The 66,271-nt window shown below is 38.0% G+C and overlaps 1 protein-coding gene across 1 annotated transcript; it reads right to left on the bottom strand.

Moving 5' to 3' along the window:
* Positions 1-12,873: 12,873 nt before the first annotated feature.
* LOC122119905 (vomeronasal type-2 receptor 116-like) lies at positions 12,874-51,122 on the bottom strand. The gene is made up of 8 exons (XM_042693962.1): positions 51,083-51,122; positions 49,086-49,215; positions 42,109-42,255; positions 23,049-23,337; positions 21,141-21,947; positions 19,770-19,997; positions 18,569-18,692; positions 12,874-13,778 (listed from the first exon to the last, which is right to left on the bottom strand). The coding sequence occupies exons 1-8, from the start codon at positions 51,120-51,122 to the stop codon at positions 12,874-12,876; spliced, it is 2,670 nt and encodes an 889-aa protein (XP_042549896.1).
* Positions 51,123-66,271: the final 15,149 nt, after the last annotated feature.

Raw genomic sequence — 66,271 nt, forward strand, 5'->3', positions numbered from 1 at the left:
TCTATTCCTCCCATAGTTAACTGTGGAAACTGGTAGAGTTCCAGCAGTGCCTTAATCTGGACCAACGATATTCCTGATGTGCTTGCTAGTGCTGTTATAGACTTGCTTTCTCTTAAACGTGAGATTTGAGATCTGGTATTGCCTAGAAAACCAACTAAAGGTATTAGCAGGTGCTAACCAAGTTTGGAAATCAACTTTGTAGATGTCAAATCCTAGAGAGATATTGTAAAAATATTTAGAATTTTTTTTATCTCTTCAGCAGCAAACGCCAACGCTAGAAAAAAACTGGTAGTTCTTGAAGATAATCTGCAGAGTGAATATAGAAATTTAGGAGTATTCCAAAACTTGATCATCACAAGTAAAATACAATGGCCATGATGGATTAAATGCTTGTTTCTAAGCAAATGAATATGTTGAAATATCTCAACCTATTGGGGCATAGTGCAAATGTGAGATCTTGTGCAAGTATTTAGGATCAGGCAAGGACATGAAAATAATTTCTCATTAATGAAATTCAGAACCTTATGAAAATCTAGAGATATGATTTTTTGAGACTTGCTTTTTCTATCTGCACATGTAACACAAGAAAAGACTGCCCTCCATGAAAGTTGGAATAGGTCTTCCTGAGAAACTAATTATTCTGTTGACTTGACCTTGTGGCAAGTAGTTCCACAAATGTGAGAAAAAAGCCTTAGTGTTTTAAGCCACCCTGTTTATGTTTTGTGGTTATAAGAGCAGCCATGCTGACTAAGAGAATGACTTAAAGAGAAATTTCCAGAAGCTTCACTGAATGTGATTTGTAGGAGATTACATATCAAGTCTCCTCATAGCCATAGCATTTGATAGTGAACAATTTTTCAAGCAACATCTACCACAATAAAAGCTAAATAAATGAAGGGTGATATTTTGGTTTATACAACAATAATGGATATGTATTTAAATGCAATAATATATGGTCAATCCGTTTACTTCTCTTAACTCAATTCCAAATAATTCATTATGGAGAGAGGAGCATCCAACATTAGTTACGGGAGGAGAATGATAACCAAGACTTAAGCTGATATCCTAGTTTGAGGTTACCCTGGTTAAATTCACTGTTAGGAAATACCTCCATGATCAATACTCTTGACCAGTATATTTAGATTGAATTAGTATAATGAAAGGACACGTAGAGGATAAGAGGATTGAAGTTTGTATATCAATAAATTCATATATCTAAGTGTATATACATATAATTGCAAACATATGTATATACCAGAAGACAGCATAATGAAACCCAGCACACACTATATGAAAGAATGGAAGAATGAATGGGGAATGGACTATAAGTTATAGAGTGAACTTTTTCAATGTACACTGTATCAACAGATGGAATTGTCACAATGGAAGATCATCATGTTACAGTTTTAAGTCATTTCTTTAATTTTAAACCATGTAAAAGAAGGTAATGATTAGTGAACTTGAATAAAATCTAATTGAAAAGATAATTCAATACAAAAAATTAAGAGAATATTATCTCTAGCCAATCTGCTCTATAATAAAGCACATTTTTAAAACAATTATTCAATTCAGGACATTTGGGCTGGTTTTACAGCTTCACTATTGTGAATAATGCAGCAATAAACATGTGTCTGCCAAGTGTGGCTGCTATATCCTAACCTGTAATCCATAACATACATTTCCTAGCATGATATCACTAGTTTATATGGTCAACATATTTTAGATTTTATTAGGAACCTCTCTATTGCTTTGTATAGGACTTTTACTGATGTACATTTCAAGGACAGTGTATATGTTCCCATATTCACTCAGTTCTCAATAGTATATTGAGTTTTGTTTTGTTTTGTTTATGCATCAGAGCAAAAATTAATCAGACAGTTCAATTCAGAACCATGATGGGCAAAGTCAAACAGTGGGACTTACATTCCTAAAGTCATTGAATTATATTAGTGCCAGATAAGAGAAGAATACTACACAGTACTTCAGGATGTCTTGAATGAATTTGGATAGGTGAAGTACAGGTTTTCCCAGCTGCAAACATAGTGGGGCCACCTATGTGTTTCAAGCTGCCTACCACAAGATTGTAAAATAATGCTCTCGTGCACTGATCTCCTGGTGGAAGTCTCCAGTGTCTTGTAGAGGAAATCCCACCCATTTTGTGGAAGGAAATACTGAAGTCCCACCCATCTCCTGAAGGAAGTCCCTTTTAAGGAGTCCCTTTCTGTGTTGTTTCAGGAGGCAACATACTCCGAACTCAGGAAACTATGAGTTTCACCTTTTTGGAAAAGTGACTTTGAGTTATCAGGCATAGCAGATTAGAGATAGAAATGCTTTCCAAGTGGTTGCTACACCAACCCAGCACAAACAAACCTATACACCATGATTATAGAAGTGAATGTTGCATTATAAGGATAAACATAACTGTATCAAGGACTTTGGACAATGCTAAAAAGGGCCAGCCCACCAGGTCCCAGTAACAGTCCCCAGTGTAGTCTTAACACCTGGCTGCACATACAGCAGGCACAGAGAGTTACATGAAGAAACACAAAAGGACAAAATGGAGGACCAGTGTTGGGAGGAGAGCACGTACTGCGCTGTCTGAATACGTCCTTTGCCTCAACAACAAAGAAGTAGTATTATTTTTGTTGTTTACATTTTTAAATAATTCAAATTTTAAGTAGTTTAAATAAATTAAATTATATTATTTAAATTTAAATTAAACAATTTAAATGTTAATATTTTAAATGCTTTTAATGTTTTTAAATTCATTACTATTTTAAAAGCTCTTCACATATTTACACTTGATGACATATTCTTCCATCGTTAAGTCAACTATCCACTAAAGACTGGACTAGAGTGTCCTTTGCCACATTAATGGAATCAGCTCCCTGCTCACCATTATTTTCTTTACCTTCTGGATACACAATTAACCCTTTAGGTTCCGGGAAGATGGCGGAGGAGAAGCTGGAGGTTAAACAAGCTCTCACATATAAAGCAGTTTTAGAGTTCCAGTGAACAGTCCTAAGCCAAAGAATCACACCGAGTGTGCCATTACAGAACAGAGAGTTAGGCCAGAGAGGAAAAATCCAGGCAAGGAGACAGATTTGAGCACTTGCCAGCTGCCGCCGCTGAGGTGGCAGTGGTGGCAGTGGAGGCTGTAGCCGCCATACCTGCAACACAGAGAGTCCGGGACCAAGGAGCCAGAAGCGGCGGGCAAGCAGATTCTACTCAACACCAGCAAGTACCGACAAGGAACAGACATCTTCATCCTGCAGTTCGCAGACCAGAGACAACCCAGGAACTAAGACTCCAGCAGCATGAGTAGAAGCCTAATGTCCTCATTCCTTGTCAGGGAGCAGAAGAGGGAAGGCAACACCTCCACCCCCCACTACAGAAGAACTCCATCTTGGATACTGACAAAGATGGGCTGAACTACTAGCTCCAACTCAGGTCTTGGAAGAAAACTAGAGTCATTTAGCAGGTCACGAGAACCTAAGCTGATCTGCCAGACTCAGCTCCACCCAGGGAAAAGTCACCCAGCCCCAGGAAGGCTTTCTTCACTGGGTAATCAGAGCCAGAGGATGCCCCTCCCTTTAGCAGCCTTGACAATCAATTGAAATTCAGTAAACATAAACCCTGACAGTAACTCCAGGCTGGGCTCTGTGAGTTTCTCACAAGCTAGCCCCCCGGGAAAAGCAACTGTTTGCTGAAAGGCTCAAGTCTACCCAGAACCTAGCCTCATTACAGCATCTCCAAACTTGAGGAAAAAGCCATCTCCCTCTTTTGTGATACTCAAAGCAGATATCTCTCCTATTGAACTAACCTGGGAGGAGGATCACAAAATCCTGGGTAAAGCATAGCATTTTTCTGCCTGTTCAAACAAACTGACTTAAGAAACCAACCAAGGGCTGGGAAGGTAGCTCAGTGGTAGAGCGCTTGCCTTGCATGCCTGAGGCCCTGGGTTTGATTCCTCAGCACCACATAAGCAAAAAAAAAGAAAAAAAAGCCGGAAGTGGCGCTGTGGCTCAAGTGGTAGAGCGCTAGCCTTGAGCTGAAGAGCTGAGGGACAGCGCCCAGGCCCAGAGTTCAGGCCCCACTACCGGACCCAAAAAAAAAAAAAAAAAAAAAGAAACCAACCAAGCCACAGGAAAATCAAGCACCACAAGCAGACCAGAGTCTCCAACAAGAGGCTGGTTAAGGACACAAGGGAGATACAGGATTTTTCCAACCCCACACAAAAAAATCAAAGAACTTTTTTTTTTCTTTTTTTTTTTGTACCTTTTATAAAAAAATTTTTCTAAAACTTTTCTTTTAATTTTTAATTTTTACCTTTTTTGAAAAAAATTGTTTTCTAGTAACTTTTTTTTCCTCTTATAAATTTTATTTTAGGGGTATGTGTGTGTGTGCGTTTTTCTTTCTTTGTTTTGTTAAAATTTTTTTTTTGTTTTTTGTTTAGCTCTACTCAACTTCTGATCTTTTTTCTTTCTCTCTTATTCTTTTTACCTTTTCTTCTCTTTCGTTCTTCTTTATGTGACTTAATTGTTGTTCTGCACATCCTCATATATACCCTTAATTGATTATTAGACCTTATCCGCCGTTGTGTACACACTTAATCCACAAATTTATTACTCAATTCAAAACCTCTTAGATTTAAATTCCTTAATAGCAGTACTACCTCCTTATACCTATATAATATTTTAAGTATTTTTATTTTTAAGTTTTTCATATCTCATTTATATCCCCCCCTTCTCTCATTATATCCACAATCTTCTCTGAATATTTTGCTTTCGTTTCTGCATAATATTTTTAATTTTTACTTTTCTATTTTTTTCTCTTTTTTCCCTTTCTCTTTCTTCTTTTTTTTCTCTCCCTCTACTTTCATCCTATCCAACCTATTTCCTGCTTTGAGATTAGGACTTGGTTAAGTTAACTCTCCCTGTGCCTTCCCACATCTCTCTATTCCTATTTTTTACCCACATCTCTCCCTAAAACTAATAATTTCTGGTTTGCCAAATTCTTTGCGGTTCGTAGCCCATTAATATATAGTTGTTTGATGCTGAATAGATGTATCTGTTGAACTAGATTGTATCTGCAGACTATTGACTGTGCAAATACAGACTTTAGTTGATGCTTGCCTTAAGATAGTGTTCTAGCACAAAACTGGTGTTATTTTCATCCCAAATGGGCAGAGTAAGAGGGAAAAACACAAGGAAAATGGCAAGTCTGGGTATCTCAACACCAACTCATGATAATAGGGGACAGAACAGATAATGAATAATCCAGAAGAGAGTTCCCAAATAGCTCTACAAACACTGCTGGCAAACATGATAAATGAAAAGATTGAAAACATACAAAGGACTCTGTATGAGCGTGATAGGGAGAGAGAGGAGGCAAACAAGATCAATGGAGGCAAACCAAAGGCCAATACAGGAAAAGACTGAAAACATACAAAGGACTTTGTATGAGCGTGATAGGGAGAGAGAGGAGGCAAACTAAAGGTTTATACAGAAATATCACGAGCATGAGGAAGCTACTCAAAAACTATTTGCATGAGCAGCTTGAGAATACTCAAAGAGAAAGGCAGGAATGGCATGAGCAGTCTGAGAACAGTCAAACAGAACTATTGGAATGGTGTGAAATTGAGGAAGCTAAGCAAAGAGTAATACAGGAATTGAGAGAGCAGGAGGAGAAGACAAAAAGTTCACTAAAGGCATTCATGGAATCCATTAACAAAGAGCTTAAGGAAGTCAAGGAGACCACAAAGGGAATGCTGAATGGAGCCCAACAGAAGAATGGGAGTCCAAGGAATCCATAACCAATCAACTAAGTGATTTGAGAATAAACACTGAACACCAAATTAAGGAAGTAAAGAAGTTCACACAAGATCTAGAACAATGCTTCAACAAAGAATTTGAAGCCATCAAAGCTGACCAATTAGAAGGAAAAGAAATAAAAAACAAAGTAGAAAGTCTTGACAGCAGGTTAGACCATGCAGAAGATCGAATCTCAGGGACTGAAGACAGCCTAGATATTACAGACAAAGAGCATAGAACCATCAAAGACAAGTCCAAGAAATATGAGAGATCTATCCAACACTTGGAAGACACCATCAGAAGGCCTAATCTGAGGATAATGTTTGTAGAGGAGCACCTAGAAACAGAAGTTAATGGTCTAGGAAATTTGTTTAACAGGATCCTAGCAGAGAACTTCCCAAACATGCAAAAAGATAGGCCTATTCAGATACGAGAAGTTTTTAGAACTCCAAATAGACCAGACCAGAATAGGACATCCCACCATCACCTTATAATCCATACAGGATCAACTCAGACCAAGGAAAAGATCCTTAAAGCTGTCAAGGAGAAAAGATTAATCACCTATAAAGGGAAACCAATTAGAATCACCTCAGATTTCTCAGCAGAGACAATCAAAGCAAGAAGAGCCTGGAACGATGTACGCCATGCCCTAAAAACAAACAACTATCAACCAAGAATACTGTACCCAGCTAAACTCTCCTTCATAACTGAAGACCAAATAAAAACCTTCCATAGCAAAGAAAAATTGAAACAATACATCTCCACCAAACCAGCCCTACAAAAGATTCTTAAAGATGTCCTACACATAGAAAACCAACAAGACCACAATAAAGGCCAAGAAACTGCACCCAAACTGAGAATCCAAGAACCATAGGAAGAACCCAGTTTTCACAGCCACCAAGAAGGTGGATAATATGGCAGGAACTCCCAAATACCTCTCAGTCCTATCTCTCAACATTAATGAACTTAGTTCTCCAATTAAGCGACATAGACTGTCTAGTTGGATTAAAAAGAAATATCCTTCTATAGGCTGCCTTCAGGAGTCACATCTTGCCCATAAAAAAAACACATTTTCAATGGTAAAGGCTAGAACAAAATCTAATAAGCAAACGGCCCCCATAAACAAGCAAGAGTTGCAATCCTAATATCAGATAAAATAGACTTCAAATTAAAATTCATGAGAAGAGATGAAAAAGGTCGCTACATACTTATTAAGGGATCTCTTCTTCAGTAGGATATTACAATTCTAAATATCTATTCGCCAAACAATGGAGCACCCAAATTTATCAAAGAAACACTACTTTCCCTCAAATCCCACATAGATCCAAAGACATTAATTGTTGGGGATTTTAACACACCACTCTCCCCACTAGATAGATCAACTCGGCAACAACTCAACAGAGAAACCACAGATCTAAAAATTGCATGGATCAACTAGATTTAATAGACATCTACCAAATATTTCACAGCAGCATCAGGATACACGTTTTTCTCAACAGCACATGGAACATTTTCCAAAATAGACCACATTTTAGGCCACAAGCAAACTTGTCCAAATTCAGAAACACTGCATTCTCTCTGAACAAAAGGGAATAAAATTAGAACTCAACACCAAAAGCCACCAAAGAAAGTCCGGTAACAAATGGAAGCTGAACAACACACTGCTGAACCACGAGTGGGTCATGGAAAAGACTAGAAACTAAATTCAAATCTTCATGATATTCAATAAAATTGAGCACACAAATCACCAGCTCCTCTGGAACACAGCAAAGGCAGTACTCATGGGCAAGTTTATAGCTCTGAGTTCCTACATCAACAAATTGGAGAGATCTGAAACCAACAATTTAATGACACATCTGAACCTCCTTGAAAAAGAACAGCAAGATAAACCCCAATCCAGTAGATGGAAAGAAATAATTAAAATTAAATCAGAATTTAATGAATTAGAATCCAAAAAAAAACTATAGAAAGAATTAACAAAACAAAGAATTGGTTCTTCGAAAAAATTAACAAAATTGACAGATCCTTAGCAAATCTTATCAGAAAAAGAAGAGAACACACCCAAATAAACAAACTCAGAGATGAGAATGGAAACATCACCACAGAAACAACCAAGATTCAGAACATTATAAGGGAATACTTCTCAAAACTTTATGCTAATAAGTTTGAGGACTTAGCAGAAATGGACCTTTTCCTAGCAAATATTGACATGCCAAAACTAAACCAAGATGAGTTAAACCATCTTAACAGGCCCATATCAAGCATTGAAATAGAAACCGCAGTAAAAGACATCCCATCTAAGAGAAGTACAGGACCAGATGATTTTACAGCAGAATTCTACAAGGCATTCAAAGCAGAGCTCACACTAATATTCCTCCAACTCTTCAATGAAATTGAAAGAGAAAATTCACTACCGAACACATTCTATGAAGCCATGATAACCCTCATCCCAAAACCAGGCAGGGACTCATCAAAGAAAAAGAACTATAGACCCATTTCTTTGATGAACATTGATGCAAAACTTCTCAACAAAATTTTGGCCAATCGACTTCAACAATTCATCCAAAAAATCATACACCACGATCAAACAGAATTCATTTCAGGGATGCAAAGCTGGTCCAATATACGCAAATTAATATAATTCATCACATCAACAGGAGCAAGGACAAGATCTACAGCGTTATTTCAATAGATGCAGAAAAAGCATTTGACAATATCCAACACCCGTTTATGATGAAGGTTTTGGAAAAATTAGGAATCCATGGAACATTCCTCAATACAATAAAGGTTGTATATGACAAACCTACAGCCAGCATTATACTTAATGGTGAAAAATTAAAGCCATTTCTTCTTAACTCAGGAACAAGACAAGGATGCCCACTCTCTCCACTTCTCTTCAATCTAGTATTAGAATGCCTAGCTACAGCAATAAGACAAAATGCAAACACAAAGGGGATCCAAATAGGGAAAGAAGAAATAAAACTCTCCCTCTTTGCAGATGACATGATCTTGTATTTAAAGAATCCCATAGACTCCTCTCCCAAATTACTCAAGCTGATTCAAAATTTTGGCAAAGTAGTAGGGTCTAAAATAACCCCCAAAAATCAATGGCTTTTCTGTATGCCAACAATGAGAAAAGTGTGGCTGAAATTAGGAAAGCAACTACATTTGCAATAGCCCCACAAAAAATAAAATACCTAGGAATTAACTTAACCAAAGAAGTGAAGCACCTTTATGATGAAAACTTTAAAAACTTGAAAAAGGATATCAAAACAGAACTTAGAAAATGGCAAAAACTCCCACGCTCCTGGATTGGAAAGATCAACATCATGACAATGCCAATACTTCCCAAGGCTATCTACAAATTCAATGCGATATCTATCAAAATTCCAACCTCATTATTCAAGGAAATAGAAGAGGCAATCCAAAAATTCATATAAAACAATAAAAGACCCCGAATAGCAAAAATGCTCCTCAATGGAAAGAACACTGCTGGAAGAATATCAATACCAAATTTCAAACTCTACTGTAAAGCCATAGTAATCAAAACAGCTTGGTACTGGCACAAGAACAGACCTCAGGACCAATGGAATAGAACTGAAACCCAAAAATGAACCTACAGACCTATAGCCAACTAATCTTCCATAAGGGAGCTAAAAAAATGGAATGGAAGAAAGACAGCCTCTTCAGTAAATGATGCTGGCAAAATTGGTTAACTACTTGTAGAAAACTAAAGCTAGATCCATATATATCACTCTGCACTAGAATAAACTCGAAATGGATCAAAGGAGACACTCTGAAAGCATTACAGGATGAAATAGGAGAAACCCTAGGTCTCCTTGGCTCAGGCTGAAATTTTCTTAATAGAGACCCAGAAACACAACAAGTCAAAGAAATGTTGGACAAATGGGATTGCATGAAATTTCAGAGCTTCTACATGGCAAAAGACATGGCTAGCAAGATCAATAGAAAGCCCACGGATTGGGACAAGATCTTCACTAGCCATACAACAGACAAGGGTCTCATATCTAAAATATACTTGGAACTCAAAAAATTAAATCCCCCAACAACAAATCCTCAAAGAAACAACTGCCCAATAAATAATTGGGCTTAAGACTTAAAAAGAAACTTCTCTGAAGAGGAAAGAAGGATGGCCAATAGACATGAAGAAATGCTCAACCTCCCTAGCTATAAAAGAAATGCAAATCAAAACATTAAGATACCACCTCACTCCAGTTAGAATGGCAAAATTCAAGAACTCTAATAACAACAGATGCTGGAGGTGATGTTGACAGAATGAACCTTACTGCATTGTTGGTGGGAGTGTAAACTTGTTCAACCACTTTGGAAAGCAGTATGGAGGTTCCTCAAAAGACTCCACATAGAGCTCCCCTATGACCCAGAAATCCCACTTTTGGGCATTTACTCAAATGTTTACGAACAAGACCACACTAAAGCTACCAGTACAACTATGTTTATTGCAGCATTATTTACTATAGTTAAGATATGGCACTAACCCAGATGCCCCTCAGTAGATGAGTGGATCAAGAGAATGTGGTATATATACAGAATGGAATTCTATGCCTCCATCAGAAAGAATGACATTGCCCCATTTGTTAGGAAATGGAAAGGCTTGGAAAAAATTATATTAAGTGAAGTTAGCCAAGGCCAAAGAAACATAGGTCCCATGGTTTTCCTTATTTGTAATATCTAGTATATGTCTGAGTCAAGCAGAAAAGGTCAGATAAGGTGATGTTAGGGAAATGAACCCTAAGATATGTATTCAAATCTTTTTTTTTCTTTCTTGCGATTGTTTCTAACACATTTATAAGATTATTTCTTTGTTGTTTTGTATGTCCCTCCCCCATAGTATAACCCCTGCTTTCACTGTATTTGATGTAGGTATAATTTGTGGAGGTGAAGGGGAAAAACAAGTCGTTTAAATAAGGGTACTAGTGGACCCATTGCCACCATGAGCAGTACAAGTTGTTATATCGAAAACGAACTTTACAACTTTGGTGAGGGGGCGGAGAATTGGGTGGGGTTTGTGGGAAGGATGGGAAGGGATGGGAAGGGGAAACAAAGGAGGAGGCTACAATGCTTAAAAAGAAATGTACTCATTATCTTGCCCATGTAATTGTAACCCCTCTGTACAGTATTTTCACAATAAAATATAAATAAAAATTAAAAATACAATTAACCCCTTTCTCCTTTTCTTCTTCCTCTAATTCTTCTCATACAAACCCCCAATTTTGCCACTCAACTTTTAAAAACATGAATAATCTTACTTCCCTAACCACCCACCTTACCATGAATAATAGGATTGCTTGTGTAGATGATGCTTTTTTACTTCATGTAACTATCTGCATTGGTGATGACTTATTGTTATTCCTGAGTTATACCCCCAGGTATACCACCAGGTCAGTGGCAGGACAATGCATACTAGTACTAACCTACCCAGTCTGCCCAGAACACAAGAAATATCTTCAACTGAAAGAGTTTAGATGACTAAACCCACCATCAAAGGCGTGAGTCCTCATGAGAAAATTCTATAACCAAAAAACAAACAAACAAACAAACATAAACATGACACCTTAAAAAGAATAATCAAATTAGACTGGGATTGCTCTAGGTAGTATGGCTGTAGCAAGCGTGAGACTTGCCACCACATTGTGGCTTGTACTTCCTTATAGAATTAATATATGTGAATATAAATGTTAGAAATAATTTTCTGGATTTCATTTAGGAAAATTCCTTGCATAATATTTTATTATGTTTTTCTAGGAAGCTTATGTTAATTTCCTACATATCACATGTGATTATTTTTAATATTATAGCTAAGAATTTTCTACCAATGCACTGGCTATCTTTTCACTCTTGGTTGTATTGTTGTTTTTTGGTCTGTGCAGATTCTTTTCATTGTGAAGCAAACCCAATTGGCAATACTTTCTTGATAACTGAACTGAGATGTCAATCTAGGTAACAAGCTTGCTAGGCAGATGCTGCAGAATGAGCCGTAACTCCAGCCCTTCCTTGCACTGACTTTTTTTGTTAGTTTCTTTCTTTTCACCTATGCCCATACTTGCACTGCAGTGCTTCTATTGATGGCTCCTGCAATCGCTGGGATGACAGGCATATTCCATGATGTGTTGCTTCTTCTATTTACATGGGTATCTCATACACTTGTTTTTAGCCTAGAATGGCCTGGTATCACAGTCTTTCAGATTTCAGCCCCTACACTACTGGAATATAAAGCATGTGCCACACACACCCCTACACTGCTGGAATATAAAGCATGTGCTACCACACCGAGCTATAGGTTGAGAAGTAGTCTCATGAAATTTGTGCCAGGGCTGTCCATGAACTGTGATCCTCTCAATCTCAGCAATGTGAGTACCATGGACTTCAGTCATAAGCCACTATACCTGGCTCAATTCTTTCCCATGTTGGATACTCATGAATGCTAGGAAGTCATTACAGGTGAGAAATGCACCAACCAGCATTCATTAGTTTTTTTTTTTTTTTCTCTTCTTTCTGGTTATTGCAGTCTATTGTGTGACAAAGTTGAAGAGGATTTTCGGAGCGTATAAACGGCCTTTTCCATAATTCCAAAGGCAAATGAGTGACAATATAGAACTACTGAATACAACATACCCTAATGAGCATAGTACAATATAGAACTATGTTAAAATGAAAATATTAATGGAATTCATTAATAAATAAGATATAAGGAAGTATTTTGTTTACATGTTTTGAAAAGTAATTGAGAAATCAAAAATAAGGTAAAAGAACAGGGATAATATGCTAATTGTGAAAAATAGTATTAAATGCAGATTGAATTGAACAAACAACATACATACAAAATTCACATTAAGATAGTGATAGTTACAATTATACCACTATTGTGATATCAGCTCTAGACAAACTAGTCAGGGCAATTTACTCATTGAAGTAATTCCCATAGTATAAACTAAGAGCGTACTGGGAAAATTGTGTAGATTTAGTTGAGACCTTTTATACATTGATCAAACACATGTGGTTAATCTTAAATCTTATCTTCTCAAAGATGTATTTTCTCCCTGAAGCCATGCAGAGAATTTCTATTGGATTTCAACAAGATGATGTAGCACTTGGGGACAAAGATGCAGCACAGGAGCCCTGCACTGGAGGCCAAGATGGAGAAGACCTCAACAGCTACCATGACCTTCCCTTTGGCACTGTGGTAGACAGGCAGGAAAGTGAGCCACACACTGCAGAACACCATCATGCTGAAGGTCAGGAACTTGGCTTCATTGAAGGTATCAGGCAGGTTCCTGGCCAGAAAAGCCACAGTGAAGCTGGCCAGGGCCAGGGAGCCCAGGTAGCCCAGGACACAGTAGAAGGCAGTGAGGGAGCCCTTGTTGCACAGGATGATAACATGGCCATGTTCAGAGTATGCATCTGTGTCAATAAAAGGAGGAGAGGTTCCCAGCCAGAGTCCACAGAGACTCACTTGGATCAAAGTACAGATAGGGATGATGAACTTAGGAGCCCCAGATACCAGCAGCCACCTCATCATTCTCCCTGGAGAAGTAGCCTTGAAGGCCAAAACCACAGTCACTGTTTTGGCCAACACTGTAGAAACAGCCACAGTGAACACAACTCCAAATGCTATCTGCTGCAGGATGCAGGTGACCATGTTTGGACGGCCAATAAAGAGCAAAGAACAGAGGAAACAAAAAATGAGAGAGATTAGTAAGATGTAGCTGAGAGCCCGATTGTTGGCCTTGACAATGGGAGTGTTTTGGTACCTCACAAAAACCCCAAGAATAACAGCAGTGAGAGTGGACAAGCAGAGAGCCATGCAGGCCAGGGCCATGCCCAAGGGTTCTCCATGAGCCAGGAAACTTTCAGCCCTCAGGACACACTGGTTTCTCTCTGAGTTGGCATATAGATGATCTGGACACTTCACACACTGCTCCATGTCTGGAAAGGAAGACAAATAACCCCTTTCAATAATGCACTTTCTTCAATGAAAATTCAAATCTCCCTGCTTAAAGTTAAAACATGTCAGTGTTTGTGATCATAAAAGTATTACCAGTTAGTATATAGAATGTTCAAAGTTAACATTTGTGATTCCAGCTCCCTCTGTTTAGAATAGGCATTATCAAGAAAATAACAATTACAAATGCTGGCAGAGATGATGCCAAAAGGGAAATGTTACACTGTTGGAATGTAAACTTATTCATCTATTCTGCTAAGCAGTGTGGAGGTTCCTCAAAAGCCTAAACAGAGAGCTACTCTTTGACACAGCAATCCCATTCCTGTGCATTTATCCAATAAAACACAATGACAAACTTAGGACTACCAGAACAACCATGTTAATTGCGACACTGTTTACCGTAGCCAAGATGTGGAATCACTGGCAAATGAATCAAGATAATGGGGTATATATAAACAATGGAATTCTACTCATCCATCAGAAAAAATGATATTGTACTATTCATAAGGAAATGGAAACACTTGAAAAGCAGAAAGCCATGTAAGCCAGAGCCAAGGAAACATAGGTTTCATAGTTTCATTCATTTACAGTGTCAAGATTGTGCCAATAAATCTTCAAGTAAACACACTAAATGACATATGTAGAGAGAGAGAGATACAGATTTTATATAAATGTAAATATCATATACCTATATATTATATATTTAAGTCATCATATATAGATAGAGGTATCATTCAATCCATTTATTCATTGAGTGTGTTATTCATTCAGTGTGTATATATATACACACACATATACACACACACAATGGAACATGATACATTATATAGGACTCTAGACATTCACACACTGAGGCCAAAGAAGGATATGCAGAGGAGTGGTTGACAAAGACTCAATAGCTATGTGAATATGATCATATAAAATAATATGAAATGAACTCCAAGAAAAGGAAATGAGATTTTTTTAGTTGATGTGTTGATTTCTTTTCCTTTTCTTTGTTAGTTTGTATATTGAATGGTAAAGAGGGGCACAGAGAAGGTAGGACATAGGGTGAATAAAAACAAGAGTGGTACTCAATAGACACAATGTGGAAAATGAAGTGTACATCTTTTATTCTTTTTTATTTTTTATTGTTATTTTTTTGGTCGGTCGTGGGGCTTGAACTCTGGGCCTGGGCGCTGTCCCTCAGCTCTTCAGCTCAAGGCGAGCGCTCTACCACTTGAGCTACAGCGCCACTTCCGGTTTTCTGGTGGTTTATTGGAGATAGGAGTCTCACGGTCTCTCCTGCCGGGGCTGGCTTTGAACCGCGATCCTCAGATCTCAGCCTCCTGAGTAGCTAGGATTACAGGCGTGAGCCTCCAGCGCCTGGCTTAAAGTGTACATCTTGTACACTTTAAGAGAGAAAATCTTAGAGAAAGTGAGGGGACGGGAGGCATGGTTCAAAAAGAATTGTACTCATTGTATGATTTATGTAACAATAACCACTCTGTATATCACCTCTATACTAATCAAATAATAATGTTGGTACAATTTGAGAGGGAAAGGGAAAAACAAATTGTTTAAATAGGGATACAGGTGGACCCATTGCAACAATGAGATGTACAAGACTTTATGTCAAAAAACAAAATTTACAACTTCGGAGATGGGGGGAAGAGTGGGAAGGGAAAAAAAAGGGAGGACGCAACAATGCTTGATCAGAAATGTACTCATTACCGTGCTCATGTAATTGTAACCCCTCTGTATGGTATTTTCAAAATAAAATAAAATAAATGCTTAATACTGTTTTATTTTACTCTTTTCTAAACTGTAAACCTTTTTATTGTGAAAATACTGTACAGAGAAGTTACAATTATATGGGCAAAGTAATGAGTACATTTCTGATCAAGCATTGTTGCCTCTTCCTTTGTGTCTCCTTACCATTCCTTCCCATACCCCCTGCATCCCCATCACCCACCACTCGTTTCCTTCACCCCTCACCCCAACAAAGTTCTAAAGATCATTTTTCAACATAATGTCTTGTACATCTCATTGTTGCAATGGGTCCACCTGTATACCTATTCAAAAAATTTGTTTTTTTCCTTCCCCTCTACAAATCATACCAACATCAAATACAGTGAAAACAGGGATTATACTGCAGGGGAAGGAATTCAAAGCAACAAAGAAATCATCTTATAAATACTTTAGAAACAATCGCATGAAAGAAAATCCATTTGAGTCCTTATCTTGGGGCTAATTTCTCCTAACATCAACTTATCTGATCATTTCTGCTTGTCTCAGACATATACTAGTAATTGCAAATAAGGGAAACCATGGGGCCTATGTTTCTTTGCGCCTGGCTTACTTCACTTGATATAATATTTTCCAAGTCTTTCCATTTCCTAACAAATGGGGTAATGTCATTCTTTCTGATGGAAGCATAGAATTCCATTATATATATATATGTATGTATATATATATACATATATATATATATATATCCCACATTTTCTTGATCCATTCATCTACTGAGGGGCGTCTGGATTGGTTCATATCTTAGCTATGGTAAATAATGTATAATAAACATAGTCGTGCTGGTAGCTTTAGTATAGTCTTGTTTGTGATCATTTCAGTAAATGCCCGAAAGTGGGATTGCTGGGTCATAGGGGAGCTCTATGTGGAGTCTTTTGAGGAACCTCCATACTACTTTCCAAAGTGGTTGAACAAGTTTACACTCCCACAACAATGCAGTAAGGTTCTCTTCTGTCCACATCCCCTCCAGCGTCTGTTGTTATTAGAGTTCTTGATTATAGCCATTCTAACTGGGGTGAGGTAGTATCTCAATGTTGTTTTGATTTACATTTCTTTTTTTTTGGTGGGGGGGGGGGGGTCCGGTCGTGGGGCCTGAACTCTGGGCCTGGCTGCTGTTCAGCTGAAGCCTAGCACTCTACCACTTGAGCCACAGCGCCACTTCCAGCTTTTTTCTTTTTGCTTATGTGGTGCTGAGGAATCAAACCCAGGGCCCCATGCATGCAAGGCAAGCGCTCTACCACTGAGCCACCTTCCCAGCCCCGATTCACATTTCTTTTATGAGCATTTCTTCATGTGTCTATTGGCCATCTTTCTTTCCTCTTCAGAGAAGATTCTCTTTAAGTCTTTAGTCATTAATTTATTTATTTATTTATTTATTTGAGGATTTGTTGTTGGGGATTTAATTTTTTGATTTAATTTTAGATATGAGATCCTTGTCTGTTGGATGGCTAGTGAAGATCTTGTTCCAATCCGTGGGCCTTCTTTGATCTTGCTAGCTATGTCCTTTGCCATTCGGAAGCTCTGCAATTTCATGCAATCCCATTTGTCCAACATTTCTTTGATTTGTTGTGTATCTGCGTCTCTATTAAGAAAATTTCAGCCTGTGTCAAGGAGACCTAGGATTTCTCCTATTCCATCCTGTAATGTTTTCAGGGTATCTTCTTTGACTCTGAGGTCTTTGATCCATTTGGAGTTGATTCTGGTGCAGGATGATATATAAGGTTCTAGCTTTAGTTTTCTGCAAGTGATAAACCAATTTTGCCAGCATCATTTACTGAAGAGGCTGTCTTTCTTTCATTCTATTTTTTAGCTCCCCTAGCAAAGATTAGGTGGCTATTGGTTTGTGGGTTCATTTCTGGGATTTCCATTCTATTCCATTAGTCCTGAGGTCTGTTCTTGTGCCACTACCAAGTTGTTTTGATTACTATGGCTTTGTAGTAGAGTTTGAAATTTGGTATTGATATTCCTCCAGCACCGTTCTTTCTGTTAAGGATCATTTTTGCTTTTCAGGGTCTTTTATTGTTCCATATTAATTTTTGGATTGCCTCTTCTATTTCATTGAAGAATGAGGTTGGAATATTGATAGCTATCACATTTAATTTGTAGATAGCCTTGGAAATATTGCTACTTTTCATGATGTTGATCCTACCAATCCAAGAGCATGGGAGGTTTTTCTATTTTCTAAGTTCTGTTTTGATTTTCTTTTTCAGGTCTAAACCATAACCTTAACCTCACTCCTACATTGTGGGTTTTTTTTGTCAGATTGAATCTTTAGTGACTATCATCCATATTGATAATATGTCCCTTTTGTCATTTTTAATATCCTAATGATTTTCTACACTATTTTTCGCTGCTATACCATTCATTCTTAGCACTCTTTGTACAGCTCCTTAAGCCCCAATGAAAATTGTGGATATGGCATGCACTTTAATATATAGGTCTGTGAAATGTTAATAGAAGCCCTAGGGCACATTCTTAAATACATGACATTATATTTGTCTCTCCTGTTTACCTGTGAAGCAGTGGGGAACAGAGGATCAACCTATTCTCAGAATCTCTAACATCATGCTACACATAAAACTTCTCTATTTCTTAAACCAATCCCATCTTCTCAGCACCTGTCCTCTGTCAAGAGAAGTTCTATTCACTGTGATATGATCGATGTTTTCATTGTTTTATAACAGCAATCTGAAAGAACATGGATACCCTATCTTAATAAGGCTTTGTATTTAGTATTAGGATAGAAGTTAAACTTCCCTTATTGATGGAGAAGTAAGTTTTCTAGATAGATATCCATGCATATTAGACTAGAAGAAAAATAATGCCAGATATAATTCAGGTCCAAGATTTATATAGTTTGAAGGAACAATATTATCAATTGTTAGAAACTGAAGGAAAGGTAGCTTTGACTCTGCGATCTTGCTTTTTTTCACTTGGATTAATCAGAGAACATTACAGAGAACTACTACATAAGTCAAGGACTTACCTGTCCCATTAGAAATCTCATTTTCTGGGCAAGGGATACAGTCAAAGCAACAGGCAGCCTTTTCCTCCTGAGAGGATTTCCTGAATCCAGAACCACAACTCTCACTGCAAATTGAGTGAGGAATCTGAGGAAAATCATATATGTGTTGGTAACTGTTCAAACGTTTACCTACCACACGAAAATCATTAAATTTTCTTAGAAATTGGACCATTAAACACACTTTCTATACACATAAAGCCAATCAGTTGAATGGATAGTTACAGATTCCTTATGTCATCATCCCCAAAAGCTTATGTGCTATACTCTTCTTTCTGCAGTCCCAGGTACCATTGTAAAGTGTTCAATCTTTAAGAGGTGAACATAATACTAAGATAGTCATTAATGGTTAATACTAAGGAAATTCTAAAATTCATTGTGTGGGTGTGGGTGTTTGTGTGCATGCATGCACATGGGTGTGCCCACAGGTGCATATGCATGCTGGTCTTGGAGCTGGAACTCTAGTCCAGGGCACTGTCCCTTAGTTTATTTAATCAATGCTAATACTACCAATTGAGGCCACAGCTCATTTCTAATTTTTTGTGGTTAATGGAAGATAAGAGTCTCATAACTTTCTTGCCCCATCTGACTCCAAACTGCAGTCCTCAGATCTCAGCCTCTTGAGCAGCTAAGGTTACAGGCATGAGCCTAGTAATGAGCATGGTGCCTGGTAAATTCACTTCCACTGATTCATAAAATATGAAAGCCCTCACTGAAGCTGTCAAAGTATTCCCTAAATATGGACATCCCCTACATAAGGTTATGTGAAACCCTCCTTTCTTCCTCTCTGCTTTCCAATTACCAAGAAATAAAAATCTTCTGATACAGAAAAAAAATCTTTCTGATTCCTGTCACCCTGATGCCTAAATTACAGATCAAGTAAGCCTAGACTAAAACAACTACAGTGTGGAGCAAAATGAACTTTTCTATTTATGAATGGATTCCTCAGGAATTTTGTCACTTGTATTTTTACTAATTACAATAAAGTTTAGAAACCTAGAATTCATATATTCCTTTTCTATCCCAGAGACAACAAATAAAAAAATTCCTCTAGATGGTAATAATTATCCAATGCTTGGATAATTAGTGAGAATAGAGGGGCTTAAAATATAGGGATTATTTTGCTTCCATGAAGTTAAAATCATTGTAGTTAGGTTCAACTCACCTCAGTAGTTCGTATGGTCCACTCTATCGTATCTTCAGATATTGACAGTTGATGACCATGTGGAGCATATGGAGAAAATAGTCCTACTTTCACCTTAAATTCAAGGCCTTCTGGAAAATTCCAATTGTTCACAATGTCATAGTCTGTATCTAATTTCTCTTTCTCATTCAAAATCACTTTGTCTCCAGCAGGATTATGAAATTGGATCTTCTTCAGAAAAGGGTGCAGCTAAAAGATGCATCTTATGATGAAGTGAATCCAAGCATTAAAACAGAAAAACTAAATTCTATAATGTCCCTCATTGTCTTTAATATCTGCCTCATAATTCTGGATTGGCACACAACATGAAGTAAAACAAAACAAAAGTATATAGAGGACTGAAATAATGTTTCTGACTACTACTCATTCCATAAAGGATCACAAGGCCTTTTTTCATGGTAAACCTGCTCCATGTCAATAGTCATGAACGAGACAATTCTATGTTGCCTAGCTACAGGTTATGGGAACTTCCAGTTTACTAAATTAGCAGTAGCTAAAGTGGAAATAAACCAACTCATTTCTTTTTTGTGTATTTTATGTATATCTAAGAACATGCAGCTGGCTAAATTAGTACTTAAAGTGGAATTAAACTAGCTCATTATTTTGGGTAGCGAGAAAGAGAGATTTTTTTTTAAGTTTTCATTATTTAATTATTGTACAAAATGGTTTCAATTTAGTAAGTCATATTATATTCAGAATATATTCATGTATTATATTCATGTTCTGAATACATGTTGATCAATGTCTCCTTTTGGTTATTGTCCCTCATCTTTCCAGACCCACTTATCCCTTGTTACTTTCTGAACACCAATAGTAACTAAAGTGGAATTAAACAAGCTCATTATGTTAGGTAGAGAGAAAGAGTTTTTTAAAGTTTTCATTATTTAAGTATTGTGCAAAATGTTTTCAATTTAGTAAGTCATTTTATGAATATAATACATCTGGATCAATGTCTCCTTTTGGTTATTGTCCCACATCTTTCCAGTCCCACTTATTCCTCCAGTTACTTTCTGAGCACAAGATCATTTCAATACTTAGGTACATAAATATAGTCTTTTTTTGTTATTTAAGAAATTCATAAAAACTAGATTTATAAGTTTGAAAACATCAATTGTGAGTTGACTGAGGTCATTTGTAACACAAAAACAATAATGGGAACATTAAATACATTTCCTCCTTTCCAGTAACATGCTTTTCTTGAAGAACATAGGAAGACAGGTCTGAAGAAACGTCAGAAATATTTAAACAAGATTTCTCTTGAGATTTTTAAAAATTTGAGCGTATTTAATCCACTTCATTTTTGTTGTTTCAGATCAAGAAATAAGACCTTACCTGTGCAGGGGACGGAACCATTCCTTTCCCATTTCCCATCAGTGGCATCTCTGTTTGATGAAGAAGCATCTTGTGAAGGGCATGGGCCACAGCATACACTGCATTATATATATTATAACTCTCTTCAGACATGGTCATTTCAAAAATGTGTCCAGGCAACCACTCTAAGGAGGCATCTTGTGGACAGTTCTCCCATGTTACACAGTCAGACTCAGAATGTGAGCAATTAAAAGAAAGAACCCACAGCCTAGCAAGGTAAAAGTCTTCTGGGTATTTGGAAGGATTAACTTCCCTGACATAGTTCTTAAACCAAGAAATGTCTGAATGGTGGTGTGAGAACATGAGAGGGACATGGAATGAACCTAAAATGAAATATCTCCTACTGAAGGATAAATCACTCTGTGAAGTCATAAGCCAAACCTTGCCTGTCATTAAAAATTGCCCAAAATACAGCCTTAAGTTTAGAAGGTATTCATTATCACCATAAATGATGAATACATTTGCTGATGATCTGGTAATCTGGTTATGGATTATCATGAAGTTTAGTGCTTGTGTCAGCAGATTGCTTGAAACCACATGCTCAAAGGCTACACAGACTCTGTTCTTGGCCATCTCTTCTCTCAATTCTGGAATTATCCACAAACCATTTTCATCTAGTGAGATCAACAGCCCTACCCAGTTCCAGCTGAAATAAAGCATCAAGGAGACCATGGCAATGGCTAGTGATGTGTCCTTTGGGGCCATCTGATAGAGAGAAGTAAACTTGTTTTGTTCACTCAGCACAGGATCTAAAGGTCCAAAAGTAATCTAAAGGGAAATAAAATTGGAGAGTCTGTAAGAGGATTGCTATCCTTCACAATCTCAGTCTGTATATTAAGGAAGAGGTTTAAATGGTGGGGAAGGAAATGTTTTCTTTCCTTTTCTTGTTTTGGAAACCAAATTTTAAATTTGATTTCCCTTCTGTATCAACTATACCTGGCTTTATTTTACATACATAGTTGAACATTACAAGTTTATTTTGGATCAGTCCTCTCTTCATTCCTCTATCCCCACATCATTCCCTTTATACTTACCCTATTATCAGGAAACACACGTTTCAGCTTCCTCCTGTTCATTTGGTCAGAGCACTTACATCATGGGAATCCATCATTCAGTACACCATTCTTCAGTGTATACATACTTGTGGCTGTCTATGGGATTTCATATTATTTTGAATCTAACTTGCACATATTGGAGAAAATCTGACCATTTTTTTCTTTCTGCTTCTGATTCCATTCACAAAATATCTTCTTTTTATTGTTTTATGGAAACTGGGTCTTGAACTCAGGGCCTGAGCCCTGTCCCTGCTCAACACTAGACTCCATTACTTGGTGCCACACTTATACTTCTAGCTTTTTTCTGCTTAATTAGATAAAAAGTCTCATTGGCTTCCCTGCTGAGGGGCATTCAAAACCACAATCTTCAGATCTCATCGTCTTCCATAGCTAGAATTACAGATGTGAGCCACTAGCATCCAGATAATTTCACCTTTTATTTAGTTTATACATTTTTTATTGTGAAAATACTGTACAGAGGAGTTACAATTACATGAGCAAGATAATGAGTACATTTCTTATTAAGAATTATAGCCTCTTCCTTTATACTTTTTAATTCCGCTTTTAAATGTCATTTCTGATTGCTTTCTATACAATTAATTATTCAACAAGCTTTCAGTCCCTGGCAATTTCCTTGTCTGCTCCAACTTCTCCATCTTTTCTTAACCAATGGGAACATGGATAGCCAGCTTTTATGTGTATTTAACCTTTGATATTATAAAACTTGATAGATTTTGATAACTTATATCTTATTATCACTTGAAAAAGCACCAAAATAGCCATCTTTCCACGTCTGAATCCCTACCATTCTCACCTGTGGAAACCTGTAGATTTCCAGCAATGTCCCAATCTGGGCTGATGTTATTCCTGATATTCCTGTGAGTACTGCTACAGAGTTAATTTCTCTTATGCAGGTGAAATTAGGGATCTTGTACTGCCCAGAAAGCCAGACAAAGGGATTCTCAAGTGTTGACCAAGCTCTGAAATCCACATTATAGATATCAAATCCCAGAGTCATGTTATGTAAAAGACTGGGGTTCTTGTTGATTTCCTCAACAGCAAAAGCCAAGGCCAGAACAAACTGGTAGTTCTTGAAGACAAATCTGCACCATAGATACGAAAAATTCATCAGAAGTAATTCAAGCTTTATCTTCAAGTCAATGCAATAACTTTGATGAGTTTAATGATTGTTTATTTGAAACATAAATGGGTTAATAAAAATTACCATCTTTGGAATGAAATGGTAATGTGGTGTCCACATGAATTCTCAGAAACCATTATTTTTCTCTCTTTTATATGCGACATACCAAAAAGTTTGGTCTTCATTAAACAGGGAATAGGCTATCATGAACACAAAATATTTTCTTAGCCTTGTTATTAGAAAAACTAGCTCCATATGTGTGACAAACAAATGTTTTCAGCCACCCAGTTATGTGACATGGTTATACGGCCAGTGATGGGCTCATTTGAGGAGGATCCTACAGGTCTCTTCAGAAACCATCACCTTGAACAGCTCTTTCTGAGATAGCTACTAGAACAAAAACTCAAAATATCAGGAGAGAGGCTTTAGTTATAATTTATGCAACAGAGCAAATAAGATGCTTTAAAAAGCAACAGAAAGTACTTTCCCATTTGAAGTTTCACTTCACTAAACTTCAAGAAACTAACTATGAAGAAAGGAACCTACAACTACAGGATGGAGAGAGAATTGTCATGAAGACTTGTGCTAAAATACCTGTCCCACAACTCCCATGGTGACATGGTGAAATGCAGTTGTGGGAAATGTCTTGATGATCATTACTCTCTTTCCAAAATATGTACATTGAGATGTTGAAAAGGAAAAGATGCAGAAAATAAAACTCTGTTCTCTCTCTCTCTCTCTCTCTCTCTCTCTCTCTCTCTCTCTCTCTCTCTCTCTCTCTCTCTCTCTCTCTCTCTCTCTGTCTATGTGAGTGTGTCTCTGTCATATACACAAGAAGACAACATAATGAAACTCAACACACACTATTTGGAAAAAGTAATGATAGAGGTAGAAATGATAATACCAATGAGGGAGTGAACTTGTCCAACATTTCCTATATGCATGTGTGGAATTCTCACAATGGAAAAGTTTTATGTCAGTGATGTATGCTAATTCCAAATAAATTTCCAAATTGGCTTACTTCACTTAATAAATTTTTCCTAAATCTTCCATTTTCTTATGAATGGTATAGCATCATTCTTTCTGATGGATGAGTAGAATTCCATGCCACATTTTCTTGATCCATTCATCATCAGAGATACATGTGCTTTGATTCTTTATCTTGGCTATGATAAACAATGATGCAGTGATCATGTTTGTAATGGTGGCTCTTGGTTATTAGTCCATTGGATAAATGCCCATCAGTGGGATTGCTGGGTCATAACGAAGCTCTATAGTTAGCCTTTTGAAGAACCTTCATACTGCTTTCCAGGGTGGTAGAACAAGTTTACCACCAACAGTGTAATAGAGTGTCTTTTTGGCCACATCCTGCCAGTTTTAGTTATTGTTAGTTTTCCTGATACTGGCATTTCTAACTGGAGTGAGGTTGTTTTGATTTGCCTTTCTTTTATAGATAAATATGTTGACACTTCTTCATGTGTCTATTGTCCATTCTTACTTCTTCCTCTGAGAAGTCTTTCTTTAATTCTTTAGGCAATTTATTGATTGGGTTGGTGAGTTTTGGTGAGTTTTTTGGGAGGTTAGCTTTTGGAGCTCTAAGTATATTTTAGCCATGAGGTCCTTGTCTGATACATAACTAGTAAAGATTTCCTTCATTCTGTGGGCTTTCTGTTTACTGGCTGGCTATGTTCTGACAAGTGAAATATACAGGAGTATAGAGAAGATTCTCAAGTCTGCAGTGGGAAAAACAGGTAAGTATACCCCTATTTCCTTAATAGTTGACTTCTCAGTAGAATCCACATAGGCCAGGAGGACATGGAATGATGTCTATATAATTCTGAAGGTAAAAAATATAAATTATTCACAAAGTATAAGGCATCTAGCAAAGATGTCCTGTACCAATGAAGGATAGGTAAGGATGTTCCCAGACCTGCAAAGTTAAGAGAATATCTCTCTAGTAGATACTCTAGAAGATATGTCGAAGGAAATTGTTCTAATGAAAAGAATCATTAATATGGAAGAAAAACATACAGGAATATAAAACTTACCGGTAAGGATAACTATACAAACAAGCTGAGAATATTCTAACATATAAATGTGCTAGTTAAACTCCAAAAGGATCAAAGACCATGGAGTCAAAACAGACACTCTGATAACATTACAGGATGGAGTAGGCGAAATCCTAGGTCTCCTTGGCACAGGCCAGAATTTTCTTAATAGAGACCCAGAAACACAACAATCAAAAATGTTTGGACAAATGGGATTGCATGAAATTGCAGAGCTTCCGCATGGCAAAGGACATAGCTAGCAAGATCAATAGAAAGCCCATGGACTGGGAGAAGATCTTCACAAACCATACAATGGAAAAGGGTCTCATATGTAAAATATACCTAGAACTCAAAAAATTAAATCCCCCAACAACAAATCCTCAAACAACTGCCCAATAAATAAGTGGGCTAAAGACTTAAAGAGAAATTTCTCTGAAGAAGAAAGAAGTATGGTCAATAGACACAGGAAGAAATGCTCAACCTCTCTAGCCATAAAAGAAATGTAAATCAAAACAACATTGAGATACCACCTCACCCCAGTTAGAATAGCTATAATCAAGAACGCTAATAACAGATGCTGGAAGGGATGTGGACAGAAGGGAACCTTACTGCATTGTTGGTGGTGGGAGTGTAAACTTGTTCATCCACTTTGGAAAGTAGTATGGAGGTTCCTCAAAAGACTCCACATAGAGCTCCCCTATGACCCAGCAATCTCACATTTGGACATTAACCCAAATGATCACAAACAAGACCATACTAAAGCTACCAGCACAACTATCTGTATTGCAGCATTATTTACCATAGCTAAGATATGGAACCAACCCAGATGCCCCTCAGTAGATGAATGGATCAAGAAAATGTGGTATATATACACAATGGAATTCTATGCCTCCATCAGAAAGAATGACATTGCCCCATTTGTTAGGAAATTGAAAGGCTTGGGAAAAAATTATATTAAGTGAAGTAAGCCAGGCGCAAAGAAACTTAGGTCCCATGGTTTCCCTTATTTGCAATAACTAGTATATATCGGAGACAAGCAAGATAAGTTGAGGTTAGGCGAAATTAAGCCCAAGATAAGGATTCAAATGATTTTTCTTTCTTTCTGTTTTTTCTAACATATTTATAAGATTATTTCTTTGTTGTTTGTATGTCCCTCCCCCATGGCATAACCCCTGTTTTCACTGTATTTTATGTTGGTATAATTTGTGGAGGGGAAGGGAAAAAACAAATCGTTTAAATAGGGATACAGGTGGCCCCATTGCAACAATGAGATATACAAGATGTTATGTCAAAAAACGAACTTTACAACTTTTTTTTTGAGGCGGGAGGAACGGGGGAGGGGGAAATGGAAGGGATGGGAAGGGGAAACAAAGGAGGAGGCAACAATGCTTGATAAGAAATGTGCTTATTACCTTGCCCATATAATTGTAACCCCTCTGTACAATATTTTCACAATAAAAAAGAAATATACTCACATCCTTGTTCATGTAATTGTAACACCTCTATATGGTATTTTCACTATTAAAAAAAACTTATTAATAAAAAAGTCATCTGTCAAAATGTCTAGGATCAAATCCACATAAGCAGAAAAAGCCAGAAGTGGTACTGTGGCTCAAGTGGTAGAGCACTAGCCTTCAGCTGAAGAGTTGAGGGACAGGGCCCAGGCCCAGATTTCAGGCCCCATAACCGACAAAAAAAAAATATGTGAATGAAACCAAGCACCTGTGACTTATGCCTGTAATCCTTGCTGCTCAAGAGGCTGAGTTATTAGAATCATGACTCCAAAACAGCCTGGTCAGGAAAAGTCTATGAAGCTTTTCTCCATTTAGCCACAAAAATCTGGAAGTAGACCTATGGCTCAGTGGTAGAGTGCTAGCATTGAGCAAAAGAGCTCTGGAACCACACCAAGGCTGAGATTTCAAACCCCAATACTAACACACACCAAACTATGTTGCCTCCAAAGGCCCCACTTCACCTTCAAAAGCTCCCATACACTGCAAGGTATGCAGGGGAGGCAGCCCGTGCCAGTGGAAACTAACACATCATGTCAAATAGACTTTCAACACAATGAAAAGTGACAAAGATCACAGTTCAACGACAAAAGAATCAAATCAGCAAAATGACTTAGCAATTTTAAATGCATATTTACTCATTATCCAAACACTTCAGATAGTGAACACTTCACTATCTGAAGGAAGTGTTAGCAGAAAGGAGAGACAGTCCCCAATATAATCATTGCTAAAGAGTATCTGGAGAGACAAAGTGAACAAGGATTGATCAGAGAGATGTTTTACTCTAGATCAAGTGAGCCTCACACCTGTAAAACATTTCACCCAATTTCTGAAAAGAACATCTCTTCATCACACATGGAACATTTCCCAGAGAGATCAAGGAAGATGACCCAAAAGTACCTCAAAATACTGAAATTTTCTTTACTATACATTGTGACTATGGTGTAGTAAAACTAGACATTAATAGTAAAAGTGTGAAAATATGCACATACAAAAAATTTAAAAGAATGATTTTAAGCCACAAATGGGTCAAGTCAAAATTCAAGAAATTGAAAATGAAAGCAGAATACCAAAATCTCTTTTTCTTTTTCTTTTTTTCATTTTTTTCTGGTCTTGGGACTTGAACCTTGGGTACTGTCTTTGAGCTTTTGTGCTCAAAGACTAGTGCTCTATCACTTGAGCTACAACATCACTTCTGGCTTTCTGCAGATTCATTGGAGACAAGAGTCTCATGGGCTTTACTGCCCTAACTGACTTCAAACTATGATCCTTAGATCTCAGCCTCCTTAGTAACTAAGAATATAGGCATGAGTCTCCAGGCCCCCAGCTGGCAAAGCCATTTTAGATAGTGGCACTAGGCAATCCCTACGCCGAGAGGAAACAGTCACTGCTTTAGTCTTCTCTGTGCTGCCGAATTAGTGTATTGAACTAACAGATGGTGCCTTGATTCTTTGAGATAATGTCTGAGTCACATACACATTAAGATAGTATTCTGATCAAGAGTGAGAGCAGGAGTTTGAATTTCCCTTCAACTAAACCCTAGCATTTTAAGAAACATCCTCATCTGCAGAACAGTGATAAAGTTAATAACTGATTTAACCTTCCAAAGTTACTGTGTGGATTGTACAAAATAATCTGTATAACACACAGTAGTCTTTGTGTTACTCTGTGAGTGTGATATGTTTTCCTTGATATGCTGTCACAGGACATACATTGGCCTTTGTCATTAGGCTCCCAACCCTATGGTATGTTCCAAGTGATAAAAGGTGACAGACACTCCTTTTTCCCAAGTTCTGGGGCTTGAACCCAGGGCCTGGGCACTGTCCCTGAGCTTATTTATGCTCAAAGCCACCAATCTACCACTTGAACCACACTACACTTCTAGATTTTTCTGAATAATTTATTTGGAGTTAAGAGACTCACAGATTTTACTGCTCTGACTGTCTCCAAACCATGATCCTCAGATCTCAGCCTTCTGAATAACTAGGATTACAGACACCTGGCTTAGACACTCCTTTTGTTCTAGCATTTCAATTCTTAGAAGGTCCCTATATGACTTTAGTTAGACCATGCTTTGATCAGAAGTTTGGAACTTTCAGCTCTAGCCACAGACTTACAAGACAGAGGAGAATGGATATTATATTCTATTACCAATTGCCAACGACTTACTCAATCATGTCTACATCACAAAATTTCCCTAAAACTAAGCCAAGCTATAAGGTTAGGGGAGCCTCTGAGAAAATCAACAAATGAAGGTGCTTGGAGCTCAGAAACTCCCACAATACCCTGCCCGTCACCTCTCCCATGTGACTATTCCAATAAATGTAGGTAAGTAAGAAACATATACCAACCTATCTACCTTCCTTCCTTCCTTCCTTTCCTCCTTTTCTCCTCCCTCCCTCTCTTCCTTCCTATCTTCCTTCCTTCTCTTCAACCTTTTCCTTCTCTTCTTCCTTTCCTTCCTCTGTCTCTATCTCCCCTCCTCTTCCCCTTCTTCCTTCACTATCCAACTTCCTCCTTCTTTCTTCGTCTCTCCTTCTATTTCCTTTTCCTTTTTGTCCTTCTCCTTTATTGGCAGTACTAGGGGTTGAATTCAGTGCCTCATGCTTGTTAGGCAAGCACTCTACGACTTGAGCCATGAACCCCACCACCAGTTCTTTTCTCCATTTAGGCACTTTTCTGAGAGAGTCTTGTATTTTTGCCTGAGAGTAGCCCAGAGAACAATTCTATTGATGCCTTCAGCATGTCTGAGACCACAGATGTATGCCAACATGCCTTACTTATTACTTGAGATCGAGTTTCACTAACATTTTGCCTTGGCTGTCCTTAAATTACCATCTTCCTGATTACAGTAGCTGGGATTACAAGCATGATCACTGTGTTCAGTCCTGATTTCTGTTCTTTATAATAAACCTATGGCAGGAAGTTTAGTGCTTTCTGATTTGTATATGTTATTGTAGTGATTTTTTATCCTGATGGACAGCTTGTGGAAAGTCTCAGATTGACAGAGGTATCCTGAAGTACAAGCCCTTATCGTCATAAGCATTGAGACCATTATAAGGTAGAAAAATGGGGGTAATTTAGCACCTTGTTTTTTGAAAGTGATAACAAGTGGAAATAGAAAGCCCACGGATTGGGAGAAGATCTTCACTAGCCATACAACAGACAAGGGTCTCATATCTAAAATATACTTGGAACTCAAAAAATTAAATCCCCCAGCAACATATCCTCAAAGAAACAACTGCCCGATAAATAAGAGGGCTAAAGACTTAAAGAGAAATTTCTCTGAAGAAGAAAGAAGAATGGCCAATAGACACATGAAGAAATGCTCAACATCCCTAGCCATAAAAGAAATGCAAATCAAAACATTAAGATACCACCTCACTCCAGTTAGAATGGCAAAAATCAAGAAGTCTAACAACAATAGATGCTGGAGAGGATGTGGACAGAAGGGAACCTTACTTCATTGTTGGTGGGAGTGTAAACTTGTTCAACCACTTTGGAAAGCAGTATGGAGGTTCCTGAAAAGACTTCACATAGAGCTCCCCTATGACCCAGCAATCCCACTTTTGGGCATTTACCCAAATGTTTACAAACAAGGCCACACTAAAGCTACCAGCAAGACTATTTTCATTGCAGCATTATTTACCATAGCTAAGATATGGAACCAACCCAGATGCCCCTCAGTAGATGAGTGGATCAAGAAAATGTGGTATATATACACAATGGAATTTTATGCCTCCATCAGAAAGAATGACATTGCCCACTTTGTTAGGAAATGGAAAAACATGGAAAAAATTATATTAAGTGAAGTAAGCCAGGCCCAAAGAAACATAGGTCCCATGGTTTCCCTTATTTGCAATATCTTGTATATGTATGAGTCAAGTGGAAAAGGTCAGATAATGTGATGTTAGAAAATGAACCCTTAGATATGTATTTTAATGTTTTTTTTCTTTCATGTATTTGTTTCTAATGCATTTATAAGATTATCTCTTTGTTGTTTTGTACGTCCCTCCCCCACAGTATAACCCCTGCTTTCACTATACTTGATGTCAGTATAACTTGTGGAGGAGATGGGGAAAAACAAGTCGTTTAAGGATACAGGTGGACATATTGCAACAATGAGAAGTACAAGTTGTCATGTCGAAAACGAGCTTTACAACGTTGGTGCGGGGGAGATTGGGGGGGGGGAGGCTGGGAAGGGATGTGAAGGGTAAACAAAGGAGGAGGCTGCAATGCTTGATAAGAAATACACGCATTATCCTGCCCATGTAATTGTAGCCCCTCTGTACAGTATGTTCACAAAAAATAAAATTAATTTAAAAAAATAAATAAAAATAAAATGCACCCAAAATAGAGGAAACAGTCAGGAAGAGGACAAAAATAGAAAACAAGAAAATGTTACAGCAGCAAAGATAGATACACTTAATTGAAAGAGAAGCTATTATGGGATGGTGGCCTATGCTGATGGGACTAGAAATGAGAGAATATGGAAGCAAGGCAGATATTAAGGCTTTGCTCCATCCACCTGTGTTGCTATAGACAACCTTGGAGCAGAGGAGAGCCAGCATAAGTGAGTAATGGAGTGACAAAGAGAACATACCAAAGCAGTGCTGGGTAACAGAAATATGATATGATGATGAATTAAGCCACACATCATTTATATTTCCAATGAGCTACAGGTATCGATTGCCTATTGCTACTGTAAGAAGTTATCATAGACATAGAGGCTTTTACCAACCCAAATCTATTCACTTAAATTTTCCTTCTGGAGTCTTCAAGGGAGAATCTGTTCCCAGGACAACTCCATCTCAGAAGCCACTTCACATGCTTTAGTTTGTGGTCCCTTTTGTCATTGTCAAAGCCAGCAGAACATTCTTTGAGGTAATTCCATCTCCTAGGCTACTTAGAACTCTTGTGATTACATTGGGCCCACCTGGACAATCCATCACCTCAGTATCTTTAACTTCATCATAGATGAAGTGTCTTCTGCTGTTAAGATGCCATATTCACAATGTTCTTAGGTGTGGATGTCCTTGCCTTTGGAAGGTCTTTATTCAGTCACATTAAAGTGGTTATAATTAGGCTGTGGATGCAACTTAGTGGTTAAAATATTTACCTAGCATGTGTGAGACCTTGGGCTCAAACTTTAGCACATCTCCTTTACAAAACAAAAACCCTAAAACTAAACTGTTGAAATTATTTAATAATTTATCCAAATGAGTTCAGTGCTAAATCAATGTGTTAAATTCATAGATAAACTAAATATATAGAATCGATACTTAGTATAGATACTATATATAAGATTTACCTGTCTATATAGTATGCATATCTTATATACAGTATTTATATGTAGGTCTCTATAGAGATGAATATAGAGATCTATATATAGATATTATATGTGTATAGTGCCTATGAGGTATGTTATAGAACTGTATGGTATTTATATCAGTATTGTAGTATCCAAATAGAGATAGTATATATAGTATAGTTATAGCTCTATGTTATATACAGAGATATACTATATATAGTATAGATAGATGATAGCACATATGTATATCTAATATGTACTATATAGAGAGATCCATAATATATATAGATAGAGAGATAGATACATAGTACATACTATAGATATATACTATATACTATATACATAGATATACTATATATTCTATATAGATATTATATATAGATATCTATAGCATATATATGTATATCTGTATAGCATATATAAATATCTACATATAGTATCTGTAATTTATAGATACTATATCTGTGTCTATATACTATAGCATACAGGTATACACATTTCCCACACATGTCTCCCATCAGGTAAATTGTGGTACACAGTCAGAAGTGGTGGGAAAACTGCATAGTAAACAGACAATGCCATCAGCTACAGTCACTAACATAGACTTTCCTAATTTTTTTTTGCAGGAGATACATATGATTCATTTTTTGGAAAAGGGAGTGACTTTTCCCCGAGAAGTTAGATCATCTAGATTTGAGTGGAGTGCAGCTAGAGGCTGAGAGTTGGATTGGCTTTATGAAAGATGGATGAGCTGATGGTGGTGGCTGAGGACAAATTCCTGGAAACATCAATGTTGAGAGAGCAACTGAGGAAGGAATGAGTAAGGGGTAGAGGGAAAGAAAGGGCATGCTTAAATCTAGAGGAAAGGAAAATGTAGTGCAAGTGGGAGGAGGGAAGTCAATGCCAGTAGTATTTGTTCTCTTCTTATTTAGAACTCAGGACTTGATCTGCTCAGCTTACTTATTTGGTTCGTATTCAACCACCTGAGCCAAACCTCCAGCCCAGCATTTTGCTGTATAATTGAAAGTGAACTCTCATTCACTTTTTTAAAACCTCAACTGACTTTAAACTTCAATTACAAATCACTTCAATTACAAATTACTAAGCCAGGCGCCAATACCTCGCCCTTGTAAAATCCTAGCTACTCAGGAGACTGAGATCTAAGGATCACAGTTGAAAGATAGCTCAGGCAGGAAGGTCTGTGAGACTCTTATCTCCAATAAACCACCAGAAAACATGAAGTGGTGTTGTGGAACAACTGGGAAAACCCTTGCCTTGAGCTGAAGGGCTAAGGGACAGCACCCAGGCCCAGAGTTCAAACCCCACAACTAACAAAAAAAATAATAAAAATTACTATTACAGTGTTCTGTTCTAGCACCAGAGAATAGACTGGCAATCCATAGATACATGCATATTTATATCCTCGTATGTTACCTTCCTCTGATCCTTTCCAAATACTTACAATATTGTACCTATACTTTTGTTTGTTATCACTGGTCCTGAGGCTTGAACTCAGGGCCTGGGTGCTGTTCCTTACCTTTTTTGCTCAAAGTTAGTACTCCACCACTTGAGTCACAGGTTTACTTCCAGCTTTTTGCTGGTTAATTGGAGATAAGAGCCTCACAGAGTTTCTGCCTGGGTAGCTTTGACTGCAGTCATCAGATTTCAGCCTTCTGAGTAGCTATGATTACATGTGTGAGCTACAAACACTTGGAATATATATCTATTTAAAGAATATAAAATGACCCCTCTGGTTTATGTATTCCATTACTTCAAATTTTTTTGATTATACTCTTATTGGTGGAGACATTTGCTTAGATTTGTCACAGACAAATCTGATAGCCAAAGAAAAATGTTACTTTCAAACTTTTTGCATAACTTACTCAAAGGGTGACAAAATCAAACATACCTAAAATGATATTAATATGGCAATGGTAGATAGCTATTCTTCATATTTTAACTTTATTCAAATTTAGGAATAAAGAAAAATTCTGTAGAATTAAAAGTTTCTCAAAACTCAAACAGAAATGTAGTATCAACAGATATTTCATTTCTCATTTTTCTTATAAAAATAGCCATGACTTGTGCATTGGTACTAAGTACAATTTTTGAGAAAAGAAGCCAATCTGCCCATCTTTAAGTTTTATTTTCTGATTTATTTACATCAACAATAGCCTATAAGTAGAAATGCTAAATGTTATTTTCTCAGTTCTATAAATTATTCTGTTAAGATTAATTTAAACACACATATAAACACACAAACCCACTCTTTAAAAAAATGGACACTTTCAATCTAAGAGTACTTTTATTTTTTCAAGTCAATGGCCATTTCTTCAAAAATTCTCTAGAAATGTTTTATTCTTCTGAGAGAACACATGGAGAATTATGTGGGAGGAGCGAAGATGGCAGTTTCCACTAAATAACTTCAAGAGTGCACAGTGATACTCTGTTTATTATCCCCACAGTCTTTCTAGCTAAGCATGATCAAGATGAAGCTTTTTTTTCTTTTTTCTTTTGTACCAGTAGTGGGTCTTAAACTCAGGGCCTGGTAAGTGTTCCTTAGCTTTTTCACTCAAAGCTAGCATGCTACCACTTGAGCCACATCTCCACTTCTGGCTTTGGGGTGATCAAAACTGAAGTAATAGCCTCACAGACTTTCCTGCCTGGGCTTGTTTAGAAATAGGATCCTCAGATCTCAACCTTCTGAGTAGCTAAGGATATAGGCATGAACCGCCCATGTCCAGTGAGGCCAGGGGTTATTAACTGAGTTCAGTTTTGATTTCATGGTTAGGGAAGTGGCATGGCTTCTGGAAACTAGTAGTTTCTAACAGTACAGTACGAATGACCTCTTTCTGTCTCCCAATCAAAGAATTTTCTTGCTCCATATGTCAATAGTGTCAAAGTTGAGGAGGCCACATTTTAACCTCCCCATTCAAGAGAGAAGAAAGTATGTCCCTAAGCAAGAGGGAAGGAAAAGAGCAACAAGAGAAGGATGTGACTAGGGTCTGTTTCATTTAAAGACAAGGATTCATTATTTTGTTGTTTCAAGTAAATGTAGCAAACACTGGATCCCATGGACATTCTTGGCAGCCATATAAAGGCCATTTTCTTTTTATGGGTGTTCACAATTAAGTATCTCCTGGGATCGTGTGGTCAATTAGAGTTTACAGTCAATTCTACCTACAACCTTCCCCTTGGACCACATAGGAAGCAAAGAGAAATTGATCCCAGAGAAAGAAGTGAAAATATTATAGACAAGTGTTCTAGAGAGAGAACGGTTTGATCAAGCCCTTAACTTAAATTATCTTTGTAAGAGGAAAACACAATACACAAGTCATAGACTTCTGTGTCTGCTAAACTTTGCCCAGTAGTACTGCCTATGGGGTTTCTTCTCGAGCAAATTACTTGTTCTTTTTGAGCTGTGTATTCATTAGTAAAATTGAATCAAAAGATATAACTTGCAACTTGTTATAAAGACTAAATAAAAATGTATATAAATCTTAAGATAGTATAAACAAGGCAGTAGAATTTCAGGATATTGTTTTAATGTCATAATCTCAGGATCAGAGCTGCAAACCAGATAATCAATTTAAGAAGAGGAGAGGAGGGCTGGGAAGGTGGCTTATGGTACAGCGCTTGCCTTGCATGCCTGATGCCCTGGGTTCAATTCCTCAGCACCACATAAGCAAAAAGAAAAAAAGCCAGTAGTGGTGCTGTGGCTCAAGTGGTAGAGTGCTAGCCTTGAGCTGAAGAGCTGAGGGCCAGCGCCCAGGCCCAGAGTTCAGCCCCCACAACCGGACCAAAAAAAAAGAAGAAGAAGAAGAAGAGAGGAGTTTTCTTTCTCTCCCTCCCTTTTTCATTTCCTTCTTTTTCTTTCTTTTCTCTTTCTTTCCTTCTTTTTACTCTACCTCTCTTGCTTTCATCCTTTCTTCTTTCTTTTTCTCTTTCTTTCTTTAATTCTTTTCTTCCTGGTACTGATTCTTACGCTTGAAATAAAGGCTATGTCTTTGAACTTCTTTTGCTCAAAGCTCTACTACTCTACTACTTGAGCCACAATTTCACATCTGTCCTTTGGGAGACAGTATTTTATTGGAGATAGAAATATCATGGACTTTCCTGTCCTTGGTGCCTTTGAACCATGATCCTCAGAACTCAGCTTCCTGAGGAGCTAGGATTACAGGCATGAGCCACCAGCACTTGGCTGTATCTTTGTTTCTTATAAGCAGATCATATACCTGAAGAAGAAGGCTAAAGATCCCTTCCTACATTTTTCCATCTCTTTTGAGTTTTTCTCATGACCTGTGAGCATTAGGAACTAAAAGTTGGACGGCAGTGAGGTCGTTTACCAGAGGACCTGGACTTCAATCACACCTTTTAGCTGTAAAATTATATGATCCTGGACTCTCTGATAGTTGACCTTTTCTTTACCTCTGGCCCTAGCTTGACCATAATGGTTATTAGGAAATTCACCATCATCCAAAAGAGATGTTTGGTAGCTTAATGACATAATTGTGCCTCTTCCAGGTGAGGAGGGGAGAGTAAATGTGTACCATTTGGGAACAGGTAATAAATTTTCCCAGGTAAATTACATTTCCCCTGTTGATCTAAACATATCCTAAAGGGGACCCATATGAAGAACTTTCAGTTTTAAAGTTGTCCATTTTTGTAGACTGAGAAGGCTCCAGAGCTTCTAAAGTAGGATAACTACCGTCTCAGTACAAGTGGAACATTTGATATTAAAAGGCTCTGAGTTCCCCTAAAAGAATGTACCTTGTACCACTGTCTAGTTAGGTTAACATGCAAATATTTTTCTTGCTGCCTCCCACTGGACCAGTCACCATTCATGTCTGTAGAACAGAGGAATTCAGATTATTCCACTGTGTATGATATGATATGATATGATATATGATATATGAGGTGTATGAGGTATATCATATAATGCTATTTTCTGGGACCTCACAGATCATAATTATCTGATACTGTCTTAGGATACAAAGTTGAACCACAAATCTAGAGTCTGCTAAACTACTTCCCTAATTTGTAGAATATCCCCAGCCCTCCATTTTTTCTCAGTCCTTGGGCTTGAACTCAGAGCCTGGGCTTTCTCCCAAGGCTTTCTCAAGGCTAGCACTTTACCACATGAGCCACAGGTCCACTTCTGTTTGGGGGTGATTAATTGGGTAGAAATTGTTATGTCGAAAAACAAACTTTACAATTTTTTGGGGGGGGGAAGATACGGGAGCGGCGGGGGACAGATGGGAAGGGATGGGAAGGGGAAACAAAGAAGGAAGCAACAATGCTTGATAAGAAATGTACTCATTATCTTGCCCATGTAATTGTAATCCCTCTTTATGATATTTTCACAATAAAAAAAAAAGAATCTCACATACTTACCTGCCTAGGATAGCTTTGAACAGTGATCCTCAGATCTCACCATCCTGAGTAGCTAGGATTAAAAGGATGAGTCAATGGCATCCAGCTTTTTTATCTTTAAGGTAGAAAGGGGTTTTAATTCAACATGTCAGTTTATAAGTACAATGTTTCTCACTGTCATACCTTCAATTTTCTTTCTCACCTTTCCCAACCCTGTCCATACCTTCAAGTTCCTTGTTTTAAATGGAAACTTTGACAATCATTGTACAAAGTTGAGTATTAAAGAAACTTAACTGAATTTCAAGTAACTAAAAAACAACTAAAGCCAAATTTAGTAGAATGGGTGAAATAATTGGTAGAAATAAAAAATAGCAAGAAAAATACAATAACAGTAATCAATAACACAAAGAGGAGGTTTTTGAAAGACCAAATGTGAAAAGGTTTTGGTTAGACTATGAAAAAAGGAGAAAAGATTGAAGCAAGTAACGTGAAAACAGAAACACAAAAGATCATTAAAGATACTTTGAGAAAACATATCAGTAAATTTTATAACATGGAAGAAATGACATGGTGCACTTTCAAAAGCTAAAGTAGGAAGACACAAAAAACTTAAAAGAAAATAAATTTATGAATTTTAATCAGTAATAAAAACTTTGTCTTGTTTTAGTAAAACCTGAATTAAAGTGGCTAAACCCATTTTCCTTATTTTGAAAAACTATAAGTAGAAGAAATTCCTTAGACCACATCCCATGGTGCCAACTTTACCCTGAAACCAAAGCAGAGAAAGAAGTTAAACTATAATATGAGCTATATTTGATATCTATGATAACCATAAAGACCAAAACACTAACAAACTGATTATGACACTAATAGCCTATTCCTCATGAGCAAAAGTTGAAGAATGGAAGCTACATTACAACTTAAAAGTTTCTGCTCAAAAAGAACAATTATCAGAATCTTGAGACAACTAAAAGGATGGGAGAAAATCTTCACTAACTAGTCAAGACAAGAAAAATATCCAGATGTTCCAAAGACTTCAAAAGTGAAGTATCAAATGAAGAATCCAAATTATAAATAAGCCAATAATTAGACAGGTCTCAAAAGCAGCAATACAAATTATTTACAGATACCTGAAGGAATGCTTTATATCCTTAACCATAAATGAAATGTAACTGAGACCTACATTAAGATTTCATTTTATCTCAAAATAGAAATCATAAAGCAAATAAATGAACAATACTAGTGAGATGTATGGAAAGGAACCTCTTACACTGTTCATGGGTCTGTAAAGGCATCAGTATAGAGGTTCCTCAAAATTCTGAAAACACATTTACATTAGGACCTCACCGTGCCCCACTCTTGTGCATATATCTGAGATCAGAGGATTTCAACTAAAGTCAACCAGGCAAAACAAGCTTGGAATCTCCATCTCCAATTTACCAGCGAAAGCAAAACTATAGACACGGGTCAACTGGTAGAGCACATGCTGTGCACAAACAGAGGGAAACTGCAAGCTTTGAGTTCAAGTCACAGTATGTGAGAGAGAGAGAAAAAGAGAAAGAGGGAGAAATGGATGCAGATGGCAGAAAGGGATGTTTATATATATATATATATATATATATATATATATATATATACATATATATATACATATATATATGTATATATATATAAAACACATGTTTGAGCTTAATCATCAACTAAGTATAAATCTAATGACAGAAAGACATTATCTCACAAGGGTAAGAATAGCTAATGCATGGAAGATTAAGAGCCAAAAGGGCTGGTGAGTTGAAAAAAGATAAATTTCTGCACTCTGTTGCTGGGAATGTACATTGGTACAGACACTGCGGAAAATAGGTGGAAAACTCCCACATGATTCAGTAATTTCTGTGGTTTCTGTATAACCAATGGAATACAATCAGTACAGTAAAAAATGCACCGTCACTCTCATGTTCTCTGTCATTATTAACAATAACTGAGAAATAGAAACCACCTATATGTCCATCAATTAATTAGTGGATAAATATGAAGCTTATACTTTTCCTTGGCAGTGCCATGGTTTGAAGTTGGTGCTTTGCCCATGGGAACAATCTACTCAATATATTTTGCCTTTGTGATTTTTTTAAATAATACTTTTAACTTATTCCTGGGACAGCCTGAACAGTGGGTTTTCTTTGGGTTCTTCCAACATAGCTGGTATAACAGGCTGAACAACTACATCCAATTTTGTATTGGTTGAGATAGACTCTCATGAACTTTTTACTTTTGCTGGCATGAATAGTGTTCGCCCAAACACCACCATCCCAGCAGCCATGATTACATGAGCCATGGTGGCTGCTTCCTACATTACATGCTCTTCTTTTTATCTTTTCCATAACCTTTATTTTTGTGGTTTAACATTTTCTCATTGCTGAATTGTGAAGTCATAATTTAGCATAATAATATTCTACCTATTTTTCTGGGAAGATTACTTCGTTTTTCCAATGGCTATCTTGGTTTAACATTTTTTATTACTTAAATTGGTGATGTTGTTACTCTGGTCTGATTACTCTCCTTTGAGTAATAATGAGTATTGAGAGCTTCTGAAAAAGACTGCTCACTGAGAAGACCACCAATTAAACCAAAAGCGTCTTCAGACCCTTTTGAGATTGACAAAATTTGCACATGTGTGTAAGTAAATTGAAGTATTGAAGCTTATGGAGATTGGTTTGGGACAACAATAAAAAGTGAGAAATAATAAAGGTTCATCAGGAAATTGAATATAGTGGACCTTTGAGACAATACCACATGCGGATGTATAGCCCAAAATATCAATATCAGATTTGTACACAGATGCATTTATATACATGTTTGTCATTGTTGGCAAAGAATATCCAACTATGGAATCACCCTGGGTGTCCAAGTGTTATAGATGAAATAGAAATAGTTTTCTTGAACCATAAGGATGAAATTACATTGCAAGAAAATACATGGAGGGCTGGGAAGATGGCTCAGTGGTACAGCGCTTGCCTTGCATGCCTGAAGCCCTGGGTTCAATTCCTCAGCACCACATAGGCAAAAAGAAAAAAAGCCAGAAGTGGCGCTGTGGCTCAAGTGGTAGAGTGCTAGCCTTGAGCTGAAGAGCTGAGGGACAGCCCAGGCCCAGAGTTCAGGCCTCACGACCGGACCCAAAAAAATAAAATAAAATAAATCATTATAAATAGAGTGGGTTCATTTCACCTAATATCATCTTATCTGACATTTTCTGCTTGTCTCGGACATATGCTAGTTATTGCAAATAAGGGAAACCATGGGACCTATGTTTCTTTGGGTCTGGCTTACTTCACTTAATATAAATTTTGCCTATAATCAAACTATGAGGCATGCAGTATCAATAAACAGTTATGAATTAGCTTGCACAACACAAGTAATTGTAATAACAACTGAAGCTCATTACCATGACATCTGTGAGTGTAGAGTTGAGTCAAATTTTTCACCCTCTGACACTTAATTGCCATGATTCATTTAATGCAAAAACTTCATAGATGACATATTACTATCTTTAACCTGCAACATCCATACATTTTACTTCCTGATTACCAACAACTCTTCGTATCTTCAAGTAGCTAAGAAACATCCAGCAACTGGAACCATAAGATCTAATGTGTTTATAGAAGAGCAGTAATGAAATTATTCTAATATAATTAGGAATGTCAGGAAAAGGAAAGTCAAGTGAAAATAGAAAAATAGTGGAGTTTAAGAAAAACAAGTATCTAGGAGTGACAGGAAGAAGCAAGGTTCAGATCCTTCAATAGTTCAGATTTCCTCAAGTGGGGAAGAGAGAAATTGTTTGTCCTGATATCTGTGCCTCCAAGTGTGTGCAGCTACATCTGGCTACTCTCGGCATAACAGCAGTTGAAAACTGGTGAAAGAAAGTGGTAGCGGTGCTAGACACCGGTAGCTCACGCCTGTAATCCTAGCTACTCAGGAGACTGAGATCTGAGGATCATGGTTCAAAGCCAGCCCAGGCAGAAAAGTCCATGAGATTCTGATCTCCAATAAATCACTAGAAAACCGGATGTGGTGCTGTGGCTCAAGAGGTATAGTGCTCGCATTGAGCTGAAGAGCGCAGGGACAGTGCTCAGGCCCAGAGTTCAAGCCCCATGACTGACAAAGAAAAAGAAAGTGATAGAGGCCAAGGATCCAAAATATATTATGCAAAATTAATCAGTAAAGGAAGGCTTGTAGAGGGGAGGAATGAGTGAGAATGATGAAAGTGTTGACATCAAGAGAGATATGTTGTATATGAATACAACAACTCCTTTGTACAACTATTTAAAAATGTGATGATGGCAACAATAATGATAATTTAAATAACATATTTCTAGTGCAGTAGTGCTCAGGGTACATGATACAGAGAATACTGAGGTGTATACCCACAGTTCCCTAAGCCATTGCTCATCCTGTAAACAAAGAAGTAAATGGAAATCAAACAATGAGTTACTTACCGTGTGTTCTCTTCTTGATTAGAAGTATCACTGAAACTATGATCTCTTCCCAAAGTGTAAAGAGGAAAAAACCCAGCAATCACCACATCTCCATCCATATGTGCTCTCTGTTTCATTCTAGAAAAGCAGTTGGTGCCACCAAAGACACTGTTAAATGCAGGCAGCCGGAAAATGATTAGAAAAGCCAAAGGAAACATCACTGAAGCATCTCCAAGCTGGAATTCTCACTGGAAGTGGAGCCCACTGTGTCAGATATGTTTATATATGTATCTTCTGTTTGTGTGTATATGTTCATATGGGTCTTTATGGACAGAGTTAGACACTCTAACCTACCTTTTTTCATCACATCCTTGACGAAGGCTCAGGAGAGATGTGTAAAACTCTCAGCCTGGGGCTCTGCATCTGAGGCCCTGAATCCAGGAGAAAAACACAAGATGGAAAATATGTTTGCAGATCCTGTTCTCCAACCCAGGTGCTATGATTTCATCTAAGGCCACAGATAGTGAGGCCCCAGGGATGAAGTTCTCCTTGACACATATGGTCCCACATCCATGTCAAGGAATTTTGTGAACAAAACTCATTTGGGATGCTGGAACTGGATTATATCAGAAGATGCCATGTCAGGTGCCTGATGAGATGGCTAGAAAAAGTCCAACTAGTAAGATGTTAATCAACCAAAGTTAGTGCATCAAACACAGAGGGAGCTTCACATAACCATTGTCCATAATAGCCACACACCACTGCTGGTTGATCCAGACAGGATTCAATAACTAGTCCACATGTAGAAACCTCCACACTGCACCTGGGGAAGAAATCAGACTGGTGAAACAAGCAATAACTTGTCAGTAATGCAATGTCAATGAAAAAGTTGAGTTGCACCTTTGCATTCTGAATGTGGACCTTCAAAGAGGCAATTTTGAGTGAACATGCTAACATGGATCAAGACATTTTCATGATGCACTGATAGATCCAAAATGTGTTTTTCTATTTATGATTTTCTCTGAACATGTACATGTACATGTATGGAAGAAATCCTTCTCTGTTTTTCACAAACCTAAATCCATATTAAAACCAACTCTGCATATTATACGGAGAAACATATATTAGAACTAAATCTTATGCAGACATCCGGGGTGCTGGAGAACAGAGATATTTCAGGACAGTAAACACACTGTGTACAAGTCTGTGGTGCTGGACACACTTGCACATGGCTTCACTAAATAGTAGTCACACAATGCATTAAGGACTAAACAAAATATATTCTTTAATTCTCATATGTCTCTCTCTCCCTCTCTCTCTATATATAATTGTAAAGATACTACACAGAGGGGTTACAGTTAAATGAGTAGGGTAATGAGTACGTTTTCTCTCAAGCATTGTTACCTCCTCCTTTGGTTTTCCCCTACCATTACTTTCCTCCCCACTTCCCTAACTCCACCCCACCCCCAACATTGTAAAGTTCATTTTCAACATACTGGCCTGTATATCTCATCATCACAATGGGTCAACCTGCATCCCCACTTAAGCATTCTGCTATACCTCTTCCCCTACCCAAATTACAAAAATGTATATACAAGATGCAGAACACCAGAATCAAATACAGTGAAAACAGGGGTTATACCATGGGAGAGGAACTTCCAAAAGAAACAAAAGAATCACATAGTGCATTATAAGTACATTAAAAACAATTTCAAGAAAGAAAAAAACACATGTGTCCTGTATTGGGGGTAAATTTCGGTTAACATCATCTCATATGGTAATATGTACATAGCCTTTGACATTCTCTGCTTTTCTTAGACATGTACTAGTCATTGCAAACAAGGGAAACCATGGGACCTATGTTTCCTTGGGCCTAGTGTACTTCACTTAATATATTTTTTCCAAGGCTTTCCATTTCCTAACAAATGGGGCAATGTCATTCTTTCTGATGGAGGCATAGAATTCCATTGTGTATATATACTGTATTTTCTTGATCCATTCATCTACTGAGGGGCTTCTGGGTTGGAGCCATATCTTAGCTATGGTAAATAATGCTGCAATAAACATAGTCGTGCTGGTAACTTTAGTATGGTCTTGTTTGTGATCATTTGGATAAATGCTCAAAAGTGGGATTGCTAGGTCATAGGGAAGCTCTGTGTGGAGTCTTTTGAGGAACCTCCATACTGCTTTCCAAAGTGGTTGAACAAGCACACACTCCCACCAACAATGAAGTAGGGTTCCTATTTGGCCACATCCCCTCCAGTTTCTGTTGTTATTAGTTCTTAATTACATTCATTCTGACTGGGGTGAGGTGGAATCTCAATATTGTCTTGATTTGTGTTTCTTTTATGGCTAGAGAAGTTGAGCATCCCTTCATGTGTCTATTGGACATTCTTGTTTCCTCTTCAGAGAAGTTTCTCTTTAAGTCTTTAGCTAACTATTAATTGGGCAGTTGTTTCCTTGAGGAGTTGTTGTTGTGGGATTTAGTTTTTTGAGTTCTAAGTATATTTTAGATATGAAGCCCTTGTCCATGTATGGCTAGTGAATATTGTCTTCCAATCCGTGGGCTTTCTATTGATCTCACTAGCTACGTCTTTTGCCTTGCAAAAGCTCTGAAGTTTCATGCAGTCCCATTTGTCCAACCTTTCTTTGATTTGTTGTGTTTCTGGGTCTCTATTAAGAAAATTTCAGCCAGTGCCAAGGAGCCCTAGAGTTTCTCCTATTTCTTCCTGTAATGTTTTCAGGTTGTCTACTTTGACTTTGAGGTCTTTGATCCATTTGGAGTTGATTCTGGTGCAGGTGATATATACAGATGTACCTTTAATTTTCTACAAGTGTTCAACCAATTTTGCCAGCACCATTTTCTGAAAAGGTTGTCTTTCTTCCATTCTATTTCTTTAGCTCCCTTGTCAAAGATTAGATGGCTTTATGTCTGTGGCTTCATTTCTGGGTCTTCAGTCCTATTCCATTAGTCCTCAGGTCTGTTCTTGTGCCAGTACCAAGCTGTTTTGATTATTATGGCTTTGTAATAGAGTTTGAAATTTGGAATTGATATTCCTAGCGCTGTTCTTTCTACTAAGGATTGTTTTTGTTATTTTGGGTATTTTATTGTTCTATATGAATTTTTGGATTGCTTCTTCTATTTTATTGAAGAATGAGGTTGTAATGTTTATAGGTATCCCATTGAAGGGATGGTATGGGGAAACAAAGGAGGAGGCAACAATGCTTGATAAGAAATGTACTCACTATCTTGCCCATGTAATTGTAACCCCTCTGTACGGTATTTTCCACAATAAAAATAAAAGAAAGGGAAAATGAAAAACCTCTTGTTTGCATTTCTCAATGTTCATTTTGATGATTAGCATTTTATATGATCATACACACATAGCTATTGTGCTTTTGTAATCTGCTCCTAAGAATATCTCCCTTGTTCTCACTATGTGGCTGTCTAGAGCCTGTATAATTTACCAAGTACAAGTATACTTTTTGTCTTCTACCATCCAGTGTGTTTACTTGTAAATTTATAGGTACATTCTAGTTACTCCAACTGAGGGAATCATGCAACCTGTTTCTTTGGGTCTGGCTTACTTCACTTAATATAATTTTTGTCAAGCCTTTTCATTTCCTTATGAATGGTACAATATAATTCCTTCTAATGAAAAAGAAGAGTTAAATTGTGTACATATACTAAAGTTTCTTGATCTATTCATCCATTGAGGGACATCTGGGTTGATTCCATGTCTTGGTTATGGTAAACAGTGCTGCAGTTAATACAGCTGTGCTGGTAGATGGGCACTGGTGGCTCACACTTTTAATCCTATCTAAACTCTGAGGATCATGATTTGAAGTCAGCCCCAGCATAAAAGTCTGTAAGACTCTCTAATAAGCTTCTCAGAAATAGCCAGAATTAGTGCTATGGTTCAAGTGGTAGAGCACTAACCTTGAGCCCAAAGAGGTTCAGGGACAACCCCCAGGCCCTGAGTTTAAGCCGCAGGGCCAGCAAGAAAAATATTCATAAGGAAAAGCGAAATTTATAGTTTTTAAACATTAGTGATGAGCAGGTTGAGGTTATTTGTAACTAAAAGAATTTATAGAAACATGGAATACATTTCATCCTTTTCCTTTAAACACATGAACGCATGTCTGGAGTGCCTCACAGACACATAAACAGTTTTTTGGGTTTTGTAAAAATATCTGAAATATTTAATTTCATACAGTTATTTTTTAAATTTTTATTTTTTTATTGTGAAAATACTGTACAGAGGGGTTACAATTACATGGGTAAGATAATGAGTACATTTCTTATCAAGCATTGTAGCCTCCTCCTTTGTTTCCCCTTCCCATCCCTTCCCATCCTCCCCCCCCCCCGCCCCCCCCAATCCTCCCCGCTACCGCCCCCCCCCACCAAAGTAGTAAAGTTCATTTTTCTTTTTTTAAATTTTTATTTATTTTTTATTGTGAAAATACTGTACAGAGGGGTTACAATTACATGGGCAAGATAATGAGTATATTTCTTATCATTGTAGTCTCCTCCTTTGTTTTCCCTTCCCATCCCTTCCCATCTTTTCCCCAACCCCCAACGAATCCTCCCCGCCGGCCACCCCTCCCCCTTCCCCCCCCCCCCCCGCCCCCCGCACCAAAGTAGTAAAGTTCATTTTTCGACATAAAGACTTGTACATCTCATTGTTGCAATGGGTCCACTTGTATCCCTATTTAAAGAATTTGTTTTTCCCCTTCCCCTCCACAAATTATACCGACATCAAATACAGTGAAAGCAAGGGTTATACTGTGGGGGAGGGACATACAAAGCAGCAAAGAAATAATCCTATAAATGTGTTAGAAACAATCGCATGAAAGAAAAAAAAACATTTGAATACATATCTTAGGGTTCATTTCCCTAACATCAACTTATCTGACCTTTTCTGCTTGACTCAGACATATACTAGATATTGCAAATAAGGGAAACCATGGGACCTACGTTTCTTTGGGCCTGGCTTATTTCACTTAATATAATTTTTTCCAAGTTTTTCCATTTCCTAACAAATGGGGCAATGTCATTCCTTCTGATGGAGGCATAGACTTCCATTGTGTATATATACCACATTTTCTTGATCCATTCATCTACTGAGGGGCATCTGGGTTGGTTCCATATCTTAGCTATGGTAAATAATGCTGCAATAAACATAGTTGTGCTGGTAGCTTTAGTGTGGTCTTGTTTGTAAACATTCGGGTAAATGCCCAAAAGTGGTATTGCTAAGTCATAGGGGAGCCTGAACGTGCCCTATCTTGTCCTACAGTTATAAACACCTCTAGGAGGCTACTTTGCTCATGGTGAGTGTCATGCAACACAGAAGGTATTACCTTACAGAAGAAGGCACTACCCCTTTTCTATTTCTCATTGTTTGTACTTCTGTTTGATGAAGAAGTATCTCAAGGAAAGCCTGAGCCACAGCATACCCAGATATATTGTAACTGTCTCCCAACATAGTTATTTCAAAACTATGCTGAGGAAACCAAATCCAAGGAAGCATCCTGTTGACAGTTCTCCCCCTTTACATAGTCAGACTCAGAATCTAAGAAATTAAAGGAGAGAAACCACAGCCTAGCAAGAGAAGACTCTTCCAGATATTTGGGAGGGTTAACTGCCTTGACAAAAATCTGTGAATCATAAATATATTTGTGATGATGTACAAAAATGAGAGGAACATATAATGAGCCTAGCATGAAATATAGCTTTCTCATGGTTAAATCCCAAATATAAGTGAATGATACAAACTGCCTTTCATTAAAAAGTATTCAATACATATCATTAAATTTAGTAGGGACTCATTTCACCATAAATGATGAAGACATTTGCTGAAGATTTATTAATCTGGTCATAAACTGCAATGACTTTGAGTACATGTGATATGGCATGGTTTGGCATCACTAGTTCAAAGTCTACACAGACTCTGTTTTGTTCATTTCTTCCCACAATTTTATAAGGATCCACAAACCATTTTCTTCTTGTTAGGTCAACAGCCCCACTCAGTTCCAGCTGATGTGAAACAGCTAGGACACCATGGAGATAGGTAGCAATGTGTCCTTTTGATCCATTTGATAGAAGGAAACTTGCTGTGATAACTCAAGAAAAGGTCAAACTAAAGGTAAGCTACAGTGAAAAAAATACGACATGAGTAAAAGGATTGCACTACATCACAATCTCAGTCTTGATCTACATTTAGAAATAGCTGGAAGGTGGGCTGGGTGCTGGTGGTTCATGCCTATAATCCTAGCTACTCAGGAGGCTAAGATCTAAGGATCATGGTTCAAATCCAGTCCAGGCAGGAAAGTCTGTAAGACTGTTATCTCCAGTTGACCACCAGAAAACCAGAAGTGGTGCTATGATTAAAAGTAGTAGAGCACTAGTCTTGATTGAAAAATCTCAAGGAGTGCAACCAGACCCTGAGTTCAAGCCCCATGACTGACAAAAAAAGAAGAAAAAAGAAAATAACTGGAAGTGGGGAAGGAAGGTTATTTTTATAATTTATTTTATTTTTTCATTGTCTTTAAATAGTTGTACAAAGAGTTTGAATTCAACCTGTGAATTTTTGTGTACAGTGAATCTTGACAAAGACTGATCAAGATCTTGATCAGTCATCATTTCCATCATTCTGCCCACATACCTAGAAAGTCCCATCCCTTCAAGTTTCCTAGTTCTATTTTTACCTATGTACATGATTATTTCAGTGAATTTGCCTAACACTTCTCTCCATATTCCCCATTCCCCTCCCCTCAAGCACTATCCTTCAGACAAGGCATGTTTAAGCATCCTAGTATTCATTTTGTTAAACCATACACCACTGAAATCCACCCGATACTTTAGTGATTTTGAATCATGTTTGTATTTCAGATCTAACTTTCACATATGACAGAAAATAAGCTAATTTGTCTTTCTGAACTTAACTTACTTCACTTGACATAATTGAATTGCACTTTTAAAGTCATTTCCCACCTACTGAGAGTTTTCCAGAACATTATTAATCAAGCTTACAGCTCCAGGGAAACCTTGGCCTGCTCCAATCTCTTCATCCTGTCCTCTGTGAAAAATGGAATTTGGATATTCTACATTTGAGTACTTATTCTTTGCTAATCATAAAATTTGATGGGTTCATAAATCTTGTCTATTCCAATTACTTTCTTCACATACTTCTCCTCCTCCTCCTCCTCCTCCTCCTCCTCCTCCTCCTCCTCCTCCTCCTCCTCCTCCTCCTCCTCCTCCTCCTTCTTCCTTGTTTTTTGGTCAGTCGTGGGGATTAAACTCTGGGCCTGGGTGCTGTCCCTCATCTCTTCAACTCAAGGCAAGCACTCTACCACTTGAGCCACAGCACCACTTCTGGTATTCTGGTGGTGTATTGGAGATAAGGGTCTCACATACTTTCCTGCCTGAGCTGGCTTTGACCTGTGATCCTCAATTCTCAGCCTCCTCAGTAGCTAGGATTACAGGCATGAACCACCAGCACCCAGCTCTTCACACACTTTTAAAGGCACAAAAGTAGACATGTTTTAACCTCCCTCCATTCCTCCCAGTTAACTGTGGAAACTTGTAGAGTTCCAGCAGTGCCCTAATCTGGGCCAGTGATATTCCTAATGTTCTTGTTAGTGCTGCTATAGACTTGCTTTCTCTCTAACAGGTGTGGATTGAGATCTGGTATTGCCTAGAAAACCAACTAAAGGTACTTGCAAGTGCTAACCAAGTTCTGAAATCAACTTTGTAGATGTCAAATTCTAGAGTTATATTGCAAAAAGATTTGGAATCTATTTATCTCCTCAACAGCAAAATCCAGAGCTAATAAAAAGTTGGTAGCTATTGAAGATAATCTGCAGAGTGAACATAGAAATTTAGGAGTATTTTTTTAATTTATTGTGAAAATGCCATACAAAGGGATTACAATTACATGGGCAAGGAAACAAGTGCATTTCTTTTTTTAATTTTTTTTATTGTGAGAATACCGTACAGAAGAGTTACAATTACATGGGCAAGATAATGAGTACATTACTTAACAAGCATTGTTGTCTCCTCTTTGTTTCCCCTTCCCATCCCTTCCCATACTCCCCTCTCTCCCCACCCGATCCTCCCCCTACCCCCCACCAAAGTTGTAAAGTTCGTTTTTCAACATAGCATCTTGTACATCTCATTGTTGCAATGGGTCCACCCGTATCCGTATTTAAACGATTTGTTTTCCCCTTCCCCTCCACAAATTATACCAACATCAAAGACAGTGAAAGCATGGGTTATACTGTGGGGGAGGGACATACAAATCAACAAAGAAATCATCTTACAAATATGCTAGAAACAATTGCATAAAAGGAAAAAAAAACATTTGAATACTTATCTTGGGGTTCATTCCCCTAACATCAACTTATCTGACATTTTCTGCTTGACTCAGACATATACTAGTTATTGCAAATAAAGGAAACCATGAGACCTGTTTCTTTGGGCCTGGCTTACTTCATTTAATATAATTGTTTCCAAGTCTTTCCATTTCCTAACAAATGGGGCAATGTCATTCTTTCTGATGGAGGCATAGAATTCCATTGTGTATATATACTACATTGTCTTGACCCATTCATCTACTGAGGGGCATCTGGGTTGGTTCCATATCTTAGCTACGGTATGAGTGCATTTCTTATCAAGCATTGTTGCGTCCTCCTTTGTTTTCCATCTCTTTCCATCCCTCCCCCTGACCCCTTCCGGGACAAAGTTGTAAAGTTCATTTTGGACATAACACCTTAAATATAAAATAAATAAATAGTAATGTCAGAATTAAAAATGCACATAGAGTTTTGGGAAGATGGCGGAGGAGAAGCTGGAAGCTAAACAAGCTCTCACATGGAAAGCATAGTGTTCCAGTGAACAGTCCTAAGCCAGAGAATCACACCAAGTGTGCCATCACAGTACAGAGTTAGGCCAGAGAGGAAAACTCCAGGCAAGGAGACAGATCTGAGCACTTGCCAGCAGCTGTGGCTGCGGCGGCAACAGCTGTAGCCGCCATACCTGCAACACAGAGAATCCAGGATGAAGGCACCAGAAGCTGCAGGCAAGCCAATTCTACTCAACACTAGCAAGAACTGACAAGGAGCAGACATCTTTATCCTGCAGTTCGCAGACCAGAGACGGCCCAGGAACCAAGTCTCCAGCGTGAGTAGAAGCCTGAGATCCTCACTCCTTCTCAGAGAGCAGAGGGAAGGCCATCCCTCTCCCCCCACTACCAGAGATCTCCATCTTTGATACTGACAAAGGCCTGGCTGAGCAGCTAGCTCCAACTCAGGCCTTGGAAGAAAACAAGAGTCATTTAGCAGGTCACAGGACCCTAACCTGATGTGCCAGGCTCAGCTCCACCCAGGGAAAAGTCACCCAGCCCAGGCCACCAGCCCCAGGAAGGGCTTTCTTCACTGGGTAAACAGAGCCAGAGGATTCCCCTCCCTACAGCATCCTTGGGAATCAATTGAAATTCAGTCAACATAAACCCTGAGAATGGCTCCAGGCTGGGCTCTGTGAGTGTCTCAGTAGCTAGCCTCTCAGGAAAAAAAGCTACTGTTTGCTGAAAGGCCTCAACTCTACCCAGAACCTAGCCTCATCACCGCATCTCAAAACTAGAGGAAACAGCTATCTCCGTCTTTTGTGATACTCAAAGCTGATCTCCCTCCCATTGAACAAGCCTGGGTGGAGGAACACAAAATCCTGGGTAAAGCAGAGCATTTTCTGCCTGCTCAAACTAACCAACTTAATAAAGCAACCAAGGGGCTGGGAAGTTGGCTCAGTGGTAGAGTGCTTGCCTTGCATGCCTGAGGCCCTGGGTTCAATTCCTCAGCACCACATAAGCAAAAAGAAAAAAGCGGGAAGTGGTGCTGTGGCTCAAGTGGTGGAGCGCTAGCCTTGAGCTGAAGAGCTGAGGGACAGCGCCCAGGCCAAGAGTTCAGGCCCCATGACCGGACTCCCCCTGCCCAAAAAAAAGAAACCAACCAAGCCACAAGAAAATCAAACACCACAAGCAGACCAGAGACTCCAACTAGAGACTGGTTATGGACACAAGGGAGATACAGGATCTTCTCATACCCCCCCCCCCCCCAAAATCAAAGAACTCTTTTTTGTACCTTTTATAAAAACTTTTTTTCTAAAAAATTTTTTTTCAGGTAAGGGATAGGTTTATTCATCATTCTGGCACCAGGCCATCTGGGTCCTCCACGCGGTGGGGAAAGGCCTGGGAAAGAGACCTGGGAGAGCCGGGAAAGAGAGAGAGCTGGGAAAGAGAGAGAAAAGAGCTAGAAAAGAGAGAAAAGAGCTAGAAAAGAGAGCATCTGGGAAAGAGGTGGGAAGGAGCAAGCTAGGAAAGAGAAGAGAGCTGGGAAAGAGAAGAGAAGGAAAGAGCTGAGAAAGAGCTAGAAAAGAGCAGAGAGAGGGCATCTGGGCTTGGGCTGGGCCTTATCTAGGGTATGGGCAGAGAAAGGTGTGGCCACATCAAATTCAGATGTGACCTCAGCAGATGCAGATGTGACCTCTTCCAGGTGTCCCAGTTGCCTAGGTAATGCAGGTACTGGGTGGAGACTTTGCTGTGAGGAGCATGGAGTCTGCTAGCCATCCAGGAGCAAACCTTACATTCCAGCCTTTTAATAATCATGAAATAGGGTGCAGATTCTCTCTGGCTACTTCCTACTGACAAGGGGCGTTGAGAATAGGGGTAAAAGACTGGAATTTGGTCCCCTCCCAGAGAAGGCAGTGAGCAGCAGCTGTCCCTTGGTGGCGTGAATCCTTAGATGAAGTCTGGAGAATTCTCATGAGCATTGAGGGGCTGGAAAAAAAAATACTAGAGAGCAAATAAACGGCAAGAGGAAGGATTTCGGGCTGAAAATGTTGGTAGAAATGTCCCTAGCTACTTCTGGCATCTGGTGACTAGGTAGAGAAGTCAGGTGACAAAGGCAAGAATATAAATTCCTGTTCAGTTAATAGGTAGACAGGTGTAGACATTGGATGGGCAGGCTTCTTACTTCTACTGACCTCCCGGCTCTGGTTAATTTTGAAAGGGCAGGCACAAAGTAGCTGATGTGACATCATCTCCTCTTACTCCTGTCCATGTTCCCTTATTCCCCAGACTTGCTGAGTCTAGGTGCTCATTGCTGGGATGATTTGTCCCAGTTGGTATTTAAGGATTTAACTCAAGGCCTGGACATTGTCCCTGAGCACTTTTGCTCAAGGCCAGCAATGAACCACTTTGAGTTATAGTACAAGTTGCAGTGTTTGCTGGTTCCAGATAAGAGTCTTGAGCCATGCTTCTAGCCTGGCTCTTTGCAGGTTAGTTGGGAGATGGAGTCTTAGGGATTTTTCAGCCCAGGTTGGCTTTGAACCGAAATCTTTGCCACAAAAGCCTTTATTATTTCCAATTAAAGCAACAAGGAGATCAAGTAGTATAAGTAGAGCTTACCTGGTTCTTATCAAGAATTGACCGACAAATATTCTGGAATGACAAACTTCTTAGATGTGAGAATCTTAGCACAGATATGCCCAATATTTTAGAGTCACGTAGTCAGTACCAGAATACATAACACAAAACAAAAAAGACAAAACTCAAAACCTAAAACTTTGACAACAATGTTTAGACGTCTTTGCTAACAAAGCACATCAGATGGTTGGGCCTGTTACCAGGGCCTGTGAAAAGAGCACCTTGATAGCAAGGCACCTTATAATAGATGGATGTAGTAGTAAGCTTGGTGGAAGGTTAAGGGTCAGATGGGGCCAAACCCTTAACCCACCATGTGGCCAAGATGGCGAATTCAAGATGGCGAATTTCTGAAAAAATGCAAAGAAACCCTTAACAAATAGATCAAGCCTACATTGGCTAGCCTTTGAGAAGGAACCTAGAGAGGGGGTCCCCGGGACCCAGCCTGCATCACACTCTTCAGGGCACAAGCCAAAATGTAGAAAAGAGAAAGGAAGAGATAGGGAAAGTTGGACATGAATGGCAGAGAGAGAGCAAAGAGAGCCTGAAATTAAACAGACTTCTGACCATTTACCATTGCAGTAGCAAAAACTGTGTACATCAGAGAATGGCATAAAATTAGGCTCTCTGGCTTTCCAGGGAGCACAGGAGGCATTTCAAAGGGGTTTCACGGCTCAGGTGTGATTCACAGCACCCCATTAAATGAGTAGGAGAGTCAGTCTGGTGAGTGAAGGAGAGCTGACCAGGGAGAAACAGCATCCCGACTTCCCCCAGAGCCCTCTAGAGAGAAATGGGCAAGCCCCCAAAGCCGAGCATCCTCGGCTTCAGAGGTGACTGGCCTTTCAGCTAAAGGCCGTAGGAGCTCTCTGGCATGGCGCCACATCTGGACAGAGACTGAGAAACAGAGAACCGTAGATAGTAGTTTCACTCACCAGAGTAGAGAAGTGGTGTGGACGTGGATGTGAAGGCCAGCAATGGTATCAATGTGCTGTGTCCGCAGCAGACAGACGGGTTTGCAAAAGGCCATCAGAACTGTGGGTATTCCTCAGAGCAAAAAGGGAAGAACAAACAAAAAAAGAAAAAAGAGGGGAAAAAAACCAGAGAGGAATCCCAACTATCCTGACTTTAAGCTCTTTATCCGAGTCACAGCACCATTTCTGTTAGGTTTTTAAAAAGAGATAGCCGGGTAAGAACAGTACCACGCACGTGGTATTCAGGTAAGGGGTAGGTTTATTCATTATTCCGGCTGGCACCAGGCCATTTGGGTCCTCCACGTGATGGGGAAAGGCCAGGGAAAGAGAGCTGGGAGAGCCGGGAAAGAGAGAGAGTTGGGAAAGAGAGAGAAAAGACCTAGAAAAGAGAGAAAAGAGCTATAAAAGAGAGCATCTGGGAAAAAAGTGGGAAAGATCAAGCTAGGAAAGAGAAGAGAGCTGGGAAAGAGAAGAGAAGGAAAGAACTGAGAAAGAGCTACAAAAGAGCAGGGAGCACTAAAAACATTTTTAATTTTAAATTTTTAACATTTTTTAAAATTTTGTTTTCTATTAACTTTTTTTTCTTCCTCTTATAATTTTTATTTTAGGGGTACAAGTGTGTGTGCTTTTATTTTTTCTTCTTTTTTTCTTTTTCTTTTTTTCTTTTTTTAAATTTATTTTGTTTAGCTCTACTGACCTTTTGGTTCTCTTTTTTTCTTTCCTTCTCATTCTTTTCACCTTTTCTTCTCTTTTGTTCATCTTTGCATGACTTAATTGCTGTTCTGCTCATCCTCAGATATACCTAGTCGATTATTAGACCTTATCCCCATTGTGTACACACTTAATCCAGAAATTTATTACTCAATTAATCTTTCAGACTTAAATTTCTTAATAGCAGTACTACCTCTTTACACCTATATATTTTAAGCATTTTTATTTTTAAGTTTTTCATGTCTCCTTTCTATCCCTACCCATATCTTATACTATCCACATTCTTCTATGAATATTACGTTTTTACATTTGCATAATTTTTAAGTTTTTAAGTGTTTCACTTTCTAATTTTTAATTTTAGTTTTTCTATTTTTTCTTGTCTCTTTTTTCTCTTTCTTTTCTTTTTTTCTCTCTCTCTCTACTATCATTCTATCCAACCTATTTCTCCCTTTGAGATTAGGACTTAGTTAACTCAACCTCTGCCTTTCCACATTCCTCTGTTCCTATTTTTACCCACATCTCTCCCTAAACCTAATAATTTCTGGTTTGCCAAATTCTTCTTTATGGTTCATAGCCCATGAATACACAGTTGTTTGATGTTGAATAGATATATCTGTTGAACTAGAGTGTATGTTTAGACTTTTGACTGCAACTACAGACTTTGGTTGATGCTTACCTTCAAATACTGTTCTAGCACAAAAATGGTGTTACTTTCATCCCAAATGGGCAGAGAAAGCCTGAAAAACACAAGAAAAATGGCAAGTCTGGGTATCTCAACTCCCACTTATGATAATCAGGGGACAGAACAGATAATGAATAATCGAGAGGAGAGTTCCCAAAAAGCTCTACAAACACTACTGGTAAACATGGTAAATGAAAAGATTGAAAACCAGCAAAGGATTCTGTATGAGCGTGATAGGGAGAGAGAGGATGCAAACCAAAGGTCAATACAGGAATATCATGAGTGTGAGGAAGCTACTCAAAGATTGATAGAGGAATTGCATGAGCAGCTTGAGAACACTCAAAGAGAAATAAAGGAATGGTGTGAGCAGGCTGAGATCAGTCAAAGAGATAGACAGGAATTGCATGAGCTGGCTGAGAACAGAAAAAGAGAAAGTCAGGAATGGCATGAGCAGGATGAACACTCAAAGAGAGCTACAGGAATCACGTGAATGTGAGGAAGCTAATCAAAGAGTAATATAGGAATTGAGAGAGCAGGATGAGAATTCACAAAGATCTCTAAAAGCATTCATGGAATCCATAAACAGAGAGCTGAAAGAACTCAGGGAGTCCACAAAGGGAATGCTGAATGGAACCCAACAGAAGCAATGGAAATCCAAGGAAACCATAACCAATCAACTAAGTGATTTGAGAATAAACACTGAACACCAAATTAAGGAAGTAAAGAAGTTCATACAAAATCTAAAACAAAGCTCCAACAAAGAATTGGAAGGCATCAAAGCTGACCAACTAGAAGGAAAAGAAATAAAAAACAAAGTAGAAAGTCTTGTCAGTAGGTTGGACCATGCAGAAGATCGAATCTTGGGGAATGAAGACAGCCTAGATATTATAGAGAAAGAACATACAACCATCCAAGACAAATCCAAGAAATATAATAGATCAATTCAACACTTAGAAGCCACCATCAGAAGGCATAATCTGAGGATAATGGGTGTAGAGGAGCACCTAGAGACAGAAGTTAATGGTCTAAGAAATTTGTTTAACAGGATCCTAGCAGAGAACTTCCCAAACATGTAAAAAGATAGGTCTATTCAGATACAAGAAGCTTTTAGAACTTCAAATAGACCAGACAAGAATAAGACATCCCACCATCACATTATAATCCACACAGGATCAACTCAGACCAAGGAAAAGATCCTTAAAGCTGTCAAGGAGAAAAGATCAATCACATATAAGGGGAAAAAAATTAGAATCACTTCAGATTTCTCAGCATAGATAATCAAAGCAAGAAGAGCCTGGAATGATGTATGCCATGCCCTAAAGACAAACAACTATCAACCAAGAATACTGTACCCAGCTAAACTCTCCTTCATGACTGAAGGTCAAATAAAAACCTTCCCATAACAAAGAAAAATTGAAACAATATATCTCCACCAAACCAGCCCTACAAAAGATTCTTAAAGATGCCCTACATATAGAAAACCAACAAGACTACAATAAAGGCCAAGATCCACATCCAAACTGAGAATCCAAGAACCATAGGAAAAACCCAGTTGCCCCAGCCTCCAAGAAGGTGGATAAAATGGCAGGAACTCCCAAATACCTCTCAGTCCAATCTCTCAACATTAACGGTCTTAGTTCTCCAATTAAGCGACACAGACTGTCTAGTTGGATTAAACATCAAGATCCTTCTACATGCTGCCTTCAGGAGTCACACCTTGCCCATGAAAACAAACACATTTTCAATGTGAAAGGCTGGAACAAAATCTACCAAGCAAACAGCCCCCATAAACAGGCAGGAGTTGCAATCCTAATACCAGATAAAATAGACTTCAAATTAAAATTAGTAAGAAGAGATAAAGAAGGGCGCTACATACTAATTAAGGGATCGCTCCTTCAGGAGAATATTAAAATTCTAAATCTCTATTCACCAAACAACGGAGCACCCCAATTTATTCAAGAAGCACTACTTTCCCTCAAATCTCACATAGATCCAAAGACATTGATTGTTGGGGACTTTACCACACCACTTTCCCCACAGAATAGATCACTCAGCAAAAATTCAACAGAGAAACCGCAGATCTAAACAACTGCATAGATCAACTAGATTTGACAGACATCTACCGAATAATTCACCCAACACCATCAGAAAACTCGTTTTCCTCAGCAGCACATGGAACATTTTCTGAAATAGGCCACAAAGCAAACTTGTCCAAACTCAAAAACATTGAACTTATATCTTGCATTCTTTCAGACCCCAAGGGAATAAAATTATAACTCAACACCAAAAGCAACCAAGAAAGTACTGTAATACATGGAGGCTGAACATCAAACTGCTGAATCACGGGTTGGTGATGGAAGAGATTAGAAAGGAAATTCACATGTTCATGATATTCACCAAAAATAAACACACAAATTACCAGCTCCTCTGGGACACAGCAAAGGCAGTACTCAGAGGCAAGTTTATAGCTCTGAGTTCCTACATCAACAAATTGGAGAGATCTGAAACCAACAATTTAATGAGATTTCTGAGCTTCCTTGAAAAAGAGCAATAAGATAAACTCGAATCCAGTAGACAGAAAGAAATAATTAAAATTAAATCAGAGTTAAATGAATTAGAATCCAAAAAAACATAGAAAGAATCAATAAAACAAAGAGTGGGGTCTTCGAAAAAATTAACAAAATTGACAGACCCTTAGCAAATCTTATCAGAGAAAGAAGAGAACACACCCAAATAAATAAACTCAGAGATGAGAATGGAAACATCACCACAGAAACAATCAAGATTCCGAACATTATAAGGGAATACTTCTTAAAACTTTATGCTAATAAGTTTGAGAACTTGGCAGAAAAGGACCTTTTCTTAGCAAATATTAACATGCTGAAACTAAACCAAGATGAGCTAAACCATCTTAACAGGCCCATATCAAGTATTGAAATAGAAACAGCAATAAGAGATCTCCCATCTAGAAAAGGCCATTCTACAAGGCCTTCAAAGGAAAACTCACACCAATACTCCTCCAACTCTTCAATGAAATTGAAAGAGAAAGTTCACTACCGAATTCATTCTATGAAGCCATCATAACCCTCATCCCAAAACCAGGAAGGAACTCATCAAAGAAAGAGAACTATAAACCCATTTCTTTGATGAACGCTGTTGCAAAACTTCTCAACAAAATTTTGGCCAATCGATTTCAACAATTCATCCAAAAATTCATACACCACGATCAAAGAGGATTCATTTCAGGGATGCAAAGCTGGTTCAATATACGCAAATCAATTAATATAATTTATCACATCAACAGGAGCAAGGATAAGACCTACATGGTTATCTCAATAGATGCAGAAAAAGCATTCGACAAGATCCAACACCCCTTTATGATGAAGGTTCTGGAAAAATTAGGAATCCATGGAACATTCCTCAATACAATAAAGGCTGTATATAACAAACCTACAGCCAGCATTGTACTTAATGGTGAAAAACAAAAGCCATTTCCTCTTAACTCAGCAACAATACAAGGATGTCCCCTCTCTCCACTGCTCTTCAATCTAGTATTAGAATGCCTAACTACAGCAATAAGGCAAGATGCAAACATAAAGAGGATCCAACTAGGGAAAGAAGAAATAAAACTCTCCCTCTTTGCAGATGACATGATCTTGTATTTAAAGAATCCACTCCCAAATTACTCAAGGTGATTCAAAACTTTGGCAAAGTAGTAGGGTATAAAATTAACCCTCAAAAATCAATGGCTTTTATGTATGCCAACAATGGGAAAAGTGTGGCTGAAATTAGGAAAGCAACTCCATTCATAATAACCCCACAAAAAATAAAATACCTAGGAATAAACTTAACCAAAGAAGTGAACGACCTTTACGATGAAAACTTTAAAAACTTGAAAAAGGAAATCAAAGCAGAACTTAGAAAGTGGCAAAACCTCCCATGCTCCTGGATTGGAAAGATCAACATCGTGAAAATGGCAATACTTCCCAAGGCTATCTACAAATTCAATGTGATATCTATCAAAATTCCAACCTCATTCTTCAAGGAAATAAAAGAGACAATCCAAAAATTCATATGGAACAATAAAGGACCCCGAATAGCAAAAACGATCCTCAACGGAAAGAACACTGCTGAAGGAATATCAATACGAAATTTCAAACCCTACTACAAAGCCATAGTAATCAAAAGAGCTTGGTACTGGCACAAGAACAGACCTCAGGACCAATGGAATAGAATTGAAAACCCAGAAATGAACCTACAGACTTATAGCCATCTAATCTTCAATAAGGGATCAAAAAAAATAGAATGGAAGAAAGACAGCCTCTTCAGTAAATGGTACTGGCAAAATTGGTTAATCACTTATAGAAAACTAAAGATATATTCTTATATATCACCCTGCACCAGAATCAACTCCAAATGGATCAAAGACCTCGGAGTCAAAGCAGATACTCTGAAAAAATTACAGGATGGAATAGGAGAAACCCTAGCTCTCCTTGGCACAGGCCGCAATTTTCTTAATAGAGACCCAGAAACACAACAAATCAAAGAAAGGTTGGACAAATGGGATTGCATGAAATTGCAGAGCTTCTGCATGACAAAGGACATAGCTAGCAAGATCAATAGAAAGCCCACAGAATGGGAGAAGATCTTCACTAGCCATACAACAGACAAGGGTCTCATATCTAAAATACACCTGGAACTCAAAAAATTAAATAACCCAACAACAAATCTTCAAAGAAACATCTGCCCAATAAATAAGTGGCCTAATGACTTAAAGAGAAACTTCTCTGAAGAGGAAAGAAGGATGGCCAATAGACACATGAAGAAATGCTCAACCTCCCTACCCATGAAAGAAATGCAAATCAAAACCACATTGAGATACCACCTCACTCCAGTTAGAATGGCAAAAATCAAGAACTCTAATAACAGCAGATGCTGGAGGGGATGTGGACAGAAGGGAACTTTACTGCATTGTTGGTGGGAGTGTAAACTTGTTCATCCACTTTGGAAAGTAGTATAGAGGTTCCTCAAAAGACTCCACATAGAGCTCCCCTATGACCCAGCAATCCCACTTTTGGGCATTTACCCAGATGCAAACAAGGCCACACTAAAGCTACCAGCAAGACTATTTTCATTGCAGCATTATTTACCATAACTAAGATATGGAACTAACCCAGATGCCCCTCAGTAGATGAATGGATCAAGAAAATGTAGTATATATACACAATGGAATTCTGTGCCTCCTCACAAAGAATGACATTGCCCAATTTGTTAGGAAATGGAAAGAGTTGTGAAAAATTATATTAAGTGAAGTAAGCCAGGCCCAAAGAAACTTAGGTCTCAGGATTTCCCTTATTTGCATAACTAGTATATGTCTGAGTCAAGCAGAAAAGGTCAGATTAATTGATGTTAGGGAATTGAACCCTAAGATATGTATTCAAATGTTTTTTTTCTTTCAGGTGATTGTTTTTAACACAGTTATAAGATTATTTCTTTGTTGCTTTGTATGTCCCTCCCCCATGGTATAACCCTGCTTTCACTGTATTTGGGGTTGGAACAATTTGTGGAGGGGAAGGGAAAAAGCAAATCGTTTAAGTAGGGATATAGGTGGATCCATTGCAACAATGAGATATACAAGTTGTTAAGTGGAAAAACGAACTTTACAGCTTTGTTGGGGGCGGGGAAGAGGATTGGGTGGGCTGGGGAGGATGGGAAGGGGAAAGAAAGGAGGCTACAATGCTTGATAAGAAATGTACTCATTATCTTGCCCATGTAATTGTAAATCCCTCTGTATAGTATTTTCACAATAAAAAATAATAATCATATGTGCATTCTTGCAGCTAATCAATAACTGAATTTCTTTTATGTATAAAACCAGAGCTCTTTTTTTTTTTGGGGGGGGGGGTCCGGTCGTGGAGCCTGAACTCTGGGCCTGAGCGCTGTCCCCCAGCTCTTCAGCTCAAGGCTAGAGCTCTACCACTTGAGCCACAGCGCCACTTCTGGCTTTTTTCTTTTTGCTTATGTGGTGCTGAGGAATCGAACTCAGGGCCTCAGGCATGCAAGGCTAGCGCTCTACCACTGAACCACCTTCCCAACCCCCAGAGCTCTTTACACATATTTTCACAATGCAAACTTTCAAAATAAAGAGTTCAGTGACCAATGATTAAAAAAAGAAAAGAAAAATGCACAAAAAAAGAAGAAATTTAGGAGTACCTCAAAAATTGATCATCACAAGTAAAATACTATGGCCATAATGGATTATATGCTTGTTTCTTAGCAAATGAATATGTTGAAATATTTCTCCCTACTGTGGCACAGTGCAAATGTGGGATCTTGTGCGGGTATTTAGGGTCAGGCAAGGACATGAAAATAATTTCTCATTAATGAAATTCAGAAACTTATGAAAATCTAGAGAGATGATTTTTTTGAGACTTGCTTTACCTATCTGCACATGTAACACAGGAAAAGACTGCCCTCCATGAAAGCTGGAATAGATCCTCCTGAGAAACTAAATATTCTGTTGACTTGGCCTTGTGGCAAGTAGTTCCACAAATGTGAGAAAGAAGCCTTAGTGTTTTAAGCCACCCTGTTTATGTTATGTGGTTATAAGAGCAGCCATGCTGACTAAGAGAGTGACTTAAAGAGAAATTTCCAGAAGCTTCGCTGAATGTGATTTGTAGGAGATTACATATCAAGTCTCCTCATAGCCATAGCATATTGATAGTGAACAATTTTTCAAGCAACATCTACCACAATAAAAGCTAAATAAGTGAAGGGTCATACTTTTGGTTTATACAACAATAATAGATATGTATTTAAATGCAATAATATATGGCCAATCAGTTTACTCCTCTTAATTCCAAATAATTCATCATGGAGAGAGGAGCATCCAACATTGGTTATGGGAAGAGAATTGTAACCAAGACTTAGGTTGAGATTCTAGTTTGAGGCTGCCATAGTTAAATGCACTGTTGGGAAATACCTCCATGATCATTACTCTATTTTTATACTTTTTATTGTATACTGTACGGAGGGGTTACAGTTACATGAGCAAGGTAATAAGTACATTTCCTATCAAGCATTGTTGCCTCCTCCTTTGTTTTTTCCCTACCATCCCTTTCCTCCCAACCTCCCCAAATACCCTCTTCCCCCACCACAGTTGTAAAATTTGTTTTCAATATAGTATCTCATACATCTCATTGTTACAATGGGTCAACATGTATTCCTGTTTAAGCATTTTCCCTTCCCCCCCCCCAAATTTGAAAAGTGTATGTACAAGTTGCAGGGCACTGACATCAAATACAGTGAAAACAGAGATATACTGAGGGGGAGGAACATACAAAGAATCAATAAAATCACATGGTATATTATAAATACATTAGAAACAATAGCAAGAAAGAAAAACAATATGTGTGTCCTATCTTGGAGTTCATTTCAATTAATATCATTTTATATGGGCATATGTACATAACTTTTAACTTTTTCTATTTGTCCTACACAAATACTAGTAATTGCACATAAGGGAAACCATGGGATCTATGTTTCTTTGGGCCGGGCTTACTTCAATTAATGTAATTTTTTCCAAATCTTTCCATTTCCTAACAAATGGGGCAACATCATTCCATAATCATTACTCTTGACCCAGTATAGCTAGATTGAATTAATATAATGAAAGGACACATAGAGGATAAGAGGATCAAAGTATGTACATTGATATATGCATATATCTAAGTATATATACATATATTCACAAACACATGTATGTATACCAAAAGACAGAATAATGAAACCCAGCACACACTATATGAAAGAATGGAAGAATGAAGGGGGAATGGAACTATCAATGTTTGAGTGAACTTGTTCAATGTACACTGTATCCACATATGGAATTGTCATGATGGAAGACCATCGTGTTACTATTATAAGTCATTTCTTTAATTTTAAACCATGTAAAAGAAGGTAATGATTAGTTAACTTGAAGAAAATCTAATTGAAACGATGTTCCCATACAAACAAATTTAAGAGATTGTTTTCTCTAGCCAATCTGCTCTATAGTGAAGCACAATTCCTCACTTTAGGATATATGGGCTGTAATCAACGTGTGTCTGCCAAATGTGGCTGTTATATCCTAACCTGTAATCCCTAAAATACATTTTAGATATTATTAGGAATCTCCCTAATGCTTTTTACAGGACTTTTACTGATGTACATTTCCAAGGACAGTGTATATGTTTCCATATTCACTCAGTTCTCAATAGTAACTAGTATGAGTTTTGTTTTGTTTTGTTTATGCATCAGAACAAAAATTAATCAGACAGTTCAATTCAGAACCATGATGGGCACAGCCAAACTGGGACTTACATTCCTCAAGTCACTGAACTATATTAGTGCCAGATAAGAGAAGAATACTACACAGTACTTCAGGATTTCTTGAATGAATTTGGGGGTGGGGGAGTACAGGTTTTCCCAGCTCCAAACTTAGTGTGTGTTTCAGGCTGCCTACCACAGAGAGCCCCTCTTGAATATGATTGTAAAAGAACACCCCCATGCACTGATCTCCTGGTGGAAGTCTCTAGTATCTTGTAGAGGAAATCCCACCCATTTTGTGGAAGGAAGTACCGAAGTCCCACCCATCTCCAGAAGAAAGTCCCTTTTAAGGAGTCCCTTCCTGTGTTGTTTCAGGAGGCAACACAATCCCAACTCATGAAACTATGAGTTTCACCTTTTTTGGAAAAGTGACTTTGAGTTATCAGGCATAGCAGATTAGAAATAGAAATGCTTCCCAAGTGGTTACTACACCAATTCAGCACAAACAAACCTATACACCATGATTCTAGAAGTGAATGTTGCATTATAAAGATAAACAAAACTGCATCAGGGACTTTGGACAATACTAAAAAGTTCCAGCCCACCAGGCCCCAGTACCTGTCCTCAGTGTATAGTCTTAACCTGGCAGCACATACAGCAGGCACAGAGAGTTACATGAAGAAATACAAAAAGACAAAATAGAGAACACCTTCTGCACTTACTGAATACATGATTTGATTCAAAAACAAAGAAGTATTACTATTTTTTTACATTTTTAAATAATTTAAATTTTAAGTAATTTAAATAATATAAATTATATTATTTAAATAATATAAATTATATTATTTAAATTTAAATTTAAATATTTTAAATGTTTTTGATGTTTTTAAATTCATTACTAGTTTAAAAGCTCTTCATATATTTAAACTTGATGGCATATTCCTCCTGAGTTTATCATCATCAAGTCAACTATCCACTGAAGCCTGGACTAGATTGTCCTTTGCCACATTAATGGAACCAGATCCTTGCTCACCATTATTTTCTTTGCCTTCTGGATACACAATTAACCCCTTTCTCCATTTTTTCTTGCCCTTTAATAATTCTCATACAGACCCCCTATTTTGCCTCTCAACTATTAACAACATGAATAATCTTTCTTCCCTAACCACCTACTTTGCCATGTACAATGGGATTGCTTGTGTAGTTGATACTTTTTTACTTCATGTAATTATTTACATTGGTACTGCTGAGTTATACCCCAGGTCAGTGGCAGGACAATGCACACCAGTACTACACTACCAGGTCCTCCCAGAATACAAGGAATATCATCAACTGAAAAAGTATAGATGACTAAACCCACCATCAATGACTTAAGTCCTCATGAGAAAAATCTAAGACCAAAAAATATCAAAACATGACACCTTAAAAAGAATAATCAAATGAAACTGGGAGTGTTCTGGGTAGTATGGCTATAGCCAAGCTTGAGACTTGCCCTCACGTTGTGTTTTGTGGTTTGTACTGCATTATAGAATTGACATATTTGAATATAAATTTTAGAAATAATTTTCTGGATTTTATTTAGAAGAATTCCTTGCAAAATATTTTATTGTTTTTTTTCTAGGAAACTTATGTCAATTTCATAAATACCACATTTGATTATTTTTAATATTATGCTTAAGAATTTTCTCCCAATGCACTGGCTATCTTTTCACTCTTGTTGGTTTGTATTTTTGTTTATGGTCTATGCATATTCTTTTCCTTGTGAACCAAACCCTCTTGGCAATACTTTCTTTAGAGCTCAACTGTGAAGTCAGTCTAGGTCACAAGCTTGTTAGGCAGATGCTGTAGAATGAGCCATACCTCCAACCCTTCATTGCACTGAGTTTTTTTGAGTTAGTTTCTTTCTTTTTACCTATGCCTATACTTGCACTGCAGTCCTTCTGTTGATGCCTCCTGCAATTGCTGGGATGACAGGCATATATCATGATGTGCTGCTACTTCTATTTACATGGGTATCTCATAAACCTGTTTTTAGC

Source organism: Dipodomys spectabilis, unplaced genomic scaffold (assembly GCF_019054845.1).
Source record: "Dipodomys spectabilis isolate Male_0828 unplaced genomic scaffold, ASM1905484v1 ptg000173l, whole genome shotgun sequence".
In the NCBI taxonomy this organism is placed as follows: domain Eukaryota; kingdom Metazoa; phylum Chordata; class Mammalia; order Rodentia; family Heteromyidae; genus Dipodomys; species Dipodomys spectabilis.

Coding starts and splice junctions, on each gene's coding strand:
- LOC122119905 (XM_042693962.1), bottom strand. CDS start 51,122: ATGGCGGCTACAGCTGTTGCCGCCGCAGCCACAGCTGCTG. Junction 42,256..49,085: donor AATGTTCTGGAAAACTCTCA/GTAGGTGGGAAA, acceptor TGCATTTAACAG/TGTCTTTGGTGGCACCAACT. Junction 13,779..18,568: donor TGAGATTTCTAATGGGACAG/GTAAGTCCTTGA, acceptor CTTCCTTTCCAG/ACATGGAGCAGTGTGTGAAG.